At 43.0% G+C, this 72,089-nt stretch overlaps 2 protein-coding genes across 5 annotated transcripts in view; one reads left to right on the forward strand and one right to left on the reverse strand.

Annotated features, from left to right (window-relative positions):
• Positions 1–3,846: 3,846 nt before the first annotated feature.
• Positions 3,847–48,081, reverse strand: gatad2b (GATA zinc finger domain containing 2B). 4 transcript variants are annotated; one of them, XR_015126793.1, is made up of 12 exons: positions 47,660–48,078; positions 20,747–21,127; positions 19,592–19,721; positions 18,265–18,396; positions 17,233–17,361; positions 16,187–16,357; positions 14,252–14,603; positions 13,491–13,693; positions 12,793–12,897; positions 12,472–12,670; positions 10,661–11,704; positions 3,847–10,552 (listed from the first exon to the last, which is right to left on the reverse strand). XR_015126793.1 is itself a non-coding variant. In XM_086279352.1 (11 exons), exons 2-11 carry the CDS (start codon positions 21,124–21,126, stop codon positions 11,568–11,570), a joined length of 1,935 nt encoding a protein of 644 aa, XP_086135478.1. In that variant the 5' UTR covers position 21,127; positions 47,660–48,081; the 3' UTR covers positions 3,847–11,567. The 4 variants fall into 4 exon arrangements, 3 of the variants coding, with proteins under 3 accessions (XP_086135478.1, XP_086135476.1, XP_086135477.1); XM_086279352.1 differs by having other exon boundaries at positions 3,847–11,704; positions 20,750–21,127; positions 47,660–48,081; XM_086279350.1 differs by having other exon boundaries at positions 3,847–11,704.
• Positions 48,082–66,988: 18,907 nt separating this feature from the next.
• Positions 66,989–72,089, forward strand: part of eepd1 (endonuclease/exonuclease/phosphatase family domain containing 1) — a 19,834-nt gene continuing 14,733 nt past the window's right edge. The window contains exon 1 of the mRNA XM_086280712.1: positions 66,989–68,130. Within this exon, the coding sequence (XP_086136838.1) occupies positions 67,181–68,130 (950 nt within the window). The 5' untranslated portion in view covers positions 66,989–67,180. The remainder of the gene's footprint in view (positions 68,131–72,089) is intronic.

The following is a 72,089-nucleotide window of genomic DNA, read 5'->3' on the forward strand; positions in this document are numbered from 1 at the left end:
GGAAATGTGCTTGTGCAAAGGCAGAGAAACAAAGAGAGAACTGACCACTAAAGGAGAAAAGTGGCTGAAAGACATTTCTTCACATAACAATTATTGCAGCGTCTGCCTTCCAGTATAAAGCCGCCTGGAGGCGACCGTGGTTGTGCTTTGCTGCTTTGCTGCTTTGCTGCTTTGCTGCTGCTGAACTGACACAAAAGTTGCTCCTCAGGAACTGGACGAGTTTCCTTCATTCTTTCTTTTCACAGTGTCAACCACAGGAGAAAAAAGTCCTCTCTGTTTACCCCAAAACTTGAGGACTGATTGGCTGAAGCCTGTTGCTAAGTGTTCTGTGATTGGTTGGAGTCCTTGTTCATGCGTGGGGCATGCACACAGGGCATGTGGGCGTCTTCGGGAGGAATTTTGTTTTTCTCATGGCTCCTGGGCAGGACGGGGGGGGGGGGGGGGGGACTTTCTGCTTCCTGCTGCTTGATCTGCTTTCAGTTTTGATATTTTAGTGGGTTTTTGCCAAACTTACTTTTAAATGGAAGCGAATAAGTGTTGAAAATGTTACAGGTTGTTCCCTTTCAGGGAACTCTGACTGTCAAAAAGTCACATGGGTTTAGTCAGCGGAGTCTTTAATATGGTGCAAGCACAGGTATGTAACTGTAAGTCACATGGTTAACCATGTATTCCTACAGTACTGTATTCTGCTTCATATCCGTGACCAGTTTGGAGTCACCAGTTAAACTGGCATTCATGCTTTTGGGTGGTGGGAGGAAGTCAGGGTCCCCAAAGGAAGACAACACAGAGGGCCCACCCACTGTCTGTCCTGGGAGGAGATACTCAGAAAACAAAGTCAGCAGTGATAACAGTGAACAAGGTCATCGCCATTACAACAGTTACTTTATTCATGCATATTCTAAAGAAACAGTGAGAAAGAATAAAAGCCTGGAAGCTGAACCAATGACAGTTTTCCTTGTTGAGCGTTTTGATCAGTAGCTATAGCGTTTGCAGCATTTCACTCACTGTGTGGGGAACAGCAATGTGCACAGACAGACTCGTCACCTTGACGTCCACCTTAATCAGCCGTCTGCCACCTGCGTGCATGCTCGCACTGAAAAACAACAAGCAGGACAGAACATGAATCAGCAGATATTTTGAAAATACAGATAAAACCGCACAGACGTGAACACTTGTGTTTTTGGGGAGAGTGAGGAAGACATAAACTCTGAGGCCGGTGGAAACAAACCGACCGCAGGATCTTAACCTTCCCGGCAGACGCTCCGCTCTTTACCAGCACCGATCAGCACGTTTTATGTGTGCAAGAACAGATTTGATCATTTCTGTGCTGAGCAATGTTTTCCAGAATAAACAGACTTTGGTCTGGGAACCTTTGTTTGGACTTCAAGCACATTCAAACAACTGTGAGCAGTTTGAAAAGATTTACTGACGGGCAGGAGAGAGGACGTTAGCAGTGACCAAAGTAAGGTGAATGTGTTTCGCTCCAGAGTGACTGAGAGCGTGCACACAGCTGTAGAGCAGGTAAGCCCTTTCATTGGCTGGAACAGGAGAAACAGACAGCAACAGATGGATGCCCCCCGAGTTATTATCAATGTTAATGTTTGTCTACGGTCTCTGTGGTTCATTATCAGCCCTGCTGCTTGTTCAGTCTCGTCCACTCTGTGTATCTTACATGGAGATGTTTGCCTTGTGAGGAGTCCGTGACAGTTTACGTTAAAAAAGTGAGGCAAATATTAGGATTAATTCATGAATCCTAATGAATTATTGTAGTGAGCAGCTGCTTAACTCTTTATTCTAGAGTATATTACAGTGATGGAGGAAGGCCTAACTGCGTATTGACTTGTGCACATGCAGACATTAAATCAACGTCCAGGTGTGTGTGCCACTCAGGCTCGACGAGGCTGACAATAAGGAAATGACTCGCTGGGAGATTTTCTGACGTTTGAAGGTTGTTAAAGTGTGACAACAGAGTTCAGTCCATAACAGACAAACACGGAGCAAATGTAGATGAGCGATGTTACTGTTTCACTTAAGGGAGGCTGTGTGGTTTGAAGCACTTTGGAAGGTCGCACTGCACTATAGTTACACACTCGAGGTCGTCCACCTACCGTGTTCCCGTCCTTCAGGCAGATCTATATGTAAACACTCAGAGAACGTCATGTTCCACACGTTCCACACAGAGCCGGCCCCGCCCACCGTCACATCAATGCAGCTGTTCTCCTTTTTTACAGGTCACATGATTGTGGTTGTGTTGTGTAATGACTGTTTGCGCTCTAGACAAAAGGGGAGTGAGATGCAGCTCGTTGTTTTCCTGCATGTGCACAAAGCCTGAAAGACTTCATCAACACATTTAACTGGTAACAGTACGAGTTCAGTATGATGGCAGAAACAGATATGTGACACTTGTTTATTACCAACTGTCCAACGGTTCCGTGTAAGCACGGGCATTTCTGCAAACATCCTTAAGTAAATACATGTCTGACAGCCTTATTTTTAGAAAAGTCTATTCAAACTATGCATCGCCGTTACAGGAACCTTCTGATACGCTCAAAGGAGGCAGGAGCAGGAGTCAGATAAGACTGTTAGCGAGCGCTCAGTAAATCTGCTCTGGGCTGGGAGCTGATTCTGTTAGCAGTGGTCTTATGACTTAAAGAGCCATAAAACCCACAGAGCGCTTTTTAGGATCAATGCTACAATAATATTTAATATTCAGGCAAAAACCATTTCTATTCTATTCTGCTTTGTAACTTTGCATGTTCCAGTAGATGGCATCTCAAATGCAGTATGGCAGACAGTCAACATGTCACGTTATGACACAGCGCAGAAACAATACTGTAACAGCTGCTCCAAATAATGTGTGTGTGTGTGTGTGTGTGTGTGTGTGTGTGTGTGTGTGTGTGTGTGTGTGTCCACCAGCCCTGATCCCTGCATGTACCGGTTCATTCAAAGCAGCTCACAGAGGATGGCTGTTTAGTCAACACTGAAAAATCAAGAAGTGACATCATGAAACAAGTTACAGTAAAAACACATTCGTCGGTGCTGAAATGGAGAGAGCTGGGTTCAGATTGAGTCCTGATCAGTCTGCTTCATTCTACTTTTCCTGGAGGCTCTTTCAAGCTCTCCAGATGGAAACTGTTTCGACACAGGTCAAATTTCAGCTGACCCGGGAAATGGTTTGTTGCTCCAGGCTGCCACCTAGTGGAGAGTACTGCGTTGTGTACATGATATAAACGCTGGTTTAAGTATAGACCCCCTAATCCAGGGGTGGGGATCTCCAGGCCTCGAGGGCCGGTGTGCTTGATCCAACACAGCTGATTTAAACGGCTAAAGAATCAGAATCAGAGAGACTTTATTTATTTATCCCCAAGGGCCAATTAAGGTACAACGGAGCAGACGTTAAAGATAAGGGCATGGCATAAACAGGCCAAGAATGAGAACCTGGATGGTTCTGGAGGTGGTGACCACAGTATTCACAGAGGCCATGGTTTTGAGGCCCTGCCAGGCTGAGTGGAGGTCCCCTGTGGTGAATTTTTTTCCAACAGTGTTTTTATACTCCAGTTTAGCAGTTTTTAAGGGGCTCTTGACCTCCCTGTTGACCTCCTTTTTATCCAGAGCAGAGCCGGAAAAGAAAATCCTCTTTTTTTTAAATTAAGGATTTCCTTGAGCTCCTTGGTGATCCAGGGTATGTTGTTGGGGTAGATGGAGACTGTTTTTGAGGAGATAATGATAACTTGAAAATTAATGAAAAGACCAGAGGAAAAGTGGTCGGGACAGATCGGCTGAAAACGCTGCCCAGAGCGTCGCTGAAGAAGAAGAAGAAAGCTGAATGACGTTGACACTTTGAAGCAAATTGTTTCAACCTTTATTAAACATAGCTTGCAAGAGATAAATATTACAAAGTTATTTCCTCCAAAATTAGCTTATTTTTTTTCAATCAATGCATAATTGTCAATCAACTGGCAGTATTCAAACAGCATTATTTTCTTGACGTTTTTTTTGAAGACCGTTAAATATCAAGTATGTGCAAAAGGTCAGGATTGATGCAAGTAAAACAAAAATTAGTCTGATTAGTCTCTGGTCCGTTTTATCATTCGTTCCTACTTCCCAGATATTTAAAATTGTCAACACTATGCAAAAAGAAACAATGATTTTGCAGTTAAATCATTCCCTGCATTAGCAACAACAATTAATAGAAGATAAAGCCAAACAGTACAGTATCATACGTGTTGTATGCTGGTGTCGGCAGAAAAAGTGGTCACTGATTCAGGGCGAGCGCTTCTTTACGAAAAAGCTAAACAAACAAAAAGTTTCAACAGTTGTAAGAATCTGCGTCTTAGTGGTTCGTGTCGATCCGCTGTCTGCCTGCGTGTAACAAACCGGGGAGCAGTAATCGTTTCCATCAAAACACAGAAACGTAATTACGAGAGGTGGTTTCGCCAACGTGACGGCGTTCTGACAGTGAGGGCTAGGCCCACCGAGTCCGACCAATCAGAGTGTTTCCATCAACAAGTAATTTGAAGGTATCTAAAGTTTAATGCGTCGAAGTATTCAGACGGGAGTTTCAGACCATTCTGATCTGAACCAGTGAGCACTTCCCTGCAAACGCTAACTAGTTCAAAATAACAGCAAATGCAACCAGCAAGGCTGCTTCAAGAAGCAGAACGGGCGAAAGAAAAGGAATCCCAAACATTTTGCACATTTGTTACACAATAATACACAGTGATCACAAAACGAAATGACAAGCTTCACAATATTCATGGCTTTTTGTTTGCTTTTCTACACAATGTACAACCATTTAATTTCTTTTTTCAGTAACGGAGGAAAAAATGCATATGTACAATAAGTCATTATCACTTAAAACCTAGCAAATATTGTGTCATTTATTTCATAGTCAATATTTTTTTTAACTGCGACAGAAAGAAAACAAACAAATCCTTAGAATAAAGAATGACTTGAAAATCTAAAAAGTGATGTTGAAAAGAACAAAGTTCAAATACAAAGATGTATAAATGCATCTGCAAAAAGAGAGACGGGAGCTTATTTTGTCATTTAAACTTTAGCTTTGCAGCTAAAGCAGATCGGACTAGGAGTTGGAGCAAAAATAGATTTCAGGTATCGTTTCGCTACATCCAATTTCAAACGTTGTCTCCCATTCAGCTCAGTCTTTATACACATAGTGCCAGCTCACAGCAGGGATCTTGGATCGCTCTCTGTGGACTGTTTGTCACTGGATCATTCTGTAGTAGTGACAGGCAGGTCTGGATTACTTGGACACAACCAGAACGCACAACAAAACAAACAAACAAACAAAAAAACCGCACAAACACTATACGCGTGTAGACGATGCAGGGCTTATTGGAGCTGAGCTTTGAACCACAGATGGATTCACACGGAGCTTCATCAGAGTCGACTCAGTACCGATACTCGCTTAGGATTCGTTCAGTAACACTGTAATAAAAGTTGACATTACTGTATCGTACAGCCTTTATGAGGCAGCGCGTTCACTGCAGGGCGACAGGCCTTAGACTGTTACAGCACCCACCTTCATATTTAAGCAAATTTGAGAAACTTACGAGAGTATCAGCCACAATCTGTGGATTTGAACACTGAAACTTCTATCCCTGTGTCAATAACAATATAACACACTTTGATTGTTAGTAGGCTATAAGATGCACATGTGAGAAAACAGCTGAATTAGGGAGAGGGGAAACTAACAGCTCTCAAACTGGGCATAAGAGGAAACACTGACCTTTCCATGGGTCATCATGTGAACTCCAACACTGTCCTGAGCTGTGAAGAAGCTCAGGACAGTGTTGCCTTCTCTACTGTCGTCTGACCATTCAAAGTGCTTTCAGATGCAAAACTCATGTTTTTGGATAGTTTTGCTTCCCACTGTGTTCAACACTCCTCTGTCATGATTTGGTGCTGCTCTCTTTATGGACCAAAAATCGTCCCGCGTGCAGCTTACAGGTGATTTTCTTGGCTGGTGGGCTCATTAAACAGGAGAAGACTACTGTGACCGACCTGCAAAGATTAGCTGATGAAGTGCTGACGTACTTTAGAGAGAAGCTCTTTTATCCATTTTCTTAAAACTGTATTTTTGGTCTTAACTGCTACCATCACTTCTCTGGCTCGTACATTCACATGTGCCTTTTACTTGAACACAGCAGTGCTTTAAGCTAAATGCCAATGTCAAGTTGCAATATGTGAATCATTTTTAAAAAGGAGCAGTTCATGTGGATTAGCAAACACTTTTCAATGAACTGAGTGTAGTTGTGCAGCTGCTCAGTCATAAACCAAAGGATCAGAGAAACAACTGTAATCTGTGACATTCAAACACCGTACACAAACCGAGGTAAACGTTTCTGTGAGAAACATCAGCTGGTACCCGAGAGCTGAAGAAATCCAACATGGCGGCCAGAGGTCGTGTCAGGTCATGCGGAGTCCTTTGCAACAGGTCAGCCATGTTTCACTACACGTTAGTCCAAGGTCTCTATCAATAATCTGAATCTGCCGGGATGCTGTCGCAGATCATCATCAGTAATCTGCATGCGTCAGACTCCTGGAGGGCCAGTGTGCTGTGAATAATACTGCACGTTAACTGAACACTGCTCGAAATAGCCGAGTGTTGTCACCAACAACACCAAAGACTTGACCTGAACACGTTCTCCTTGCGTAGATTATGAGAGGGTTCGACTGCAGTCTGAATGATGTGTTGGTCATATAACCTGCTGTCTGCACAGCCTCATTACAGTTATGAAGATTGCTCATGTTCCCTCCCAAACCTTCAACACCACCATCATACAGTTATTTCCAGAGGTTTTTGGACCATGAAATTTTGCCTTTCACACAACGACAGTGGACTTGAAACCAAATCAACATGTGACAAAACCAGACTTTCTGGTTTAATTGACAGAAGTGTTGCATTGACTGTTGACTGACTGATTCTTCAAGGGTCAAAAGTAACTGGACAACTGACAGACAAGCAGATTCGTGGTCAGACTCCCTCATTGTTCCCTGACAAAGGAGAAAACAGATGTGGAATTAATGGTGAATGTTGAACTTGTACTTAGCTGATCATGGGAACTCTCAGCATGAAGGTGGTTACGCTCCATCAACCAGGACAGATGAGACATTTACAAAGAATATCTAAAAGAGCAGGTGGAGGCAGTGTTGTGGCATACGTATGTATGCCTGAAAACAACTTATTGGTGATGTGACAGAAGCATCAGGATGAATTCTGCAGTGTACAGGATCTCTCTGCTCAGATTTAGCCAAATGCTCCAAAACTGACTGGATGACACCTCAGTGCACATGGACAATGTCCCAAACATACTGCATGAGCAACCCTAGAGCTTTTCTGAGACAAAGAAATGGGACATTGATTGAGTATTGAGGCAAATCTGAAGGCAAACACACACAAAAAGCAGCTGAAGGCAGCTGGAGTAAATGGAATAACGGCCTGGCAGAGTATCACGATGGAGGAAACAGCTGGTGATGTCCGTGGGTTCGAGACTTCGGGCAGTCTTTGACAGCACAGGATTTCAGTGAAGTATTAAAAATAATCCGTACATTTAAAATTACAGCAGTCTGTCCAAATACTTTTGAGCCTCTGAAAGATGTAAAAAAGATTCAACAGGTGATGCAATATTTTTGTTTAAACCCTTTGAATTAAAACAAAGTCTGCATTTCAATAACACCTTGATTTCAAATCCACTGTGATGGTCCACTAAGGCAAGATAAGCAAAAAAGAAAGAAGAAGAAAAAGTTACGTTTATGGGAAAACGAGCTTTCTGCCTGCTGTCTGTAGGCAGCCAACCACAATCTAACACTGCTGGTTGTGACAGCTGTTGTTAGGTCTCAAACTAACTGTGATGAAGCAACTGTCCAACCTGTGTAAGACAGATTGGGTTTGGGCAGGTTTAGAGGTTTAGTCCGGAGCAAAACCATCGACGTCGTCATGAAAATACTTCAAATGGTTTGTGAAAACACACACTTGCATGATAAATAGATAAAAGTGGATTAACACCATCAGATGCTTAGTTCTGTTCATTTGACAGCACCGCAGTTTTCAACCCGTCTCAACTCCACAACTATGTTGGAAGAATAACATTTCCTGACACTTTGGAAACTGCACATTACTCTGCTGCAGCGTTGAGAGCTGCTCATGTAAAAGCCCAGTGACAGTTATGTCACCAACTTTCACCGTTTCTTATCCAGAGCACAGCGAAGATGGGCCTGGAACAGGCGAAGAGTCTGTTCGTAATAACATTGAACGATTGGTTCTTCTCACTAGTTTCACTCTCATGCCAAAAGTTCTCCATCTGAACGACGAGTGCTGTCACTTTAACCAATGGTAAACATTACCGATCCTGGGACTGAGATGGAATTTAGTTTGCAATAAGAACTCTGTAACTGATGTGTGACCAAAGAACAACAACAATGGATCATTTTACACAAACACAGCTGTAGCTCGGGAGCTCGAGCAGGAGGTCAACTACTAACCAGAGAGTCGGTGGTTCAATCCCTGGCTGCTCAGGTCAAACATCCTGGGGCAGGATACTGAGCCCGAGTTGTGCCCGATGCATCCATCACAGTACGAATGTTAGAGAGAAAACGCTTGAGCAAAAAGAGAAAAAGTGTTTGGGTGGATGAGGTTACGTTGTATAAAGCGCACAGAGTGCTCAGGTACAGTAGCAAAGGGCTGCGTAAGAACCGGTCCATTACCAACGGCACACTTGCTGCAGTGATCTGTCACATGAGTGAGAGCGGGGTGCAGGCCTGACACTGGGCTCTGTAAGGGTTATGTGTCAGAATATGAGTGGAGTAACTCCATCTTCTAGATACATGTACAAACTGGGCACCAGTGAAATGAAAGCTGGGACTGAGGTCCAACATTTGCAGAGAGTAAATTAGGATTTAGTCATTTATCAACAAGTTGAGTGTCTCTTTCAGCTTTTCTTCAAACTTTATTCAGTGTGTTCGATAACTTCTTTGTGCATGTTTCAAAGGAGTAACAACTGGAGCATGACTGGAGGTGACACACCAGCAGCAGAGCAGGTGGCCTACTGATCGGAAGGTTGGTGGTTCGATCCCCGTCTGCTCCAGTCTGCACGCCAAATATCCTTGGGCAAGATGCTAACCCCAGGTTGCTCTCCGATGCGTCCATCGGAGTGTGAATGTGTGTGAATGTTAGTCAGACAGCGCTTGTGTGATTGGGTGAATCACCGAGTTGTGTAAAGCGCTTTGAGCGCTCAGATAGAGCAGAAAAGCGCTACCAGTCCATTTAGCACTGGTCATGCTAACATGCTAACTGAGCTGTTTCAACAAAGAGACGTTCCACACAAACCTGTTTTCATCGACTTCCTCCTGTTCATGTTGTCAACAACAGAACAAGTAGTGACAAATAACGCCATCAAGACCAACGTCAGCTCTGCTGTGACTTCAGTGAGCGCCCTCAGGGATAGAAGCAACATGTAGTCATCCTGTGGTGGCTTCAGGTAAGGCCTTTGTTAAGAAGCCCACAAAGTGTTCAGCTATGTCACCAACTTTGCCTTGCTTGTGTCATCACAGCTGACCAATAAGAGTGGAGTTGGAATTTTGGAAGGAGGGCTTTAAAGCGACAGAAACTCAAACGGAGCATTTGTAGAAGTGCAGGATCATAAAGTGTTTTTGAACATTAAAAGCATGTAAACATCTTTTGGGGATTATGAACATGAGCCTGTAAATAAAGCAAAACGAGAAACACAAAACACACCTCGGTGAAATCGGAGCGTCTCACCGGACTCTGGTTAGCCGTCAGCCAGCATCCAGACCGCAGCCACTCTTAACTCTTCTCCATACAAAAACATCTAATTTGAAATATGCACAGTGCTCCTCTGGAGAGGAAACGTGTGTGCAGAGCAGACACACGATGATTGAGCCATGCCTCTCCTTAAAAGATAAAATCCACGTCCTTTTTCTCTGAAGCTAGGTATCTATACATAATCCATACAGACATTTTAATAGTTTCTGTTTTATGTTGATTATTATCGTCTCCGGCAGCTGTACCTCTCAGGTACGCAACCATTTTATTAGGAGACGCCGCATAAAGTTTAAACAAACAAACAAAAAGGGATGAGGTAGGGATGGGAATAGTAGTTAGGGTTTGGGAATGGGTGTTGCACAACATTTAGAAAATAATCTAAAAACCAAAATATAAAAAGAAGAAGAACCCAGATTTGTAGTTACAGAGTCTGTGGTTTGGACGCACAAAATATGCTTCCACCTTTAGCTTTGAGGTCTTTTCGCTCTCTCAAAGAACACGCGATGCCACGAGGAACAGCGGGGTGAAAGGGTTCAGTCTGTGCATACTGAACAGCCGAAGGTTTGGGGTGGGGAGTATGGGTGAGGTGGTTTAGTAGGTCACTGGGAAATAGTGAAATGGGATGGGACCAACAGGTTTCTGTCTGAATGAAGAGCATCAGCAGCCCCAATACTTGGCAGGTACACAGACGACACACTCGGCCTGTCAGCTTCCGTCTCGCTGGAGCTTCGACTGACTGCTGGTCTCCTGAAGAGGCAGATGGTAAACTGCTGTGACTGTCCATCGTGATTAGTACAACTTAAGTATCATCCAGCATAAAAAAGTGTGTTACTGTTTCAATCTGAAATGAAGAACCTGATAAGAAGCTTTTCGTGAACGACGGTGGAAGCAAAGGAAAGATTATCCGAACGCCGATCACATAGGATTTTCTTTTGCTTTCGTCTGTCGCTCGCTTCCAGTTCATTAACTCTGTTGGTGGCAGAATCTCCGGCGCTGTCCTGAAACTTAACTTTAGCATATCAGAATTTTGGCTGTGTGTCGCTGTGAAGCAGGCCCTTTTAGGGAGATTGTACAGGTGTGGGTGCTCTGCTGCTCCCTCCTTCCCTCCCTCCAGCTTTTCCATTTTTAAAATGGGTTCTTCATCCTCTTTTCAAGAGCATGCAGAGCCTCAAACTGTCTGTTTTTGTACCCATCGGGATTTTCCACTGTTTCATCCAAGTCGAGACTATTTTACAAAGCTTGTAAGTTGCATAGCAACCAGAACGCATCATCTTGATCTTCTGTTACTAGCAACAATCGCAGCTAAGCTGTAGGACAAATTATAAAGAAAAAAAAAATCCTATATGACCTTGGCCTAAAGAAACCGCCAACGACAGGCCGTCACTACCCAGAGTCAAAGATAAACAGCAGAAAAACAAACCATCAAAAGGAAAAAGCATAATGAGTAATAGTAACAGAAGCAAATATGGTAGTTGTGGGAATAATAATGCTACCACCAGTTATAATAAGGGGAATTATAATTCTTAAATAGACTGAAGAAGAAGGATTTTACTATATTAAGAGCATGTCAAATGCACTGGTTGTTTAGAGTCCTTGTCCAACTTGGTGGGGTTTTTATGGGTCAGTTTAAGGTAGGCACATGGACAGGCACTGCATGCGATGAGAGGTGAAGAGGAGAGGGTATCGACTGATTTAGGAGTGCTTCGGTATGGTTTAGGTATGAAGATGAAGGTGGCTTCAAGGGGCAAGAGCTGGACAGGGCTCATTTCTGTCCAGTGATCGACTGCGATATGGATCGAGGCGGGATCATGTCCAACAGGTACTCTCTCTGCCGGTCTGCTAAGCTGGAGCTCTTATGGGCTCCGACAGCCGCTGGGTTCAGATAGGCAATGTTTAACCCTGTGGAAGCAGAAGGACAACATTCAGAGAAGATGCACTTTGTAGAGTTTAAGGCTCAAACATTTGTAAGTGACCTTTTGTTTTGTTGCTATTGACATGAACTAGCCTTATTTTCTTATTTTATACGTTTACTAGAATTTTTTGAATGTAAAGAAACAGCAATAAAACGACATCGATACAGAGGTGGACACAGCGAAACATCTGCGTCCTCACCTTCTCCCGTTTGTTTGAATGATTGACCCCAGATAACCTTCTCTGGCATATTTACCGTCACACCTGCCTCACTCTCATTCACATCCATGTAAACAAGACTGCACTCAGAGTTGTTCCCAGGCTTATATAATCCAACTGTCACATATTCTGCACCACCCTCACATACTCCTCTGTCTTCGTGCAGTATCAGTCGACCCCACCCCTCCACCCCCCAACACCCAATCATATGCTTTCTATAAAGCCACAGTGTAACTGGTCCTGACCTTCTGACTTGCTGATAGCCACGTCTCTGCTTAAGCTAATGTTAAAGACCTTGGTGGATGCTGATTTGAATGGCTGGTTGTCGCCTTCGCTCTACACCCCTGCAAAGTTTTATCAGAATTCATTCCATAGTTTCTGAGCTGTCGTGTTTACAGACAGAAAGACAAAACACAACGTCCTGGGTGGAGCTAATAAACCTACGAATGGCTGATGTTGACTAAGATGCACGGCAGGAAACAAAACACACACACGGACCCTCACCCATCAAGCAGAAAGGGCAAAGGTGTAGGTACCTGGGATGTTGTAGATCTGCCGACGGTTGTCATGCTGCAGTCTGTTACTGCTGCTGTTGCTGCCGCCACAATGCTTGGCACTGGTCATGCCCATGAGGCTGCTGGCCACAGAGAGCTGGGAGGCCTGGGCAAAGTTGGACAGGACCCCTCGTGCCGAGTTCGACAGCCCTTGCTGCAGGGAGGCCTGAGGCTGGGGAGCCTAAGAACCAGAGATTTGCTAGTTATTGCTTGAAGCACATTTGGTTTGGAATACATACACACGAGCACCATACATCTCCTTATTCCTTCCAAGTTAATAGTGGACTCTCTGCTGGAACATACCTGGCGGAGGGCATGATGTCGGATCATGGAGTCAGACTTGGAGGCGTTGGTAGGGACTGAGCTGGGAGAGAGAGCAGCCTGCTGCTGCAGCCTCTGTTCAATCTCCTAACAAGAGAACCACATTCAGGAGTCTTGTGCATTGGTGCCACCATGTACTTACATTCAACGACTCCACAATCACTACCAAATACCCCAGCTATGTTTGGGAGTTTAGGTGTGGTAACAAAGAGACTGCAAAGCAGGATTACATCTTATCTGAGTAACTTCAGCACTAATTCAGGGTTTTCAGTACTGAAAAGCTCTGGAGCACTTTTAACTTCCTTTTTAAAATCAGCTGCTCTGCTCACAGCAGACTTATTTATCCAGATGCTGCCAATGCCATCCCTGTGATGTGACCATGCAGTGAAAACCCTGGGTTAACCTAGCTAGCTGACACCAGCTTTTTAGGGTGAAGCCAGGTGAGGCTCTGCTGAGTCAGAACGACAACGTGCTCATTAGTGACTCGGATGTTTAAAAACATGAAACGCAGTCCCAACTGTGTCCCTATTATTTATTTATCACTTTGCTACCAACACCAGACGACAACACTTTGTGTGGCTAGACAGTAAAATTGTGATAGCCACACAATCTCGTGACATAAACAAACTTAAGTGAGAGTAAGAATCAGCCAGCATGATGCAGGTACATAAGCTGCTAACCTGCTCCTGTTGTAAGGCCTTCACAAAGGCATTCTTCAGCCTGTTGGTATGCTCTGCCTTCAAAGCCTTTTTCTGATTGGATGTCATGCACTGCTCGCAGAGGATTCTCCCACTCTTCTCCTGCTTCCAGTGGGGGGTGAAGTCAGTTCTGCACTGGGCGCAGAAGAAAGGCTCCAGACGGGCCAGCGTCCCTCTGAGTTTACCTACAGACAGGACTCCGTTAACAACGACAGAGCTACAGCGACAGGCGGTGCTCGAGCAGACGCACACCCAGAATTTACTTTAAACCTTAAAGTCATCACAGCACTCCTGACACAAACTGAAGGCACTTTGTTCTGCTCTTAGTGATTCAAGCACAGCTGAGCAGACAGGTGCCAGGTGTAGCCTCCTGTATTCAGACCTTTAAAGGCTGACAGGGTAAAAAGGCAGTGCTACAAGGATGGAGCTGGATTCAGGGACAATGATTTCTCAACCATGACCGCACATACGAGAAGAACTTCCTGCTTCTGGCTCTGCTAAGCCTTGATTGGTTATTGCGATGCACAAACTATGGACAGAAGAAACAATAGCACCACCTGCTGGGGAGATTTAGTCAGCACACAAAGTCTTGGCAAATTTTTATAATTATTATCAAAATGGTCTCTGGGTCATGCTCACACAAGCAAAGGAGTTTGGTGCAAACACACAAACGCTTACGTATTAGGTATAAATCAAAGATTTGCTGCAGATGTTTCCTCCCCCAATATCTGATATTTACTTACCCTGACTGTCGAGCACACTCTGCACCACCTCCTCGAGGCCCACCATGTAGATGAACTCACTGTTGGCAGCAGAGGGCAGGAAGTGCAGGAGAGGGGCTGGGGGTTTGGGTGGAGGGATCTCCAATAAGGTTTTCTCCAGCTGCTTCCTTAGGGCCAGCTTGGCTGCTGCCTGACTGCTCGCCTGGTCTGCCATGGAGCTCACCGCTCCGCTGGCTGAACCAGACATGGTGGACGGGCTGACGGCCGAAGCTCCGCCCAGACCGCCGGCCCCAGCTGCTGCTGCTTGCATGTGGGCCAGGTTCATGTACATGGCACTGGAGCCTGAGCGCTGGGAAGCTGCCACCTGACTGGCCTGCAGAGAGATATACACCCTCTATTAGAGCAGGGCGATATGGCCAAAAATATTTATCACGATATATATTTGAAAATTTGCGATAACGATATAACTGACGATATAATTGATGCGAGACAAAATACAACTCCACAACATTACTAGCGCAAAAAGACAACCTTCTATTTATTTTCACTTAAACAAGAAGCTGGTTTTTATGTACATTAAAGCTTTATAAAAATGTAACAGTGCAAATGCAAATTCCTTGCTGAAAGTTTAACCAAAAGGCATTTCCAGTAGAAATGGGCTGACATATCCTGAGCATAACCATGTATAATATCCACTGAAGTTAAAAAGAGGTGCTTTGCAACATTAAACTGCAGTGTGCAGTACGCATTTTTCGGACCATAAGGTGCACGGGATTATAAGGCACATTAAGCGAAACAAAGCAGTCAGATAAATCAAACTTTATTCAAGCTTCCTCCACTTCTGTACCATTGATTCATTAATGTTGAATTCTCTGCAGCTGCTCTATTCCCATGTTGTTGCAGTATATTAAAGACTAACTTCGTACTGTGGATGGATTATCTCAGTTGTTCTCCTGACTGAAGTTTGGTCCGTTTACAGCATCCTGCCATGCGATTGCATTTGTCTCTAACTATCAGGAACCTTCACGTTAACTTTTATAAGTGGAAAAGTGTTAGTGTTCGTCCTCCAGCTTCACTGTTTATGTTATGCTAACATAGCTGTGTCGCTAGCGATCACGTAGCACATCATTATATACCAGCTAGCCCAACTTCAGTAACCCTACAAACGTCACTGCTGTTTAGTTTCCTGTCTTCATTTATGTTGGAAGTGATAGCAGAGCTGTACGTTTGATTTTTTTCAGAAATCTCTCAGTCAGAACATGCTATATCATGCTTAGGTAACTAGCGAAACTAGCGAGCTAACTTCCGCTAGCTTCCTGCTAACTTCTAACTCCGTTAAATGTAATAACTTTTGTTTTCATGGATGCCTGGATGTTAAACTTCATAGTTACACCTGGTAAAGCAGCAATGCTGATCGTTTTATTAAAGATGAAAGAATTTAGACAGTTTTTAACTCTTAGTGATGCCGCAGTGTTGTTTGACCTGAAGGATAGGGAGTTTAGGACCCAGATTACTCCCAGATTTAAGAGCATCTTAGTCCGACAAATACGGTAATAACGACGGCCGCTTGCATGTTCTGCAAAAAAATGTGCTTTGTCGTGTATCTGACGGACAAACACCAAACCAGTTCCACATCACGGAAGTTGCACCATTTTTACAAACCAATTCTGGTTCATCTGTTTCACTCAACAATCGGCCATGTGCGTATGAAAACAAAGGCACTGCGCATGCGCGTTTTACCCATATTCTATCGCGATATTTCATTTTCCTATCGTTGCCTAACAGTATTACCGTGAACGGTATAATATGGCCCAGCCCTACCCTCTATTACTGAGAAAAGCCACATATGTAAAGGATTTGATCAGTGATCTCTCTCTAGGCAGTCCTACCATTCACCATACAAGTTCACACCTTTCTCAAAAGAATGCTTTACCCCAGGTCGGTTTGACTCTATACCTGCTGGTAGCTGACAGCATTAGCCATGCTGTTGGAACTGGAACGAGACATCCCAGGTTTGGATGCGACCCTCTGGCCCTGCAGCTGGGCAGGGTTGGGTGCTATCACTCGCTGAGACATCAATATGGGGGGCAAGTTTGCATTAGCTGCTGACCGGATGACTGTGTGACCCTGCAGAAAGGAGAAGGGCAACAAAGGGTTTCATTGTTCAGCAGAGATCAGAGAAAATCCCTGATGTCTGCAAATGACACCTGCTCACCTGGTTTACTGTAAATGGATAATACACACCATGGCTCATTCACACAAGCACGTTCTTCTATGTTTAAGTGCTTTTTTATCCACCGTAGCTCAAAATTTTATCTGGAGCTAAAAATCCAGAAGATTTAGTTTTTTTCCCTTTTGAGTCTCAAAACTGAAAGCTTGCACAGTTTTTAAAAACTGGCACGTATCATTGGCTAAAAGATGAAAACAAGACCGTACTTGGTAAGAACATTCCTCTACAGTGAGTGGTGCAACCACCAACAAGGTGATGAATCATCTCAGTAAATCAGATAGGCTAACATGGAGTCACTGATAGCATATCCACGCTGTCCCACAGCAGAGACGTGGATTCAGTCTCAAAGAAAACTGACATTTTGCTAAAGACATCAACAAAAGGCGGGAGTTCAGCGTGCGGAGCCGTCTCTGTAAGTACTCTACATTTGGTGAAGTTTAAAATGTGACTACAGATAAAAAGGAGACATTTCAGATTCCATTACTGTCCTACATGGTCACATGACCCTTTCTTACAGCCAAAACGTCTAAGGTTCATTTACATCATAGACACTGGTGCAGCTTTGCTGTTGGTTACACTGAGTGACTTCTGTAGTTCTTGTTCTTTCTTTGTGAGTCAAAGACGTCATTTAAAGTCAGCACGGCTGGTTTAAGGTGCAAGGTCGAGACAACACTACAGAACCCCAACAATCACACAGTTCCTGGAAAACAGGAACTTCACTGGTGTGATCTCTAATGAAAATGTACCCTTCGCCTCACACTCACTCACACACCTGTGCAGTGCGGAGGTTCTGGGGCTCAGGGTTGTGTAGACCTGGCCTCACAGGTAGCTTCCCCAGGACAGGAGAGCTGTGGATGGGAGGAGGCTGCACAGATGACGCAGCATTCTGGACCACTGGGACCTGCAAGAGAGCAACGATAAACCAGGACTGGAATATCTCAGATTGATTTTCTGGTGCTTTCTTCATATATAAATGTTTACTGCATATGATTTAGAGCAGGGCTCTCAAACTAAACGAGACACTGCTGGCACTGTTGTCTCATGCGAGGGCAAACAAAAACAAACAAGAAAACACCCACAAATCTCCCCTAAAATGTAGTTTTGTTTAAAAAAAATTCAAATTCTCTACAACAAGACAAATCTTTTTTTCCTATTTTTGTTCGTATTTAACAGAAGTGCAGACATAGGTGTGCACATTAGTTTGTGAGTCTGTCAGTGGACTAACACACCCGTCATGTTTGTGTCTCTGCTCACTTCGCCTTCATATTCAATCATTTGACGAACTTATTTTAACATTTCACTCAACAACAAACAAAATCGTCACTTCAACAGTCAAACTGCATTTTATTTCTACAGGTCCATATATGGCAGCAAGCGGGGGCTGCGAGTGGTCCCCGAGCCACGGTTTTGGGAGCCCTGATTTAGAACAATATTACAGTACCGTCTGCAGCTAAGGGGTACACACATGTTTCAATACTGATTTCCAATATCCTGCACTATCCATTGTCTATATAGGTCATGCTCTCCAGATATAAACTATTAGACTATTATTATTATTATGTTAGGATCAGTCTATGCAATATATTTGTCTAGTTAAATTATTGAAATATTAACATGACAAACTGCTGCCGTGATGACATAAGACACTGAAGCCTCCTTGAGCAAACACTGATTTGGCACCAAATAAAAGTGACTTGAACTGAACCCACATAACCACGGCGAGGCACCACGGACAGATGCAAAGAGCTGCAGAGCTCCAACAGTGGCCGTGACTGTGAGAATGTGTGGCATCAGCAGCACTGACCTTCTGGACCACATTCTCCTTCTGCATTTGACTCTGCCTGAGCTTCTTCAGCAGCACGAGACGAGCCTCCTCCAGACGAAGCTCTTCTCTTAGAGCTTTGATCATCTGCTGCCTCTCCTCTCCTGTTTTCCCCTGGTACAAACGAGCACACAAAATTAGAAAGGCACACTATATCCGGACATAAGACCAGAGGCAACTTCGAGCTCGTTGAACTCAACAGCCAGTCTGTATAAACCAGACTAAACCTACACAGAAGCTGCAGTTTGAACAGCGCGTCGTGTTTCTGCATCGACACAGGATGTGACTGCAGAAAGTAAACAGGACACGTTTGGCTGAAATATTCTTTTGTGCAAAGTCAAAAGCAGCAATTTAAAACCTGTTTACGTCAAGAAAAAGTGATTTTGACCAATTCATTCACAGGATTCTTCATGCATCTGTAGTAATGTCATTGCTGGTATTTAGACACATCTGTATTCCTGTTTCCATGACAGCCTGTGGAAACATGCAGGTTTCACACATGTGACACTGACTATTACTTATATTTGTTGTTGTTTATTGTCCACCTGCGTTTACTCAGAGCTTCTCCCTAAAACAGCTGCTGACAATGACGTCCTCTGCTCTGCATCTATAATCAGACTCTGGAAACATTACAGTCCATCCACCACTTTGATCACACTCTGGATCTTCTGACATACAGGATGAAATTAGACTCATTTCATTACAGTAGATGTCTTTTGGAAAGTGCTGTGACTCAAAAGGTCACAACTCCTCCACTGTTCCTTTCTTGAAAACCTTGTGACAACACCGTACAGAGAAGCTACCCAAGCTCTACTCCCACACAAGTCACCTCCTTAAGAGAACAGAATTGCCTTTTATTGTCATTGTACATGTACAAATGATTGGTGCTCCACGCCAACTGTGCAGGAGTAAGAAAACAAAAACACAACAGTGTTAATAGCTCCTGTGAAAAGGAAAAGCTTCAATCAGGACTTCCTGGTATCACTCTTGGTTGGTGGTGCATCGGCAGCTTCAGTTCAGGACTACGCTTCCTCCTGACCGTCACCCACCCGGCCTGTTTTCCCTGCTGCTCAGGACAATCTGCTGGGTGAGCTAACAGTGGCTTTGCTACCATCGCTCGCCCCGACCGCAGGGCTTAAGCTAGCTGCAGGGTTTTTAGGGTGTGAAGCCAGGTCTCATTAAGTGTAGCATCCTGAAATATCTGAGCGACCGACCTCTACACTTGATTTATGCACCAGTGTTAAAGGACTTGTACAGCATATTCAGTCTATTTCTGCCCCCTTGCAGGAGTGCTGCGAATGCCTTTTACCTTGAACATGTCCAGGTTAGCCTTGTGCACACGCTCCTCGGGCCGAGGTGTCGTTCTGGGACTGGAAGCCTCGTTGTCTGACAGGATGATGACATCCGGTGACGGAGTTCGTCTGTCATGATCAGCATCACTAGTAAGAAAAAAAGATCAAACACAAAGTGCAGTCAGTTTCTGCAGCATTTAAAGTCGTACTTTATCATCACAGGATCTGACAGCTTTACTAAACTGCGTGGGGTCGCTTGACATCGGTTCTGCTGGTTTTCCCGGTAGGTTCAATGGAAGTCAGCTTACAGGTTGGGAATCTTTAGTCATGCTCGTTGGTTAAAAGCAGAATAACAAAGAAACTGCGCCCCATTTCTAACGTCCATGTGCTGATTCTTAAACTTAAAAGCAAATCTTTCACCAGCTCCAGACACAAAGGTTTGGGGGACAGAAACAGTAATGTACATTGTCACACATTTCATTTATCAAAGAAGATTGAACATGCTGTATAGCAACACTAGATTACATGTAGGCTAGTGGTGCCCTTGTGTCATTGTTCCATGTTATGCATTTCATCAGCCCCACAGTTTGAGGGCCGATTTACTGAAGAACTGACTGATTTTTACAGCTGCCCCTGCTGCATGTGCATTTTCATTACTGTAAAACAGCCATAAAACTAACCACACCTTTGGTACACCTGTGTTACTTTGTGCCGTTTAGTAATTTGGGCCCTTGAGGGTTTTCGTTACTTTTCGTGTGGTTTAAACCTTTGCTATGCACCTTGCACACAATGTACATACAAGCCCTGCTCTGTAGGGGCGAGCTGGCACCAAATACTGTATGTGGACTATTCCACAGATTTCTTACTGAACCTGTGGAATAAGTTGGTCCCTCTGTAGTCATGTAAAAGCCACAGAGACAGTGTGCCGTGGACACTTCTTGCAGTTCGGTGGCCAAAAATGTGCCGACGAGGACAAAAGTGAAGATTTTCATTGACAGCCAAGGTTTCACCCACTAGTTACTTTTGCAGAGTAAAACTAGCTGCTAAGGTGAACTGGTATTGTCCTTCAAATAATCAGATAAACGATGGCTGGATTCAGGTAAACGGACATGCTATAAAGCACATGCCTGCTCTTTACACAGAATCCTTCTGTTTAAAATGTTTATTCTCACCACCTCCTCCCAGCGCTCATGTCGACTGGCTCATCCAGGATGTTCTCCTTTCCATTCTTACTTGGTCCAACGGGGCTACTGTGGCTTCCCAGCCTCAGACTCCCATTTAACTTCTCCTCATAAGCAGCACCCATTAGGCTCTGATGATGGAGGCTGCTGGCTCCAGGGCCTTTTCCATCTCCCAAGCTCCCTGCAACATCTAGGGCTGCTAGGTCAGCTAAGTCCTTGCGTTTAAGAAGTGCCAGCATCTTCAGGCGCTCCATGGCCTCGTGACCTTCCATTTTGAGGCGCTTGGCCAACGCCTCTTCTCGCTCACTGGTTGACTCAAGGCCTCGCTTAAGTAGGTTCAGCCTCAGCGCCTCCTCAGACATCTGCTCCATCCTAAAAACAAGAGAGGTCAGACAGGTCAGCAGAGCCACCTTAAACCCAAATAGGTTCAGGTCAGATAACAAACACACTCCTCTATGTAACTTAAAGCATGAGTACAGTTATCCACCACATTGGGTGCAATAGCTGAACGACTCTGGAACCTCCAATCCTTCCCAACCCTTATTCCAGATGTTCTCTCCTCCCTTTGTCAGCAAAGTTAATCCCACGTTCCTCTGAAACCACGGGGAACAACTCCAAGTTATCCCAGCGATCCGAGCTCGAATCAGTTTTTAATCTGGTATTAACATGATTACGTTTGTATATTTCTACACTTTTCCTAATCCAGATAATGTAATGCAGATGTAAATACAGAGAACACAGCTTTGCATGGCGCTCGATGATGAATACTATTTTTGTGTAGACTGGAAAAAATAAAGAAATTAATAAATCGATCGATAAGAAAAAGCAAAGAGCAACAAAGATACAACCCCACCAGATCATAGACCAGTTGGAAAGGCAAACCCTGTCCCTGCTAAGTTCCACTGTTAGCGTGACAAAACACACAAAGCAGTGTGTAATGAGGAAGAGCAGGGGGCGAACCTGACAGCAAACTCACTCAGATGGACGAGTCAGATTAAATAATATATTTCATTGATCGTCTCCTCTGGGTTACTATAAAATAGTTTAGCATGAATGACTTCTGCATGTCGGCAAAGCTGAGAGGAAAGTGGAGGCCAGACAGCGCTGAGGCACAACTTTGACTTTGAAGGTAATCGGGCTCCGTGTCTGGTTTGTGCTGCACTTTTTACAGTAGCTCTATAGTGACTGTAGAGAAACGTACGTAGAAAATCAGACGGAGACCTTAGACTAGACAACCTCCAAGAACCACATTTTCCCCAGCAGCCAGTGGGTGTGCAACGTCCAGTGTGGTGGAGAACTCTGGAGCAAGTGTCATGTATGAAGTGAGTCATCTGGTCTACATGAATACAAAACGAATGAAAACTACAATCCTTCCAGCTCTGGGCCTGGGAGCTGGCCTTTGCTCTCCTGGACGCCATTCGCCCAGTCTGGAGGTTACTGCTCCGATTACCACACACACACTCGAGCACTGCTTGACAAACACATTTTACTCCTCACTTTGTCACTTCCTATTGGTAGATTCGACCTGCTGGCGTCACTCTGGCGTGCCCCTCATGGTGTCGGGCTTTTCACCGCTCTAATCTGTTCATCCTGTCCTCCACTCGTGTCAGTTATTAACCTCACATCTACAGCTGCCTCTTTAGCACAGGGAGGAGTCTTAATGGTCCCACAGCATGGCTCTCCCTGCCACTTCTTCCTCTAATTAATTTGTGACGCAGCAGTGGAGTCGTCGCCTCCATTTGCTGGGAGTACAAACACGAGCAGCTCGTGTAACCCCTCCGCCGATCCAGCCACCTCACCACGTTTAATGAGCCAGAGATCTGCGCTGAGAAGCCAATCACAGCTAGCCTTGCTCTGCACGTCAGTAACTGGCACCCAACGCTCTCTCACTTAGACTTCCCCTCCCCCTGGTTACTGTCGCTGCTGCCAGGCTTTACATAATATAATGACTGTTACAGTCAGCAGTGCCCCCCAGATAAATAAATAAATAAACAAACGCACACTTTCTCCCTTCGCTTTTCATCCACCACACCCTTCCAACACACTGCCAGGCCGATAATGGAGAAGAAAAGAATAGATGAGAAACACAGACTCAGCCCTACGATCACACCTCTCCTAACCCCAGCAGGATAAAACATTAAACATCTGTCACACTGAAAAACTGTGGCGCTCCAAGGAATGCTTCCAGTTTGCACCAGCAGATAGACGGCGTCCACACAGACAACACACATGCAGCTCAGCATTCCGATAGAGGGCAGAGTTTTGTAATCCTCCCTCCTACTCCAGCAGTACAGTACCACAAAGAAACACTCCTCCCTTCTCCTCTACCCTCCCCCAACTCCTCAAACGCTCATCTTTTCCTCCCTCTTCTTTCACTGCAAAAATAAACACAAGCTTAATTTCAGGGGCCCCTTCGATGCCGCCAAAGCCGAGTGCTTCATTTGTTCACGTTATACCAGCCAACAGTGTGTGTGCACGTGAGTGTTTCTGAGGCTGCAGGGACAGGAACGGAGTAGCAGCACCGAGACACAGAGAGGGTTTTTCTTTATTGCTGTGTGTGTGTGTGTGTGTGTGAGCGTGTGTGTGTGTGAGCGTGTGTGTGTGTGTGTGTGTGTGTGTGTGTGTGTGTGTGTGTGTGTGTGTGAGCGTGTGTGTGTGTGTGTGTGAGCGTGTGTGTGTGTGAGCGTGTGTGTGTGTGAGCGTGTGTGTGTGCGCGCGTGTGTGTGCGCGCGTGTGTGCGTGTGTGCGTGTGAGCGTGTGTGTGTGTGAGCGTGTGTGTGTGTGAGCGTGTGTGTGTGCAGGGAAAGAAAAGAGGCAGAGACAGCAGCTCTCTCCTGAAATAACGCCAACTTGTAATTCCACCTCCCATCCCCCAAAACACACACACACACACACACACGTTTGTTCAAAGAGCTGTCAATCAGGAGGGTGCTACTAAAACATTCTCCTCACAATTAAATCCGTAGTCTTCCTCTCACTGACGGCGCTGTTGGAAATCCATGGCAGAGATAACCTTGATGTCTTGTCCTGTCGATGTGGCACCAGATTAACAGTGTTTGCCAAACTGGGTGTAATGGTAATAAAGCGAGTGCACAGTCGTGAAAACCCATTTGCCTGACCGCCTCCTGTCTTTTGTCCACTCTGTCCTTTTTCTGTGGGAAAGTGTTTAATGTTCAAACTGATGGTTCTACTCGGCGGTGGATGCGAGTCTGATACGTCAGGCCCGACATCCAATCGCTTCACTTACTGATTTGATTTTTGCCCATTTTGTACTTTTCATCCAACTGTAAATATGGACGTTGTTATACTAAACTATTAGCACCTCAAGTCCAAATCCAACCTCTGATGTGGCTGAAGACGAGCAGCCATGCCTGTTAAAGTCTGCCTGTATTCATACGTAGTAGGTGCACTGCAGTTTATGCCGTCTGCAGGCAGGTTCACGTGGTCACACTCAGGCATGTAAACGTCTGCTCGGAGCCTCGCACTCCCAAAATCTATGCTGCTTAGAGCCAAGCGGACCACAGCGTATCTGCAGACACTGAAGCTTACAGGACACCATTAAGTATGCACAGCACATGTGCTGATGACACAAACATAATAATGTCAGTACAACAAAAATCACAGAATGTACTCGGAGTTTTCTGGACTTTACAAGTCAGGTAAACATTTGTGATGATGTACTTTGGCTGTGTGTATTGTGCTTCTGCTGCTATGGCTTATTCCACTTTCTGTTACTCAATGCTAACGATGGAGCTACCATCCTGTTCTTATTTTGACCTTTGTTATTCTGATCTGTTTCTCAGATGGGATGATATATGCACTGAATTCAGCTGCAGAAAAAGTGGAACCACTCCCCTCACGATATTCTGCTGCTGGTTTGTTAGTCATGCATTTTATCAACAAATCAGCAGAAGAATAAACAGGTGTTTCAGACAGCTGCCATCCAAACGCACACAATGAAAGCCAGACTGCTTACAGCTCCACCTATTGACTAAAAGACAAGACTATCAATAACCTGACTACTGTGACTACGTGTGATTTCACAGTCTGCTACTTTGTGGCTGAATTGTTTCCAATTGCCTCCATGTTGTTATCATAGCACTAATAGTTGACCATGTAATATTAATAAGCAGCAAATAACCTGTCATGGTTGGACTAGAGAAGCATCGAAGGTGAAGGCAACACCCATCTCCTCTCTTAGCTTCTCGTGTTCCTCCCTCGTGGTGCTGTAACTCGGTATAGCAAACACAGCTTGGTATCACTGCAGCCTTCTTCCTATACTTTCCCACCACTAGTCTGTCAGCTTGGTTAGCCATCACCAGTTGGTCTGTTTATTTTTGGTCCCACAGGAGCTTAGCTTAATCATTCTCAACCAGAATAAGGACAATTTTGACAAAACACACTGTCAAGAATATTAAAACTTGTTGAAGTTTCTCTCCTAAAACATTAAAAAATGAGATATTATTCCTTCTTGTCACTGCGTCTCATTGACAAACTGGTGCATAAATAGAATGCTGACTGACAACATGACAATGCTAACTACCTGGAGCACAAGCACCTCTCTTCCACTGATGTTGTTGGACCTTAATAAAACAAAATGTCCCGAGTGGCTTGTGTCCTATCCACAGTAACGTCATTCCTGCTGTATGGTGGAAACGCCTTGTTGCTAATCATATCAACCATCCTTCAGGAAAGTACCAGAGTCAGCTACCATCTGGCTTCTTTAGCTCGTGTGCTAGAAAAGACAGAGATGTGCAGAAAACAATAAAACCTTCCTTGTGATTTCAGGAAGAAGGAGCCTAGCTTATTGGTCCAGCAGACACACTAAAGCAGCAATGCGCACACACACACGCGCACACACACACGCGCGCGCGCACACACGCGCGCGCGCGCACACACACACACACACACACACACACACACACACGCACACGCACACGCACTAACACACACGCACACGCACACACAGTGGTTGGTTGGCTGTAGAAGATGCTGATGACAGGGTTGCTGGGAATATGACCAAAATTTGCATGTGGCTAGTTTTTGATACTAATGAGGCCGATCAGAACACCGCCCATAGCAACAGAGTTGCAATTGGTAGTGGGGAGCAGCTTAGGACTTGATGGTTGTGGGATAAAGATTCAGACCCAACAGGACTTGCGAGGAGAATGCTGATGCTTTGTTCCTGAATAATCGATCACAAGTAAAATACAACAACAATCACACACACCTTCACCTGCTGTCTGTGGATGCACAGCACATAAGGCGACTCACACACCTTATGCACAGACTGCTCTTTATTAAATGAGACAACAGCTCATTGTGGGGGTTGCTATGACAACCAGTCATCTATTTTTAAGACATACCACTAATCAATTCCTGTTCTACTGTTGCCTGAGGGGTGGGGGTATGCAACAACATGCAAACCCCAACCCCCATGTCCTGTTTGTGTGCGGGTGGTATTACGGGGGTGTTTCTTTTTTTTTTTGGTGGGGGGGGGGGGCAACAGCGACCAAGACACTAAGCAGGGGGGAGTGTGCAGTAGGAAACAAAGAGCAGAGCAGAATGAATGAGTACTGAGGATCCATCTGATACCAGCGCGTGACGCCGTCCAGGGGAAGTCAAACTACTGCAATCACTCATCCAGTAACCAGGTACCCACACAAGATCACCTGCAGATCCTGCCCACGCCCCGATCACGTCAACAAGTATGAAATGTCAAATACTTACAAGTTAAAGCATCTTAAATATAGGTAATACATTTCATACATTTTCCTAACAGGGACACACGTTCAAAAATTACAACTGCATCTATGACCTTTTTTTGTGTTATTTTCACAAATATACACGTTACTCACAAAACAGTAAATGACTACACTGTAATTAACTCAGTAATTACCTGCAGTGATCCTTTCATAACTGAAATAAAAGGTCCTAAGACCCGAACCCTTCATTCATTCATTTTTCATATTTGTGCATATTGGGACCCGATGAATGTAAAAACAAAGAATTACCAGATTTATTTTTTTTACCGGGTCTTTGTTTCTGAGAGCCACATATGAGGATGTTCGTCTAAAATTTCAGTAGAACAGTGGCAGCATAACGTCCTCGTAAGTGCATATCAGGCCCTTGTAGAGCAAAATTTAGTATTTTGGTCTAAATAACCCAAAATGTGATGCCCACATTTGTGGACCCAGGTCCTAGGAGGTTAAATAGGACATTTAGACCATGGAGCCCTGTACAAAAAACCTTAACAGATTTAACACTGGCCATGAGGCTACATTTAAAAAAGGTTCTTAGAGCATGTAGCACCACTCATACGCTCTTAGTACAGAATATCATGTCACTTGAGGACAAACCCTCTGCCAGCTCCGGACAAACCTGACAGAGGGGACAGGGCAGACTTCAGCTTCTGGCACTTGACTCAAACACCATCTCCTCCACATGCTACAGCTTACGGGTGGATTCCCCTGTTTCAGTGCAGCTCGCTAACAATGAAGAAGCATCTACTGTGTAAGTGCCCCCGTACACCCCCGGTGCTTTTTCACCAGTTTTCGGAGAAATGTTTTGTTTGTCCAACCACTGAACACTAACCTATGAATCATTCAGGGATAAACTTTGCAAAGATTCAGTCTTAAATGACATCTTCAGACACTGTTACTCACAGCCTGTCGCAAAAACAGAATTTGTTCCCGTTTCATTTCACTCTATAATGAAACGTTAAAGCTGGGGCTGTGTGATATGACCAAAATCTCATATCCTGATATAAGACATTTATCGTCCTGACAACCATATACAATCACAAAAATGTTACTTTTCTGTAAATTCTGTGAATCTCGGGCAGCTCGACTTGTATGAAGTGTTTTCAGCTGGGCGCTGTGTACCTGGAGGCGAGTGTTTTGACCGATACGTGAAACTATATATTTTTAGACAGAGGTTGTAATGGCCGCCATTTTCTTTGTGAGTATTTATTACGCGGCGTGCTGCGGGGAAAAGCCTGTTCTAACGTCTGAGTCTAAGGTTTATTTGGAGCTTCTTTTCTTCTCATGCGTAAACTCTCTTCACACTCTTTGGCGTGATTCTTGCGTCGGTGGTTGTAGAGGTTTGTTGTGTTTGAGTCTGAGGCGCGGACCGTTTGCACCATAATTTGCATAGTACAGTTTTATCTGGTCCGTGTCAGACTTTTCATAACCAAACCATGTCCATGCTACAGAGGCAGCCCCGCGTTTAGGAACATGGTCCTCGATTTGTTTGGACGGGTCCTTCTGTTTGTCATCATTTTAGCTTATTTTGAAAAATTTCAACAGGAACTTCAGCTTTATTGTGAAAGGTTTATGTGGAAAACAAACAAGCAGACGGCGGAGCCACACGCTGGGTTTACCGTCGTTGTTACTAACATCAACTCGTAAAAACAGGCCCTTGTCCGTCCGTGGTGTGGTTATTTTAAATATAAGAGAGAGAACTTTAAGAAATGAATATAGCTGCTACAGTGACCATCAGAACCACGAAAAACAGCCGTAAACTGTTTATTTTGCGACACCATGAAACAAACGATAGCGTAAAAATGAAACGACAGATGTTCTTATATCGTTATATCAAACAGCCCTAGTTACAGCAGTTTGTTGGTGGTATTGTGAACAAAGTGACCACTACATACAAGTCCATTTATCATGTCAACACATCATCCCAGCCGCACAATCAATATTATAGAACCCTATGAAGGAAGATCCATGTACTGGGAGATTTACCAGAGCAACACTGAATTTAATGACAAATTTGTTAGATATCATATTCTAAACATATTGTGAAAACATTTAAAATGACAGACAAACATATTATTAAAGATTAATTATACAAGATTTAATAACCAGAGGGTTGCTGTCTTGCTAACCCAAATGTTGTCATCTAATCTGCTGTGCTATTGTGTACTTTTTCTCATTTTTATATTGGATTATATTGATTTTTACTTTAACTAATGTGCCATTAATTAATCCATCCATCCATTTGCTTCCGCTTCTCCTTTTCAGGGTCGCGGGGGGCGCTGGAGCCTATCCCAGCTGTCATAGGGCGAGAGGCAGGGTCCACCCTGGACAGGTCGCCAGTCTGTCGCAGGGCCAACACACAGACAGACAACCATTCGCACTCACATTCACTCGCACATTCACTCCTAGTGGCAATTTGGATTATCCAGTTAACCTATCCCCACAAGCTGCATGTCTTTGGACGGTGGGAGGAAGCCGGAGTACCCGAGGGAACTCACGCAGACACGGGGAGAACATGCAAACTCCACACTTGCTGTGCGGCAACAGTGCTAACCACCGTGCCCATTACTTAATTAAAACTGAAATGATTGATTTAATACATCTTGAAAAGCAGGTCATCACTGCACTGTTTCTGTCATTCTTTGATGGGTTCATGTATCGCTAACCTCTGAGGCCGAGTCTGTAATTACTTGTTAGTTCTGACTTAGTAAACTCAGCAGCCTAGACCTCTGAGCACATGAGCACAGCTCAGTGAGACAGCACCATACTTGATGGCATCAGCTCGACTTTACTGTGTACTTAACCCTCATGATTCATGTTTACAATGGAAGTAGCCTACAACACAATACCCCTCATTATCTGTGCTTTTTGAAAATATGCATACAATTTTACACACTAGCATCTAAAAAAAAAAAAAAAAAAAAAGAAAGAAAAAAGGCCCATTAATCCAAATTTATTTTGAAAAGTCAAAATCTCTGAAAGAGAAATGAGTTCGACCACAGCTGAGCTGGGCTGTAAGCTCAGGGTTCAAAATGATCTTTTATTATGTAGCAGTTAGTGGCAACGATATCACAGCAAGGTGGCAAAAAACCCCAAACAACAAACAACCCAAAGTTCTCTCTCTGGGCCGTTTTTACTTTTAAGGGAACAGCTTTGCATTTTGTCTGTGAACAGTAAGGAGCAGGTCTGGATAATAAGTGCTGTTCTGTAAATACCTGGACATGAACAACTTGATCTTAAAAACAAAGACCAGCTTAGATGTCGCTGTACTTGGGCCTCGTACAGTGAGCAGACCAGCTGGACATTCATCCTTACATGTGTTCACTCGTGATTCATTTCACAGAAAAATGAGCAAATACAACAAAAATAGCTAATAGAAAAGTATAAATAGACAAAAAACACTGCTCTACTAAAAAGGATGATGCACTTGTTGGTAGGTAGCAGCAGCCACAGAGTGTGAGTCATACTGAACATTGTACCATGTTATTGTAGTGTTCTGTACCATCATGTAACATTACATTTGGCAGCGTTGTGACTGCAGCTGGGGAGCTCAGTAGGTCGATTCACTGGGCTTAGCGGTCAGCCATTTCTCTGCCTGGCTGTCCTACTTATTAAACACCTGTACTTCCTGTCAGGGGGCATGAGGCTGAACAGGTGCTGTCCAAGGTGAGACAAGTGGGCAGCAGTTTTCTGAGACACTGTTTGCCAGTTTAGTCCTTCAGAGATGGTCGGGCACAGCCGATGATCTGCAGCATTTTCCCGTCTGCCACCAAGCCATGATGCAGTAGCTGAGGACACCCTCGATGGTGCTGTGGTAAAAAGCCACCAACAGTTTCTTCCTAAGGATGTCTTTGTTGGACTTGTGTTCAGGTTGTGTTCACACCACCATGCTGCCAGTTTTTTAACCTCCTTGCTGTACAGTCTCGTCTCCTCCGCTGATGAGGCAACATACTCCTGTACAGACTTAACACCAGCCTGGATGACGTCCCCAGCGACAATACAAATTCCCTCAGGACAGACCTGCACTGTTTGTTTATTGCGGTGTACAGCTGGGAGACCGTCATGCTAACATTAGCATCAGGTGGTACGTACACTGCAGCGATGATCACTACTGTCAGCTCTCTGCACAGCACAGTCAGTGCTTCCAGTGTGCGAGTGTGATCCTACCGTTCATGCACCAGTCTAATCACACAGAGACACTAAAGTTTAGCTAAGTTTACCCTCAATCATTCACACAGAAACATGCTCTGTGAAACTGTGAGCTCCTAGCTGCTGGGTGCCTACGTGCCGCCATCTTGCATGGGATATCACAACTTTTGCAGTCAAAGAAAGACAGATATGATGATTATATATATGTAATAGTGAGCTCAGAGGTCAAAGGTGACATGTTATTTGGATCCAGACAATCATTTGAATTCCCCTTCAACCATTATTATTTCTTAAATGTTGCCAAAACAAACAAAGGCAGTCTAATTTTAATCATAGTTTTAAAGATAAAAACATTTTTCTGAAAGTTTGACCTTATTTGACCTTGGAGGAGAGGTCAGAAGTGCGAACTTCTTATTTAAAATCCCTACATACTATTCTGTATAGACTGATGTGTTGTCAGGACAAGTAATGGCAATTTAAAAACAAACAAACAAACAGTTTTAAATAGCTCTATATAACATTATCCCTTTGACCTTAATCTACTGACAGTGAAGGTAGTTAAATATAGCTTATTTAAAACCTTTATAAGGTACTCTGTATGTTGATAGTACACACCACACTTGTAAGGATCAGGGTTCCTAAATATACGGCTTTTTGTACATTTCAACCAATAACTCTTTACGTTGGCTTTGAAGACCTCGATATAGCAAATGCTCTTGCATGGTTACCATGACCCGCTCTGCACCCATACGACATTTTATCTGAATTCAAGCACAAGTTTTTGACTTATTGTATTTACAGACAGAATGACACGCGAGCATGCATCCAAAAAGAAAAAGAAAAACAACGCGGTGGGAGGCGAGCAGGAGGAGCAGGCGGGTGGGTGTGGGCGTTGTTGGAGTGTTAGGGCAGCCACTGCATTTTGAGAGCTGAATGAAGAAAAGCTCCTCTTTGAGAGGCCCTTTGATAAGAAAAGACTGACTGCTTTAGACCAAAGGGTGGGGCATACACTCTTCCACAGAGGACAAAAAACAAAGAAACAGAAAGAAAACTGTAGGAACAGGAGACGTTTAGTCAAAGTACAGACATCTTAAAATGAGGCTGAATGTGGCAGCCAGCAGAGCATCAACACAAACACACCCACACTGAACAGTCAGCAGATCTGCACAACATGCTAACCTCCACACATTTCACTTTCATGTAACACTTGTGTGCTTCAGACATAACCATTGCTAGATGCTGGTGACTGATTACATCTGCAGCAGATGTATCATTCCAGATTTAAATGAAAAGCATAAACACCACCAGCAACATGTGCGTGCACATCTCCAAACTCATATACGCTTTAGAAACTTTCTGCACATCTACAGATTTCCATTATAGTCTCAGTAGAAACACTAGAATCAGAATCAGCAGGTCAGACTTGCATTTGCATTTGGTGCATCTTTAATTCTGAAGACCGATTATATCCAAGAAGACTGTAAAGGTGACAGTTAGTAACCACTGATGTCAACGTTTTCAAATTCATCCACGTCACAAAGATGTTATATGAAATTACTTCTCAGCCCAGGAAACTTATGTTTGACACGCTAAAACACATTTGAATGCAACAAGGATTTTTGAATTGCAATTACTGCAGTCTTGCTTTCCATGACGCAATCTGCATCCTTTCACTGCTTTCCCCTCTAAAAGGTTTCTGCATCTCAAATGTAACGATATCTTATCAGCCTATAGTTGCCTTTAGTTGTTTTCACAAAGAAAAAGAAAGACGAAAATTCCTGTTTGCTCAAAATCTGCTCATTGTCAGCATATTTACATGAAGTCATGGACTTTAACTATGTGCACTATATTGCCGAGTGTATTCAGCTCACCCATGAAAATCATTGAATTCAGGTGTTCCAATCCCATCCGTGGACACAGGTGTATAAAATCCAGCACGTGGGCACAAAGTCTGCTTCTCCAAACACATTTCTGAAAGAGCGGGTCACTCTCTGCAGCTCAGGGTGCAGCACACACTTGTGCAACACGTCTAGTTGCTACTAAATACCCCACTGTCAACTGTTAGCTGTATCACAAAGTGGAAGTGATTGGGAACGACAGCAACTTGCACACACAGTGGTAGGCTACAAAAAAGAAATCACAGAGTGGGATCAGCAGATGTTGAGGTGCATAGTGTGCAGAGGTCGCCAACTTTCTGCAGGCTTCATGTGGTCTTCAAATTAGCTTAAGAACAGTGAGAGCTTCATGACTGGGCAGCTACATCCAAGTCTTACAACTCCAAGTGCAATGCAAGCATCAGATGCAGTGGTGTAAAGCACGCCAGCACTGGACTCTGGTTCTGGTTGTCAGGAGGACGGTACTCGTCTGCCTCCATTGAGCCAGGTGTAAAGTTTGCTGGAGTAGGGATCATGTTGTGGGGTTGTTTTTCAGGAGTTTTGCTCCCCTTAGCGCCACTTAAAGAAACTCTTAATGTTTGGACAATTTTATGCAACTTCCTGTTCCAGCATGGCTGTGCACCAGTGTACAAAGCAAGGTCCATAAAGACATGATGAGCAAGTCTGGTGTGGAAGAACTTTTTTGCACAATGACCTGAGCTCAACCCAACAGCACAGCTTTGCGATGAATTAGAGCAGGCCTTCTAATCCAACATCACCGTTTGACCTCAGTTCTGGAAGAATGACTAGCACACTCCTAAACCTCGTGGAAAACGTTCACAGAAGAGTCGAAGCTGTTATAGCTGCAAAGGGTGGGCCGACACAATATCAGACCCTATGGATTAAGAATAGGACGTCACTCAAGTTGATGTGCATGTGAAGGTAGATGAGTGAATACTTTTGGCAATACAGTATATGTGGTGCCTGGCAAAACATTTGAGCCAACCCAAAGACAGCGGAATTTTAAGAGGCATAAAATAACATGTCATATTAGTGGATAATTTCAGTGACCCACTATTAGCAAGCACTTTGGTGACAGCGGGAAGGAAAAACTCCCTCTAAACAGGAAGAAACCTCCAGCAGAACCTCCAGGGAGGGGCGGCCATCTGTCATGGAGGTCAGAAGAAGTGGCAGGCCTATCTACAGATGAACAGTATCTGAAAGTCACGTCCTCAAGAAACAGGGAAGAAAAGACTTGACACAGGTCCAAAGACACGTATCTGACCCTTCAGTTTATCCATCTGTTCGCCAAACTTAATCCAAAATAGTTTCATTTCAGTGAAGGGTGGCTTTCAAGAAGTCATTCTTAAGCAAAGCAAATAGGACAGAGGTATGCCAGATTACACAGAAACTCAGCCAGAAATCAGTGGTAGCAGGTTTTCTAAAGCGACAAATCCACATTTTTAATTTTTGGTTCAAATATTACAGAAGAGGTCAACAGAAAAGGCATTTGTAAAAATCAGTGGAGGCGGTCATGGTTTGAGTCATTTCAGCCAGTTGTGGTGGGATCTTGTCAAAATTAATGATATATTAATGCAGAAAAGTAATATCAGATTTTGATCAACCGTGCAAACCATGTGGAAAGAACCTGACTGGTAGCCGTGTCATTTTTCAGCAAAACTATGACACCAAATATATTGTCAATGCAGTAAAAGAAGACATAGTGTTACATTGTCTCCCTATCAGTCATGGAGTGACCTTCAAAAGGCAGCTAGGAGGAACAAAAGAGCAAACTTCCAAAGAAGAGCTTTGGGATGTCCTCCAAGACTAGAAAATTCAGGCTTTGCTGAAAAAGTGTTTAAAGCCAACACAACGGTTACGGGAAGATCAGGTCCATGGCTGCACTGGCACACAGACACGTCTGCCCCGTTTAATGTTGAAAAATGAATTTGTGGCATTCAGTATCTGAGTTTAGAATAGTCTACCTTCAAATTATGTTGAGCACTTTCATCAAACTATTTCGGCAGAGGAAGCGTGCGCCTGGGACCAGCAAAAACAACAGGAGTCTCTGAGTAAGAGATATCAAGAGATAGCAGGTAACCTTATCACCTTATTTTGGTTTAGAAATTCTGTTTGCAGCTGCTGTGGAAATTTTTATGTTTACCCACATTATCTCACTGAGTGGATTAGTTCATACTAAAAGTGAGGAAAAGCAAAGTCCAAATGAAAGTGAAGGAGAGCGTAACACAAAGGGTTTGTTGCCTTACTAACATCCATCAGCATGTCCGCAAGTTAAGTCTATTAGTAGCAGCCAGCCAGCCAACCTGGTGATGTCTGCACTCGCACAAGAAGGCTCTGCACATGCTCTGAAAACTTTAAACTCTTTTAAAAAGTCCTACAATGAGGCTGCAAAAGGTTCACCTGCAACTAGACAGAAACAGTATTTAAGCAACTGTACCTCATCAACAATGACACCAAGTCACAAGACAGCCCACCTCAGACAACCGAACAGTGTGTCGTCGTTTTTTGGCACCACCTGAGAGATTCTTATGTACTGGGTTTTTTTGCATCCCATGGTACTGAAAGTTTTGAGCATTTTCTAAGCATATCAGGTATCAGACATCAGGTTTGAAAACCTAGTACTCTAACCACCCCACAGGACTGTGCAGGTTAGCTAAACTCTGCAAAATAATTTCCAAATTAATTATTTGGAAACACGACTGCTCCTAAAACACACAAAAATACTTTTTTGGCCAAAGTTCAAACTTCATTCATTTGAATCTGCCCTAGTAACCTCGTGCTTTACTTTGACAGAATTTTCATTTTCTCAAATTTTTATATTTCGATAATTTCGATATTTCCTATAAAATATTTTGCTATTTTATCCACAAAACAAATGTTATATAGAAGGCAAAAGAAGAGGCTTCTGTACTACATGCTATGGTAAGTATTAATAAAGCATCACAATCTAAGTTTCTGAAGAAGTCACTTGGATGATGACGAAACATTTCTCTGAAAACGCCACGTCCAGACGAACAGAATCAACTTTTTGGGATTTCATTATGTCGCACAGAAACACCAACTCACATCTGCACTTGTATCCCATTATCCACTGTTCGGTATGTTCCTTTATTTTTCATGAAATAAGATAAATGACAGATAATAAAAAGAAAAAAAGAAAGAAATTGTGCTGTCGGCGTTAATCTCGTTAAAATGACGTTAACGCCATAACCGCATTAACGTGGCACATCTCAGCCAATCTTAGCGAGTTACTGCGGATCACCCCGTGCGCGGGGCTGCCCGGCGTCAACATGTTAGCGCGGTTAGCTCGTTAACGCATTGACACGTGCAGCCCTGCGATCTGCGCTAACTCACTTTTTTTTTGTAAAAAACTTCCTACATATAAAAAAAAAAAAAAGACATCTTGTAACAGGTTCTAATTAAAGTTGTTACAAAGTAGTGATGTGCGACACCACTGATTTCCATTCCGACCTGACACAAAGAAAAATTCAGGCTACTATTGACGACATTGATCTGATACTTTGTATAAAAAGTTAATGCGCTTGGAAAATCTAAAGCAGCGTGCACTACCTGTTAAAAGTTTGGACCCATCTTCTCATTTTTCTTTATTTCCATGACTATTTATATCGTACATTTTCACTAAAGGCATCAAATCTATGAACGAACACATACGGAGTTACGTGGTAAACAAAAAATTGTGTGAAAAACTCAAAACATGTTTGATATTTTTATTTCTTCAAAACATCCTCCCTTTGCTTTGCTGACAGTGAAACCTTGACCTTCTCTCAACGAGCTTCGTGATGTATGCGTAGATATTACACAGTGTACTGCAAGGACGCTGTGTCATTAAAGCCTAATCATTCAAATAATCCACTTTAACTGATCTACTCAACAGCCTTACCAACTGAACCGACACACATATTACTCCAAGTTAGACTCATTTTCAGTTTTAAGCATGCAGGGAATTCCAGTTGTTTAAACATTGACACAAAAATGTAAACCTAGTCGCTTTCCGAAGCAGCAGTGCTACACGTCGCAAACAGCTCCACATCTTCTCTCAGTTCCTGGACAGTGCCTGCAGCACCAAAGGACTGTGTCGCCGTAGCAGCAACTGTTCCTCTCCTCCTCCTCATCATATTGAGTGTTATGATTTACTTTTGTTTGTGTTTGACAAGGTTTGTGTTCTTGCCACATGCATCGCAAACCGCGTCCTGGCTCCGTCTATGATCAGCTGTTATTGTCAACAAAACGAGCGAGGACACGAGCCGTGATGCATTTCTGCAGCCGTATTTCACATATCACTGTGACAGGCGGAAGAACAAGTAGATCCTACCAATCATTTACACGCTCCCAGTAACACAGTGTTCTTGTTAATGATAACCTACAGAAATTACTAATATATTAATATGACAATCGATTCCAGAACATAAATAAGTGAAACAGGAAGAATCAATATTTTATAATTAGAAAGATTTCTAGAATGATTTGGCATTTTGTAGTAACCTTCACTTTCCCATAATTATTTTTTGAAAAATTCTGATTGTTGATATGAGAGTATATTCTAATAGTAGTGAAATTGTCGATTTCACAATAGATTTCAAGCATCTTTAGAATTCTCTTCAATTTGCTTCACTCTCTTCTGAATATACGATTCTTTATGCCTCAAACAGATTTGTTAATTTCACCAAACCAGTTAATCGCTCATATAGTTGGTCTCATATCTTTCTGTTGCACAGGCTAAAATAAATGCACTACACTGCTTCAAAGCACAGTGCGTCCTAACAGCAGGACACTGTTCCACTTGTCATGCTACAGCCTTATTCCAAAATGGATCAAATTCATTTTTCACTTTAAAATGCCTCACAGTGGCAAAGTGAAAATAGTGTTTGAAATCCACATATTACAAAATAATAAACTAAAATATAACATACGGCTTTGCCATGACACTCAAAATTGAAGTACAGGTGCATCCTACTGACTTTCTGTCACATGTTTCAACAACTTGATTGAAGTCATCCTGTGACAGATTCAGTTGATTGGACATGATTTGGAAAGGCACACACATACCTGTTTATGTAAGGCCCCATAGCCGCCACCATATCATCACATTATTCTCCTGAAGGACAATAAAGCCGCATACACGCTGATACAGAGACAACTCAAAACTGGAAGCAAAGACTTGGCTGAGTGGTTTTTGTTTTTTCTTCCACAAAGTCTCACGTTTTCATGTGTCTGTATATCTCTGATCGCCTGCACTAGAATATCATCAAAATGGTGGTAAAAACCAACACAATCATACATTTGTGTCCTCAACCTAGCTGTGGGACAACGCACCTGGTTTTAAAACTTAAGATGTGCACAACCAACCAAAGCACAACAAATACGGCGGCATTAGGAAGGTGACGGAGAACCCAAGGTTCACTCTGACAGAGCTCCAGCATTGCTCTGTAGAGGAAAGACAACCATTTCTGCACCACTTCACCAATCAGGCCTGTGTGGTAGAGAGGCCAGGCGGAAGCTACTCCTCAGTAAACACCTGCCGGGAGTTTGCCAAAAGGCACCTAAAAGGCTCTCAGACCATGAGAAACAAAACTGTCTAGTCGGCCAAAACAAAGGTTTAACTCTTTGGTCTGAATGTAGCGCTGACACCAGGCTCCTGGCCAGTACCATCCCTACAGCGAAGCATGGTTGTGGCAGCATCCTGCTGCAGGCATATTTCAGAGTTGAAAGAAAGACGAATGCAGCAATGTAGAGACATCCTTGATGATAACCTGCTTCAAAGCACTCTGGACCTCAGACTGGGATGAACAGGCCCACGACCATAAGGTGCTAGACACACAGAGAGAAAGCACTGATGTTACTCATCCAGCTCAAAGTTACTCACCTAGTGGCGAGGGCTACTGAGTAAGCTATGCTGATTATGAAATGATCAGGGGTGGAGCCACACAGATACACCACCTCAACCTGCTGAAAGCACAGCGAGGCAGGACCCATTTCTCTGGTGAGAAGACTGAAGAAGACATTAGCTATGGCTTGAAATTCCAAATTCATTGCCACCTCACTCTGCTGTGATATGGTAGAGTGATAAGATGTACCACAATGTAAGGAGTGCTCTGACACATTGATAAATATGTTTTTCTCCTTTCTCGCAGTCGATTAGATGAGATGATAAGGCAGTATGAAAAAATGTTCCTATTAAGTTTTGAACTGGACTGTCAGTAGCTTTTGGTATACAATCCAAACATCTGACACAAGCCCAGAAATCTGATTTTGCTGCATTCCAAAATCACTTTGAGGATGTGTTCCCCTCCGCCCAGTCCCACCACACTTACACTGCACCACTTTGAAACTCGCCCATGTCTGATGGTGCGTTCACGGCTCTGTAGGTTACCTGAACACAAAAAGCAAATGGTTCAGAGGTAACTGGCTGCTCACATTGACAGCTCACTTTTTCACTGGACTTAAGGGAATCTGCCGGTAGTATGGTTGTCTCCAGAAGGAAAAGATGGTGCTTTCCACTCTGTATGGTTTTACCAATTCGTCACTGTTACGTTCCCCTGGGGGGTCTAGGCGGGGAGGGGGAAGTAACAAAAGTGACCGGGTCAGAAAAAGGAGTCAAGGAGGCGAAACAGTTAAATAAAACAGTTTTATTGAAGTAATTCAACTAAAAGAGACGGACAAGCCGCTATCACCATAAAAGTAACACAAACAAAACTCAGGCGTTGGTCAGTAATGCAAAATGTCAAAAGGAAAACGCAGCTCACTAGCTGACAACCACAAAACACAGCTCACCAGCTGGAAACACCGCAAAAACACTCAGCTCACTAGCTGTACCCACACAAATGGCACTCTGGCCCAGAGCTCACCCTGCTCTGGGCTTAAATACCCTTAATTGCTGATGGGAGTCAGCTGTGCCGGAGGGAAAGGTGGCATCTCAGGTAGGAGGTAGTGGGACACGCCCACACAGGCACCCTCAGGAGAGAGAGAGGCCCTGCTAGGGCCGTAACAGTCACCCTTCCTGTCAGCTTGAAAGCTCCATCACTTTCCAATGCCTTTACACGATTTCAGCATTTGCACTGACATCTGGCTGAAATCTCTGATGGCGGCAGAGCTCGTGGCCAACACGGAGAAGTGGGTGTTTGGACGGAGGGAGGTATCTGCTATCTCGTTATCAGTATCTAGGGTACTAAGACCATTCCAAGACCAAACAAAAGGTAAGCTGGCTTTTACATGTGGTTGGTTACTAGCTCAGGTTTACTAGCTCAGAGCTGTGTTCGCAGTGTCTGACTGAAACAGGCTCTCTGTGGGGAACACCTGCATCACACTCCGAACTGTTTTTGTTCTGCAGACTGATGCCTCAAGCATGAGGCCTGTTTTGTCCCTGCAGGTAAAGGGGGTCGACCCCACCAGTGGGTTACTCGAGACAAAAGCTATCAAAGTGTGCGACCAGACTGCTCATCCTTTCCCACTTTCCATCACAAAAAAAAGAGGCCATGCCTGGATCAATCACTGGTATCGCTCCTTAAGACCATTTAAATAAAAGAATCTGTAGGCCAGGGGTGCAGACGGCTTTGGCCAATTTCCTGTCTTGTTCATGGGGGGAGGAGTAGGCTAGGCCACAGAATGGAGGTATGTGGTCGCAGGGTGTGGTTTGTGGTTTATGGCTCAATTACAGGGAACGGGGTGGGCAGTGCCAGGGGAAACTGGCTGGCACATATGCCAGCAAACATATAATTATGTCTCTCTGATTTCACACAGTAGCACGCTGGGATCAAGGTGTGTGCAGCAGGAGTCTAGTGCTGCCAGCTGTGAAGGTGTAGCCTGTGAAGGTGTAGCAGTGAGCTCGAGCTGACTGGACAACATAGTGCAAATCATTGGAAAGTGCAAATTTGGTGGTGAATAAAGAAATCTGCAGCGACCAAGAAACGCTGTGTTAATGGTACATGTGTTGGGGTTCCCACAGATGTGCTACAGCTTTTTTTAAACATTTACATTTTTACATAAGTTGTGTTCCCAAATTGCCCGACCCCCAGTACTGTTTAGGAAATCTAACAAGTCCTCTCACTTCTCCTCTAGTCACATAAATTACAGTAAGTTATACTTTTTCAGGAGTGAAATCATTGACCAGGTTCAGTAAATATCACACACTGATCAACCTCTTTCTTCATGGTTCATTAATGTGGAAAAACATAACATGTCCACTCTGCTACGTTTATTTATTTATATTTAATCTTGAATAAAATACTAAAAAAGATTTTTGTCGTCTGCATGTGTTAGCCGGTTGTGCTTCACATGAGTAGAAATGGCTGAGAAAACATCATCCCTGTTACCGTCAGGGTTTTGTGGACACTTGTCCCAAAAATGCCATGCAGGGACTCTTTCCATGACGAAGGTGGCAAAGAAAAGCTTTTTTTTTTTTTTTTTTTTTTTAAATCACATTTAAATGATATTATTTTGAAATAGAATAAACTGCCATGGTTTTATTTAAAAAAAGAAAAGAAAAAAAAATCATGGTATGCTTTATATACCAAGAGTTCTCAAGCTGTTGACTTTATTAAAATGAGCAAGCACTTTGTACAGAAATTGATGTTGACATGAGACTTTTATTAAGTAAAACAAAAAGAAAAAAGGATACATTAAATTAAATCAGTGAAATGGTAAAACCAATGTGAAACCAGGAAAACGTTAACTTCTCATAAAAATGTCTATTTTATTTAAAAGTTCGCTCTTGGCACAAAACCCAAAAGTTAATACGGGTGTAGCCGTGAAATAATATTAAATCTGCATCCTGATGGGTTTCATATATTTACAGGGTGGGGCGAGCTTTCAGCCGTGGTACATCCTGTCCTATTGCTCCTCTGTCCACCCTGGTACGTGTTTTTGTGACTATAGAGAAAATGGACAAATTCTTAATGCATATTATAATTTTATACGTATTTTAAGAGTTATAAGAGACTGTTAGTTATTATCCTTGTTAATCAAATCGAGTTTTAAATATTGCTTAAAGGTGCAGCACTTCGCACCATGTATTACACTGAAACATAATAAGGCTGATTCATCGAGTAATCTGATTATAAATAATCCTCGACACAAACTTTGCTTCGACATTTCTTTTAATCCACGGCTCTGTGGCGCACGGTTGTCACGCGAGTGCTTCACCTGCATTTATAACTAAAAACAGACCTGGAATAGAAACGTATTGAGGAGCAGCATGTGTGTGTAACTTGACAAAGTTACGCCTACGCCGCCAGCATTTTAAAACATAAACTATGATAACAAAGCGAATACGATGCTGTCGTAGTTGGAACATGGAGCCAGGAAAAGGCTAGTGGGAGTCCTTCATCAAACCACCTGACCAACAAACTGTAGGTGCTCGTCCACCACCGTTTGCTTTACACAACAAAACATCTGCAGCAAGCATCCAGAGGTTGTTTTAAACTTAGCCTGATACGATGTTTAAATGACAGCTCAAGGCTGACAGCACTTAAACTGAAACAGGATGTTTCAGTTATTTCTTTTTTCTTTATTACGTTGAGCTGCTGTGTTGTACATAGTGCTGATGCGGGACAGTTTCCAATGTTGCTGTATTATTGTACTAGGTATGACTGTGCAATGACAATAAAGAGTTATCTTATCTTACAGCTGATCTAAACATTAGGAGCACATGCCTTTGAAATGGTAAAATAAATGGCCTGTATTTGTGTAGCGCTTTTCTAGTCCCTAAGGACCCCAAAGCGCTTTACACAACCTGTCATCCACCCATTTAAACTGGTGATGGCAGCTACATTGTAGCCACATTGAAAGGCCAAATCTGTGCAAAAATGTGGATTCATTCTCATTTTCTGTCAGGTAGTCACACTGTCATGACGTTCTGATGGCAAAAGCAAACAAACTTTCCTTTTTGAATGTGGTCGGGTTGTTGAACTGCATAAGCAGCACGCCATCGCTGCTGAGGCGGGACGGCTGAGGTTCAGAGGCGTCCAGATGTTGCAGAGAGCATCCCTCATGACTGAAGGCCCATGACTCACTGGTAACGACTGGGATTTTCAACAGGACCATGTTACAGTACACAATGCCTGCAGGACGAGGGATCTCTTCCATCACTCATATTAACATTATTATTAATGTTAATTACCATCTCCACCATCATGTCTTGGTTTAGGGTTAAGCATTAACCAACCAAACATGAACACACACCGAATCTACCTCAGGAAATAAAACAGAACTCTTTTTTATCCCCATTAACATCAGAAAGCCTCCAAGAAGACAAAGCAAAGATACTTTTTTATGCCTTAGTTTAGATCACATACATAGCTTTATTTATTAGATTTTTCATTTGAATTTTTTTATCTTTAATTTTTAATTTAATTAAAATTACTCGATTAATCAGTGGAATATTCAACAGAATACTCGATTGTTAGAATAACCGATGCAGCCCTAAAACACACGATACCCGAGGTAGTGCTGGTTTCTTCCATGCTGACATACACAGTGGAAATGGTTGCACCTTTCATGCTTGGTTATATACAAGTACCCCTCTGGCACCAAGTAGATGCACCTATAGCATAAATCTGAAAATCCCAGGTGATTTTCAGAAAATTGACCTCTGACCTTGACGCCAAAGTCATCGGGATTCAAACTTGTCTGAGATTTTTAGTAGTGTAACGTATGGTATGATTTTTTTTAAAAAAATCTTATGTTGCCATGTTTTTGTTTTTTTAGATTTTTAGAAAAACTTGACCTCTAAGCTTGATTGTGCCCATTGATCTAAGATTTTTAGTACATGCGCTTTGGTCTGACTTTGAATATCCAAAGTGATTTCCTTCATAAGAGTCACACACAAGATTCTCAGAACACTTGACTTGTGACACTGAAACTCATCTGAAATTTCTAGTAGACGCACATCTCGTACCAAATTAAAAATCATACGATGACAGATTCCCGAGTGACTGCATCCACAAACTTTGTACAGTGATGTACATGACGAATGAAAAACATCACTGAACCAAACGTTTATGCTGTTGTCTTCCTTGTGCACAGCCATACGTTCCCAATGTGTCTTTACAACCGCTCAGGTTTTGTTTCATCTGGTCACATCCCGCTCTCACTTTTTGCAGTGTAGCCCGGGGCAGTCGCTGCAGATGAGCTGGAGGCACAGATCTGCGAGCAGGTCTTTCTCTATGGGCGTGTCAATGATAGATTAGTGTGGGAGCATAGGGATTCCCAGACTGCACAGAGGGCCACCACTGCAACAGTTCTGTTGTAACTTTATTGCAGTTTATTGTTTGATAACAGCATTTTGGTTATTTTGTAAGTGATTTAAGTGTTAGTCACATGTTTAGTGAGAGCTGTTAATTATAGATTTAATTTTCTGCTAAAGGGGAGCATTTAACAGGTATTTTCATTAGAAAACTGCGTTTCCCAGAATCCTTTGTGGTAGACGAAAGTTACTCTGGGTTTTTTTTTTAGCTAGCAAGAAGAAAGTTTTCGGGAAGCCATTATATGTTGCTCTGATGTCGAGCAGTTTATTTGTTGTACATTCCCCCTTTTGAAGCCTTATATAAAGACTATCGTTTCTACAACTGATTTCGATCCATTTTTTTGGCTAAGTGGATTTGCCACAACAAGTTCTTTGGAAACCTTCTTGTTTTTAAGTTTGAGCCTGACTGATTCCCCCCCATCAGCCATTCCCTCTGAAGAACACATGAGCATATTCCACATCTATCGAGTATACTGACTATATGGACAGCCGTGTGCATAGTCAGGCCATAAAAAGGTAAATCCTTTCTCTGTGTGGGAACAGGTGTTTATACAACATCCATAATTGATTAGAGAGAGAGATGGAAAAATATGAAAAAAAAAATCTTTTAAATATCAGACTGTTGTCACAGACGGGTGGAAATTATAGATTTTCTTCACTTTTTGTATCGGCCACTCAAACTTTTCACCAGCCATTATTTTTCTATTTTGTGTGTAACATTTGAATGATGCATTTCACCTCCTTATGGCCTTTAGACAATCCGAGGTCCTTCGTGGCCTCTAATTCCGAGTATTTTGTGCTAACAATAAAGCTATCAGTCTTGCTGCTGGAAGGCGTGTGCTGCCGACAGTTGGAACAAAACATTGACTGGCTGCTCTCATCAAAAGTGAGCCAGTCGCGTAACTCGCCGTTGTCACTTCTTTTCCATTTTTCGTTAAAAAACTGCCGTTTAACGTCCCATCGTAACACCTCTTGAGGAGTGTTTTTGTTTCTGCCACCTGCTTAGCTCCACAAATGTAACACCACATTGCTAAACTGCTCGAATTTTCCCCTCCTCTTTCAAAAGCCCCTTTTCCATTAGTACCTCCTCGGATCGACTCGCCACGGATCACCAAGACTCGGATCGACTGGTGTTCCATTGTAAACCAGTACTACCAAACCCGCGTGGTTGTCACCATTGCAATGTGTTTGGGCATCCTGCGACGTCGAGGCGACGATATACTTGCTGCTCCGTCTGTGGCTTCTCATCACTCGTGAACCACAGCGTTGTTTGCCTGGTTTCAAAGATGGCAGTTTTAACTTTCGTGAACAAGACGTGCTCGTGACTCGTCAAGTGACGCTACTGACCAGCCAATCTGTCGACGACACATTTTAGTACCTGCTCAGATCGCATAACGGCATTTAGAGCAGACTGGCAGCAACACATCCGCCCACGACAGGTCAGGACTGCAAATTAAACATAGTTTTTTCTGTTCAAACTTAAATCCGCCATGGTGGCTTCTGCATTGTTCAAATTTACCACGACTTCATAAACTTACCCGCATTTGGCCAGTGGCGGGTGCTAATTTCCACCCCTGGTCACAGATCATAATAAGAAATTTCCAAGAATATACTTGGACATTCTTTAATATTACAGTCTTAGGTTTTCAAGAACAGATCAAAAAATTTATTAACCTCATCACACCACAGACGCCACTGGGAAGCATGGAAAACCGCATGTATATGAAAGTTCAGAAACATACCTGTATCTAATACACAAAAGCGTCCAAAGTCAGGATATTATTCTGAACAGCCATGTCTCTCTACGGACTGTTACTGAGACATGTACCACAGCCTTTTATTAAACTAGTACCACTTCCAGACTCATCAGTACCAAAGTATAGTTAAGTGTCTGGACAAACTGTTATTTAAGCAATGTTAATGTATTCTTACAGAGCTCATGTTTCCTTCTTTTCAGCTGAAACAAAGGAGCTTTAAACCTGCTGGTCTTCAGCGCAGCCTTCTGACTCCAACGCTGATGGTATTTGTAAAATAGTTACTTACCTGGGAAAAAACAAGTCTATCTTATTGGATTGTTTCAAGTTTTTTTTTTTATCATAACTTCTTAAAGAGGTATGAAATGGAAATTGAATGATTTCTGTCTCATATAGAATCCTTTATAGGCTGGATAAATGCTCACTTTATAACTAACCATTACTGACACAATAACCATGTTTTTTTAAGCACCACTCACTTTTCCATCTACTATTTTTTAAACCACCGTCCTCGACTTTTACTGCAAGGTTGGCATCAAATTTAAAATGTGCAACATTTCTTAGTTTCGACATTTCAAATGCTTTCTTTGTTCCATTTTTAGTCGAGACAATACATTACTTACAAACCATGACATTGTTTTTGTTTACTTTTTCCACACTGTCACACCTTTCTAAAAATCAAGGAGGTACACTACTACAAAAATGTAAAACGCTTTCACTGTGGCAGCGAGGATGTGTATCCTGCTATGGCTGCCAGGAGATTCAAGAAAAAGGACGAGTAAAAAACTCCACAGCTGAGATTACACTACTACTCAACAGCAGGGACCTTTCATTCATACAACCCCACAATCACCAAGTGTGTGGAAGGCTGAATGTTTTAGGTCTGGAAACGTTTACCCTAACATTCAAAGGCTCGGGCGTTGCTTTAATGCCACACTGTCACAAATTTGCCATAAAGAAGAGAAAAGTGACAAAACAATGAGAGCTTTTATTCCCACAGTCTTCCTGTGGCAAAGATCTGAGTTGTACAGTCAATCCTGTATGAAGATGAAGTTAAAATGGCTAGCTCCTGTTGACAAACCTCTTATAGGAGAGGAAGGCACAGATATCCGTCTCCATTTCACCTCAAAGATAACTGTACTGTATTATCCTATGTAGCGCGACTGAAAGAAGTCAATGTAAATATCAGCATGTGACTGCCTGAAATCCCGAGCAAGCAGCAGCAGCAGCAGCAGAGAGGCTGAAGAGGCACCAATTTGTCTGAAATGAGCTTGTGTGCACCAAAGAATAATAGCAGCACACATTAAATATTGATTCCAGTTTGGTGTCTAACGTCATCTCGACATCCACCTCCGTTAATCCGCCGATCAGGAAACAATCAGCCGTCTGGCCCGAGTAAAGCCTTGCCCTTACAGTAAAATGTTGGTTATGCTGACAGGCGCCAGGCAGCCATTTAGGTGCATATGGAGTCAGTTGAGTCTCTACGTAAATGGCTGATGCATTTCGAATTTTTCTTCCTAATTGCTGAGAGCCATCAGCACCCCCGGCCTCCTCCTAGCGCCTTTTAATCCGCCACTTTATATAGCCTTGCTTCAATAAAACCGTCTCACGACCTCGTCTCATTCCACTGTTCTCTCAAGAAGCTTGTACTAGTACCTGAAAGACCGTGTTTCTTTATCGAGTCTGAGTTAACCCCTAGAGACTCTGGATGAAACAATGAAACGGATTGGAGGCACTCCGACCAACGTTTCCATCAGAATGTAATTACAACACGTCCGTTAGCAGCTCGGCGCTTATCAAAACAAAAAAGCCACACACGATAAAAAAAGATCCATAGTGTTTGTGTTGCGACTGGAGGCCTTTAAATGTAAAGTAACAGTTGCAGGCGGCATTGCTGGTCGCCAACATGTCAGCATGCATCAATAAATAGCGAAGCAAAGGCGCTCCATTGTCTGACAGCGTATCAGCGTATCCGCTAACAGGAAAACGACACAATAACCGTCCGGCTGCGACGTCAAATCCACAGTTGCCGTTTCAAAACATCCCTGACCAGAACCAGGCCCCGTACACATCCTCGGACTCACCTGTATCTCCTTTCGCCTCAGTGTGTAGCGTCTCCGGGTTCACGGTCCGGTCCTGACGCGTTGCAGCAGCCCCTCACCACCAGTCCCCGGCACCGGCAGGCAGCACTGAGAAGCTGATTGGGCCTCGATAGACACTCACCCTTTCGGTGCATCCAGACAGCCAGCTAATTGGTCAGACGCTCTCTCCGTGAAGTCCAGACAGCGCAATGAATGGCTGTTCGTTTCCACAGAGGACCCAGACAGACAGCTGATTGGTCGTTTATTTCCGCGGCGGAGACAGAGTGCGGCTTGATTGGATGGTAGTAGTGTTGTTGTCTGTGTCTATATGGAGAGCCATGTTACCTCAAACGAGACGAAAAAAACAGTGTTTGGTTGTATTCACTGAACTAAACCGGATCATTTATGCTGCTCCAAATAATTTTTACCCAACGACGTCTGAGCGACCAAAAACAACAGCTACATTTTCCGAGGAGAATTTTAGTGACTTCTTGTTACACCCGTTTCCTAACGGGTATTCTGTCATTACATGCATGACAAAGACCCAAGGGAGGACAAATGTAGCTCGGACAGCATTGGATGGTTCAATGATAGGAAACGTCATTACTTCTATCCCAACTACTGCGCTGCAGAGCGGGTCTTTGTAGGCAGTAGTAGCAGGTTTATAGTGGTAGGCTGGTCAGGGGACGCTGCCCGCATGCCTTTAGGACTTGCAGAACATGGAATAATATACATGCTAAATAAAATGATTTTGTATAGCACTTATCTAGTATTATCAACTACTCAAAGCACTTTACACATACCTATATTCTGAAAATTCTGAAGCATCCAGCACTAGCCTATGTCACACTGACAAGATCAGGAAAATCATTTCACCATCCTTTACTGATGATTTTGTCAATATCAATGGCTTAAAAATGTCATTTTTTGAGTGGAAATAACTTTGGTCACATCTTCATGTACAGTACATTTGTGCATAACTACCTACAACGGTAAATACACACATCAGCCACAACATTAAACAGTTAAAGTGAAAAACACTGATAATCTCATTCCTCATTTTTCCTGGGAAACCTTCAGGTCTCAGCATCATGTAGATATCGCCTTAACATGAACACTCAACTAAACACTGTTGTAATCCTCCATGGCAACGGAAGAGGATTAGGGCCACCGAAAGAAAAAAAAGTGGGCAAAAGTCAGAATTCTGACTTTAATCTCAGAATTCTGAGAGAAATTAATCCTGAGGAAAAAGTCAGAATTCTGACTTTTTCCTCAGGATTCTGTAAAAGAAGAAAAAAACGACCTGCCCACTTTTTTACCTGTGGCCCTAATCCTCTTCTATACAACCTTCCTCAAGTAGGACAACGCACCCATTTATTCAGTAATAACTAGGAGCGTCTCGAGGAACACATTGTCAGGGTCCATGCAGGTCGTGAAAAAGTATTACAACTATAGTTAAGTAAATATCTACTGTATTAACACAAATGATTTATTATTAGTTGAAAACTATTCCTTGCATATAATATGCACACAATAAGGAATAAAACACATCTCAACCCACATGAAGCTGATACTAATACTAGTATTAATTACTAATGTGAAAGGGCTGCTGAGCCTGTCTGTTTTATTAGACGTCAGAGCTGCCGTCCACTCCCGTCATGGTTACAGCTTTCATTGCTAAATTAATAAAAAGAGTTGCCTCCCACTACTCTCTCATCAGTTTATTGTCAAAGGCTAGTTTATACGCAAAGCCTCTTCACAGATCACCAGGAGAAAGCAGTAGGCATCTCAGGTTGCCCAGCTCCAGCCAAACAAGAGACGGACATGTCCTCAAAACGCAGAGAGCTGCAGTTTTCTATGAGATTAAAAGAAGTGCAGCTTTCAGCAACAATATCTGACTGCGGCCACAAGATGGCAGTAATGTAAAGGATTGATGCACATGTTGACTGACAGGCCAGAAGCTTTTTGACAGTGTTGTCTGAGGTGAAAGGAGAGTGATCACTTTACTTTGGTAGTTTTAATTTCCTTGCTTTTCCCAGTGGAATGGCACTGGAGCATTGGTCTGACCTGCAAACTACCCAGATCAGAATAACTAACAATACTGTCAGTGCAGTAAGGCGGGTTGTTTCAGTGTTGTTTTTAATCTTAGCTACTTTTTTAAACTATTACTTGGAATGGCAAGATTGTTTTTGACATTACCTGTTCATCTATAGTGCATTCCTTCTCTTGCTATATCAATCACCTTTGTAATGTTGCTTTCAAAATAAAGGTTTTACTTCTTTGACTTTTGACAGTGTTGTGATTCAGCAAAAGCAGAAAAGACAGAAGACATGAATCAGTGGCTTTGGTGTAGTTTAGCCTGTAGCTACTTTTGGCTGCACTCTTGTCACCACAGCAGGTAACTCTGCATGTTTGATTGGCAGTTTTATTCCAATGCTCTTCCAGACATAACCCCAAAGGTGATGTGTATCTCCAGCTAGAACTGACTAAGTGACCTTTGCTGGACTTTGTGGACTTTCCACTAATTAATGTGCTACCCACATTAACCACATTAGTGTAGTGGGTAGCACTACAATAATTAATGATTCTGATTAAATTATAATTTGCATAAGAGGTAACCCAGATAATTGTTTTATGATCAATGATGGCAATAGAAGGGTTTTGATATTAAATGAATGCACTGGTCATAATTTTCAAATCTGTTTGTGGATTTATTATAAGATTGCATTATTCTTCTTTTTTAAAATCATGTGTGAAAGCAACAGTTACACTCTTTCGTCCATCCGGTATAGTGAAAATAACAAATAACAAAGTTTGAAGTTTTTACAGTTTACATTAAAATTTGAATCATATATATTTAATCTCTGTAATATTCTGAATATTTATAATTGAGTTATTTGCATATATTAGAGCTATTGCTTATATTTTGTAGCTTCGTAATCAGTGTTGGGGAGTAACGGAATACATGTTACGTATTTAAAATACAAAATATGAGTAACTGTATTACCGTTTAAAAAGGTGGTATTCAGAATACAGTTACTTTGTTGAAATAAATGGATTACACTGCGGTACTTCCCTGTTTCATATTGTCGCGGGTCAGGACTGTTTGGTTTTGTTTGACAGCTACGTTCTTTTGTTCCAGGCGGCAGCGTTACGGTTGCCATGGTTACAGGGCGACGCTCTCTCTCTCTGCGACTGTGTGTTTCCTGGGTGAGGGAGCGCCTTTTCGTTGTTGTTGTTGTTGTTGTGCTAAGCTAACAGGCAGAATGCTACAAGCATAGCTCTAAAGAATGTAGCATCATGTTCAGTGTAGTCCGTGTTGCAGGGAGAATGGACTGCCATACACGTTATGTGTCTGTGAGCGAGGAGGGAGAAAAAGGGGAGTGGAAAGGTACGAGCTGTCATCGAGGAAAAACGGGAGCTGGAAGCATGTAAATATAATAATAACCACTGCAGCCAAGAAGAGTGCCTGACGAGCCCAGCTGTAAGTAAGCTATTAAGACTCGACTGTACACTGTGTTCGTGTTTTCCTCCGAAAACAATAAGTTCCGTTGGAGCAGCCTTTCAACGCCTCTCTCTGTCTCTCGCAAGAAAAGTTGACCCAGACAACAAAGTAAAGCTATTTTTCGGCTACGAGCTGACAGGGACCCCGCCGTATTAGTCAGAGGTCCCTTTACTACAGTTCGGAGTCGCGGACCTTCAGTAATAGTAATAAATCACACAGCAATAGTACATTCACGTAGTTGTAAAAAGCATGATAATATATTAAGTAATCCAAAGTATTCAGAATACGTTACTGTCATTGAGTAACGTAACGGAATACGTTACAGAATACATTTTGGGGCATGTAATCTGTAATGGAATACATTTTAAAAGTAACCTTCCCAACACTGTTCGTAATATACTATATTATTTAATTGAGTTCAGTCTGTTGCTGTTCACTGTAACCACATAATTTCCTTTCAAGATTAATAATGTATTGTTTTTCTGATTCACACACAGAGATGGATAGATAGATGGATAGGTAGGTATTGTATCCTTCAAGCTCAGCTTCTCTACCAGTGGCCTGAGATCTTGAGGTATGTATTATACTTGATATCATGTTAGGATTTTTTCCCCATCTTTACAAGTGTCAGATTTCTTCAGTATAATAATGCAACTGTTCACATGAAACAGAAGGAATCTGTTGGTTTTCAATGTGAATTTTTTTTCGAATTGGCCAAACACTGCATCTTTAAAATCTGCAGGAACCTTTGGTGGTACAAATTGTACAGTCTTCAAGGCACTTTTGATGGAGTGCTGATGATGTGGGGTGGATGACTCTGTATTTACAAGGAGAGGCACATGTGTCACAGCCAGCAGGGCAAGCCGTGTGGAGTTTAATAAGGACCCAAAACGCAGGCACTGAGGGGAAGGAAAAGCGGAGGTAACATGGAAAATGAGCAGCAGGGAGAACAGCATGGAGGAACAAGTCCACAGAAAACAAAATCAAAGTCTACAGAAAACACTGGAGCTCACAAATACAGTCCAAACACAGTTCAGGGGGTCAGCCTGGGGGCTGACAGCAAAGAAGTCTATACGGTTCTGCAGGTCGACCAGGAGGTCGGTAGCACAGGAGTCAAGGGGAAAACAGTTCAGGGGGCCGACCACGCCGAAGGCAGTGGCGGCAACACAGGCGAAGTAAATCTGGAGACCGGCCGGGTGGAAGGCAGCGGCAGTGACTCAGGCGAAGTAGATCCTTGGAGAGAGTTACTGTCTTTAAAGCAGCCAGTTCTTGGCAACACAGGAGAATGAGCTGAACTTAAAAAGAAAACACTGGGAAACACCCAGGACCATGAGAACATGCCCCATATTTCACTTTACAAACAGCAACATGATAAAACCAGTGGACTGCTGCTTTTCCTTGCCACATACAATGTATCACTTCAACAATGCACCAGAAGAAACAATGTAGAAGGGCAGGGTAGATGCATAGGTTGATGAGCCAGGCGGGCGGTTGGGAGTAGGCAACCCGTTCTCACTCCCAAAGCGTAACATTTTACGCTAGGTGACAAATCGTCACCATATTACGTTTTCGGCTACCCACCACGTTCCTAAATGACGACCGCGGAAAAAAAGAGGACATATGAGAACCGTCTGGACTGAATCTACACATGTTCGCTCTTTTTCTTCAAATCGCTTAGAAACACGCTATTTAACATCATTAAAGACCTGGTTAAGGTCAGGAATAAGGTTATGGTCAGGGCTAGGGATAAGGTTAGGTTTAGGGCTGGAATACAGGGCTGGAACGTCTATTACCGCGGGAGTGTCATTCACTGGATTCCAGCCATAACCCGCCGCGTACCATAAGAACGCCGAAGGTCTCCTTTCGCGTTCCCCAGGAACGCCGCGGGACGTGACAAAACGTCGACATGTTACGCCTCGGGAGTGAGAACGCTCTGGAGTAGGAGGGCACGGAGAGGTTAGTCTTGATGGGAAGCGTGAAGGCAGGTACCCTATAGATGCCTCAAAGGAAGACAAGACTGTAGCGGAGAAGGTGAGAGAGTTTTGTGTGCGTTTGATCCAGGAGAGCTGTGTAGACCAGGAAGATGGGTTCTGGGAGGTGACACAACGGAGAGCCATCTCCAGTTCGTGATTGTAATAGATCCACAGCAGACCGGTCCACATTTGAATGCTTCTCAGCATACTTTATTGACACTCTTCTTCCGCACACGGTTGCTGTATACTTTCTGTTTGACCATTGGTTTGTGAATGAAAACTCGAGCTGAGACATGCTTTGGCTCTAAGTGCAGAAAGTTTTCCATACTTGAGAGATGAATTGGGGACTCCAATCAGACACTCTTTCTGTAGCAATGGCAGCTTGAAAACATGATTGATTAAGAGTTTAGCGTTTTCCACGGCATTGGACAATTTCTCTCGGGGAATAAAGTGAGTGGACTTGGAAAACCTGTCAACTACTGAAAGAATGTTACCCATTACCAACAGCAAAACAAAGTCTGGGGATATATGTGAGCATAGTCTATGTAGTGTTGACAAGGTTTGTAGCAGACCAGATGGGCACTCTGGCTTACTTTTATTCTGGACACAGATTGAACATGTTGCCACATAGTCTCTCACACCCCTTTCTACTGACCCCCATCAGAAACAGCAGTAGAGGAACATGGTGGTCCTACTCACCCCAGGGTGATATTTGAACCTGGCTGAGTGAGCCCAGTGAATGACTTTGGAGCAGGTTGCAGTTGCAACATAGTTCCAGTTGAGGGGCTGGTACCAGGGTCAGGCTCATCATGTAGGGCTCGCTAAATGGACTCCTTTGTTGGGGACCCCCACTGTGAATTTGGAGAAAAGGATGTTCTCAGGCTCCAATGGATCGTTGTTAGCAGAGAATTGGCAAGAGAGGGCTTCTGGCTTGACATTCTTGAAGCCTGGACAATGGGAAACGGTGAAACTGAAACAACCAAAAGACAAGGACCAGCAAGCTTGGCAGGTATTGAGTATTGCAGTTCTGAGATATGTTAAGTGTTTATGACAACGTGTTGTGAGGCCTCCTCGAACCCGTACCGCCACTCCTCCCAAGTAGCTTGCAGTCCTGGACATTGTTATTTCACTCAGCAGGGGTTAGCCAATGGGAGCAAAAGACGCATGGCTACAGTTTACCTTGTGGACTAGAGACAGTACTGCCTCAATCCCAGAGTGAAATCTGTCCACCTCTGCACCTGAGAACAGGTGGGACCAGAAAAATAGTTGCTGGGCGGAGTAAAGTGGAGTAAAGTGGTGGGCCAGGACGGATGGACTTAGTCCAGAACAAAAAGAAAAGTCCACCAGGAGCACTGGAGCTCATGAAGTGGTCCAAACCAGAGTAGTAAACACTGGAACTCAGGGGACAGTCTGTCACAGAGCAGAGCGAGGCAAATTCGGAGGCTGACCGCACGGAAAGCAGCGGTGGCAAGACAGTTCTGAAGGCGCCCATGACAGCTAAGGTGCCCAATAGAGACAGATGGCTGGAGCCTGTTCTAGACCAAAGATGGGTCTAGCTGCTCTCCGGACCCTCCAGCAGAGACAGACTGCTGGACAGGGCCCTCGGACCCTCCAGCAGGAACAGAAGACGGCTGGTGTGGCTCCTCGGACCCCACTGGGGTGTGAACACAGCGGAGCTGGGAACAGCTGCGTCTACATTAATCCGGATAAATTTGAAAACGGCGTTTTCAAATTAGTGTGGACATGACCAAAGAAGGCTTGGCAGAAACTTTATTTCCTGAGAGTCCTCAGGAAAAATTATTAGGAGTTACTTATCTCATCCCGTGTAAATAAGTTTGACACAGTAAATAAAGAGCACTCCCTGCATTTTCTGTGCTTCTGTGTATTCTGCCATAGAGTCCGTTCACTCAGCATGACAAAAATAACATCCCTCAAAAGCTGCTGGTGTCCTTCTATCGATGTTCTATTGAGAGCATCCTGTGCTTCTGCCTCTGTATGTGGTTTTCCATCAGTGCAGAGGACACCTGCTGGTCTTTAGCCTCTCTGGACGAACTGCTTAGTCTCAATGTCTCAGGAAAGCAGGAAACATCATAAAAGGCTCCTCACACTCTGCTCATCATCTGTTCCACCTGCATCAGAACAAAGACAAATAGACTGAATATCAGTTTCTACCCCGGAGCTTTGAGGGCATTGAATTACACGTAATCACCTCCAATTCAACCTGACAGGTACAGTGCAATGGATGGCATCCTGTGCAATAGTGTTTTATGTGCAATAAGGTTTTATTTATTATACTGAATGACTGTGTTCTACTTCTTTTTTATTTTATTCTTTTGTAATTACATTTAAACTTTTTCTCTTGACACCACAGGACCTGCACTTAACTTCATTGTCCTTGTTACAATGAGAATAAAGATATTCTGATATTGCAAATGAAGAGGGAAGAATCAAAGTGAAAACTGGAAATAGCGAAGAAGGTGACTGATGGGATTTATAGTTAAAACTAATCATTAAAATGACTTGGGTTAATCACATGACGCTAAGTGGTTCTTCATTTGGTCATTTGGTGCTTGAAGAAAAAACTCCCTATAAGGTGTTATCCAGCCAGCCAGACTCGGTGGCTACCTTGCGAAAATCAACAGTGAACTCTGTGCCATAACTTTAATAATCCAGGGTGGGTGGCTGCCTGTGCACAGCAACAGAGATTTGTACTGTAACTGGTGGTGTCTGAGTGGAACTGCTGAGAGAATTTCTTACTGTCCGTCACAGGCTGATTGACATTGTTTATCTAAAATTTCAGCACCTCCTCATGCTCACCAATTACAGCACCATATATGAAAATTGCTGTACAGATTGGTTCTGCTGGGTCCAGATTGATTTTGGCCTCATCGTTCTGTCACAAGGCCAGAAGGCCGGTAACTGTGGTAGACAACAGGGTCGGCCAGAAAGGGGGCAACTGTCATGGTCCCCGTGCCTCGCTGGTCGACTCTCTGTTAGGCAACATGTCTGTTTTTGTTTTCGCTCTCTCCCTCCCCCCTCTCCCCCTCTGGCTCTCTCTCTTTCGCCGCGGCGATGCTCGTTGCAGGCTCCCGCTGCTGGCCCACACACCTGCTCTCATCACCACACCGGTCGCTGAGCTGATTGCAACACTATTTAAGATGGCAGATCTACGCTAGTCTTCGCTGGATCGTTGAGCTATCAGCGTCACTCAACCTGCAAATCTGAATCTGCATCCGTGAGTTTTGTGACTATTCCTCTACAAGAGGAGCAGCAGTGGAGAGAAGTTGGATTTTGTACAGTAAGTGTGGAGCACTCCTTTTCCGACCCCTGTTTCCCCACGGAGCCTGGAGACCTGGACCCCTCTTTTCCCCTGCACATTGTATATTCACTTGGTGTTTCGTTCACTGTAAATAAACGCACTGTCTTTTGCCTAAGGAAAACCTGGCCTGCGTCCCTTTAAGAAACCTTATCAGCAACGGCAGCAATCTTCGTTTCAAGGCTATTCATTTATTTGAAAGCCTGATGCTTAACCTTGTCCACTCGAACAGATTTATTTCTTATACATCATCCAATTGGCCCTTATTCAAAGTCCCTGTGATTTTTCAGATGTTTATCTGATTTAGTGCTCAGATCAACTAATTATTGTGGGTGATTTTAACATCCCAGTAGATAATGAAATGACAGCCTCAACATGACCTTTAATCTCTTATTAGACTCAATTAGCTTTTCTCAAAAGTGTAAAAGAACCCACCCACCACTTTAAACACATTCTACTTCTTGTTCTGACGTATGACATCCAACCTGAAATGACATCTCACTAATTTAGAAGATCTTAATTTAGCCTGGAAAATAGTTTGTTGCTCTATTTAAAAAGCCCTCTGTAAAGCTAGCACAGAATACTATTCCTGACTGATTGAAAAGAATAAGAACAACCAGGTTTCTCTGCAGCTCTGCCAGGCTGACAGTCAGAGCTCTGTTTAGCCAAGCATTCCTTGAACATTAACTAGTAATGACCTTATTAATTTCTTAATTACCATCATAACCATCTCACAGACGTAACATTATGTACAGCTAGTTTCAGTACTATTTATATTGTTAGACTTTTTTTTTTTCCTCCAGTTGATCTTTCTGTAATTCCTACAAATCATCAGTGCATCTATTAGCAGGGGCGGATCTAGAGAAATTTTCTTAGGGTGGCAAAGAAATCAAATGGGGTGGCGAAATCAAAGCCTTTTTTTCACACACATATGCAGGTGGTTACATATGGTTAAAATGATTCAAATGCAGTAAGTATACACGTTTTTCATAGAAATATAGTCTAGAACTTAATTATTGTCTGTAGCCCACATAATTACACACTTTAGTTACATAAAACATGTGAGTTTTGATGTTATGTTCTGTATAGCCTGTATAATAAATAAATATGCAGCCCAATAAGTATAAAATCCAGAAAGCTACACAACATGGGGCGCTTCATTTACAAACACAAGTCTAACTTAAGTTTCACTGTTTTTTGTTAGAAAACAGTCACATTGTTACAGCTTCAATTACACGAAATGTCAGAAATCATGAACAAAAATTTAAACCTAGTTTTTCATGATTTGTTGGATTAACCCACTGAGGTCTGAAATATAACCGGCCATTTTTGACTCCTTTTAGTTGTATTTGTATGTGTTTATTTGTATTTCACCCTCAAATTGTTTCATTTTATTTTTTTCCTGCCTTGCTTGCTATCTTTTCAGCTCAACCTCACGTGTCTGAATTTAGATGTTTTTTTCATTGACTTACTGTATTAATATTACTGCCAATACACCTGCCGTTTTCTTTTATTTTGTACAACCATTTAAAAATATGACTAAAACTAAAATGAGAGAACCATCAGGTGTCACAAATGTGTGCCAGTAAAACATGTTTTTCCACCAAAAGACAGAGAACAGCACAGGGACAAACCTGCAGGCCTGACAACAGGTGTATCACTGCGCTGGTTTTCTACTTGGTGACAGTGTTTACACTGCACTGTGCCTTTGTGTCATTCATTAGTGCCCTCAGTGACACACAAAACAAAGCAACGACTACACAACACACTGACTATACAATCCACACTGAACGTCACAAATCTCCCACATCTAAAAGCTTTCTCTCTCACTCGCTCGCTCTGTCTCTCTCCCAAAACAACCGAATCCCACGTGTTGATTTTTTTTAAAAATTGGTTGACATGGTGCATTTTTCCACCAATAGGAAAGAGGAGCGTTTTTGCACTGTCCTTAGAAAACGCTTAAAAAAAACAACAACAGCAAAACACACACACGGCGACAGTATTTAGAAAAAAGGATGGCTTATATATATTTTTATCATAACTCTGGATTTAGTGGCCTGTCATTAAATTTAAAGCTGGTGTAAACTTTGAAGTCCGAACTTTCAGCACTGGCTGAAGACTCAGCGTGGCTGCAGCTTGTTGCTGTGTCAGCTTAAATCAGTCATGTGATTTGGAGGTGCGGCGTGTCCGTGGACCCCAGAGGGTTAATAACACTCACCTTCATAATTTTTGTGATAAAGTTAAAATAATTCACAACTTATGATTTATAATTATAGTAATATTACTCTAAATGATGAATAATAAGTCACTGGAGATTATTATGAATTCTGACTAACACTTATGCCACGTATGTGTATAAATCATATTAAAAAAAGTTATTCCAAATGGAAACGGTGCTTTGTGACGACAGAGTATTGATGATGAAAGCTGCAGGATGTGTTGCTCGTCTAAATCTAGAATTAATCGTATCTGTATTTGTTCAATACAAAAAGGAAAAACAAAGTGAAGTTTGTTAAGTTTGCCAAGTCATTATAGTCGACTGTTCTAATGACATTGTGCACATGGATTTGCCGTAGTTGGGATGGAGTGTGGTCTGTGGCTCAGCTATGGGAGAACAGAGGGGGGGCAGTGCTACAGGAAGTGTGTGGAACATCTATTTAATGTCTCCCCTATTTATGTAGCAACATCCTGGCATCGGGTGTGGCGTGTTAGCTGCTGGTGAGAGTTGGTGGAATACGCTGGGCAGATGACGGTTGACTGTAACTGTGTCTTTGTGTGGTTTTGGGACCACATAAGAGCCTCAGTGTCCTGAGTGGACAGTTGCATGTGCATAAACCAGTAAGCACAGCGGACAGTGCCCTCAATTCCATGGGACAGGTAGCCATGAACCTAAGGAATAGGATGTGACATCATGTAGTTATTTAGTGTGGTAACATGCCAGTACATCACAGAGAAGGACACCTTGAATGCCATCTTGTTAACTGTGGAACATTTTCCACAGACTCACACGGACGACTATTTTTCTCAGACAGAGGATCAAACAGTGGGAGATCAAGGATAAGGTGAAGCGCTTGGCTACTGATGCTCAACCTAACATGATACCCTGTGCAAGGACACCACAGGCCAGGCACAGCATCTGTGTTGAACATTCCCTCAGTTTAATAGTGCACAAGTCAATTCAATGCGTGCCGATCTATTGGCAAAATAAAGGAAGATGATAGCAGATCAGATCGTTTATGCCAGACGCAAGAGTCAGTGTGCTGACCAACACATAAATTACTCATAGAAGTAGAGACCAGATGAAAGATCACCCAATTAATATTACACTGCCTCTTCGAACAGTGTGAAGCTAACAGCTGGTTGTCTGGTGTTTGAATGCTGTTTCTTATGGCAGGACTAGTTATAAATGAATATATAATTCATTCCTACTAAAAATCTTCCCAGGGGGTTCTGGAGTTCTTGAGCAGCTTCCATGGGAACTTAACATAAAGGAATAATTTGGATGGTCGTCAGCCTGCCTTCAGTATAAACACACTTTCTGCCCTCTGTCGATGTATCTCAATTCAAATCATATTCTGACTGTCAGCTGAAGCTTATTTTACAGTAACTGTATTGCTGGAAAAAAGCTTGTACTGGTTAATTTCCTGTGTACTGCTAACCAGTAACATCCCAGCAATGAATCTAGGCAAGGCAAGGCAAGTTTATTTGTACAGCACAATTCAACAACAAGGTGATTCAAAGTGCTTTACAGAGACATTAGAAACAAAAACAAATAAAAAGCATGATTTAAAATTGATTAAAACAAGCAAACAAACAAACTAGTTAACAAACAAACAAAACAGTATATAAAATCAAAACAGATAAAATCAGAACAGTAGATAAAATCAGTAGTTAAATGTAAGTTTTGAAATTTAAGCTTAAAGTGTGGATTTGGTGCTTTATTCAAATGCAGCTGAGAACAGGTGAGTCTTCAACCTGGATTTAAATAAACTGAGTGTTTCAGCTGATCTGAGGCTTTCTGGGAGTTTGTTCCAGATATAAGGAGCATAAAAGCTGAATGCAGCTTCTCCGTGTCTGGTTCTGACTCTGGGAACTGATAAAAGACCGGATCCAGATGACCTGAGGGATCTGGAAGGTTCATACTGGGTCAGGAGGTCATTGATGTATTTTGGTCCTAAACCATTCAGAGCTTTATAGACCAGCATCAGAACTTTAAAGTCTATCCTCTGACGGACAGGCAGCCAGTGTAAAGACCTCAGAGCTGGACTGATGTGGTCCACTTTTTTGGTCTTAGTGAGGACTCGAGCAGCAGAGTTCTGAATGAGCTGTAGTTGTCTGACTGATTTTTTAGGTAGACCTGTAAAGATGCTGTTACAGTAATCAAGCCTACTAAAGATGAATGCATGGACTAGTTTTTCCAGGTCCTGTTGAGACATCAGATCTTTTATCCTTGATATATTCTTGAGGTGATAGTAAGCTGACTTTGTTATTGTCTTAATGTGTTTTTCTAAGTTTAGGTCTGCATCCATCACTACACCCAAATTTCTCGCCTGGTTTGTGGTTTTTAGATGTATAGATTGAAGTTCTCTGGTGACCTGTAATCGTTTTTCTTTGGCGCCAAAGACTATTACCTCAGTTTTGTTTTTGTTTAGCTGGAGAAAATTGTGGCACAACCAGTCATTAATTTCCTCGATGCATTTACCAAGAGCCTGTACAGGGCCTCGGTCTCCTGGTGACATTGTGATATATATTTGTGTGTCATCTGCATAGCTGTGATAGTTTATTTTGTTGTTGTTTATAATCTGTGCCAGTGGGAGCATGTAGATGTTAAACAGAAGGGGTCCCAAGATGGAACCTTGGGGAACTCCACATGTGATACTTGTCTGCTCAGATGTGAAGTTACCTATTGATACAAAGTATTTCCTGTTTTCTACGTATGTTTTGAACCAGTTTAGTACAGTTCCTGAAAGACCTGTCCAGTTCTCCAGTCGTTTGAGTAATATGTTGTGGTCAACTGTATCAAATGCTGCACTGAGATCCAGTAAAACTAGGACTGACATTTTTCCACTGTCTGTATTCAGACATATGTCATTAAACACTTTGGTCAGAGCGGTTTCAGTGCTGTGGTTCTGTCTAAAACCTGACTGGAAGGCATCGTAGCAGTTATTCTGTTTTAAGAAGTAACTGAGCTGTTGAGAAACTGCTTTTTCAATGATCTTACTTAAAAACGGGAGATTTGAGATCGGCCTGTAGTTGTTCATTTGTGTCTTGTCAAGATTGTCCTTTTTCAGTATAGGTTTGATTACAGCAGTTTTTAGTGATTCTGGAAACACACCTGATAATAAAGAAAAGTTGACGATCTGTAACAGGTCTGACTCTAAAGTCTTTGAGACCTTTTTGAAAAAACTTGTTGGCAGGACATCTAAACAGCAGGAGGAGGAGTTCAGTTGACCTAAGATGTCCTCCAGGTCTTTGCTGTTAATAGGTTGAAACTGTTTCATGGTGTTTAAACAGTTTTTTGGTGGACACAGTACATATCCTGGATCTGCTGTTGATGTACCAATTGCTTGTCTAATTTTTTGGATTTTTTCAGTGAAGAATTTGGCAAAGTCATTGCAGGCCATGGTCGAATGAAGTTCAGCTGCCACTGACACAGGAGGGTTTGTTAGCCTGTCAACTGTAGAAAATAAGACCCGAGCATTATGGCTGTTTTTAGTGATGATGTCAGAGAAGTAGGACCTCCTTGCATTCCTCAGTTGTAAATTATAATTGTGAAGTTTCTCTTTATAAATGTCATAATGAACCTGGAGGTTTGTTTTTCTCCATCTGCGCTCAGCTTTCCTACACTCTCTTTTTTCATTTTTCACCAGTGTGGAGTTTCTCCATGGAGACTTTTTCCTTCCAGAGATAACCTTCACCTTAATGGGAGCAATAGTGTCCATTACATTTAACATGTTAGCATTGAAGCTATTGACGAGCTCATTGACTGACCCTCTGGACAGGTCAGGTGTTAATGGGAAGACCTGGTTAAAGATCTCACTACTGTGTTCAGTTATACACTGTTTTGTTATCACTGTTGTTGATATATTTATGTGGGCTGAGATTTTACTTTCAAAGAAAACACAGTAATGATCAGACAGGCCCACATCAGACACAGTAACCTTTGAAATGCTCAGGCTCTTGGAGATCAGTAGGTCAAGAGTGTGTCCTCTATTATGTGTGGCCTCTGTTACATGCTGAGTCAGCCCAAAGTTGCCCAGAGTGTTACTCAGGTCTTTAGTCCCTTTGTCCTGAGGGTTGTCCACATGAATGTTAAAATCCCCAGCAATAATTACACAGTCAAAATCAACACAGATCACAGACAGCAGTTCACTGAGGTCATTAAAAAAGTCTGTGCAGTATTTGGGAGGCCTGTAAACATTAAGAAACACAACTTTGGATGGGGCCTTCAGCTGTAAAGCCACATATTCAAAAGACTGAAAACTTCCAGGAGATAGCTGCTTACATTGAAATGATTCATTAAATAGGACAGCAACCCCTCCTCCTCTCCTGCTCGCCCTGACCTCACTGATAAAACTGTAGTTAGGAGGGGTCGTCTCGATGAGAACAGCTCCACTGTTACTTTGGTCCAACCAAGTTTCAGTTAAAAACATAAAATCAAGGCTGTGCTCAGTGATTAAATCATTAATTAAAAATGTTTTCCCAGCTAGAGATCTAATGTTTAATAAAGCCAACTTAAGTGTTTTAGAGGTATTACTTGTCCCCTCGTGTTTGGGAGCAGTCTGTGGCACACAAGGTATGTTTACTATGTTTAAAGATCTTTTAGAGTGCAGCTCTCTGTGTTTTGACCAGGCCACATGTCTCCTGTCACCTAAAAGTACAGAAATTTTAAAACCTTCTAATAAACAGGGTCCCAGCTTCTCCTGGGAAAAGTCACCACTGCCATAATCCTCGCAGCCCGGACTCTTCACACATCACACATCAGACTGCGGAGACAAAGCATGAAGGTGGTAAGGAGGAACTAAGGGGGGCGAGGCTGGGCAATGTGACTTCGATTGCTCTGTTGAGGGTGGGGCTCGATGGCGAACCTTTGGCCGCTCTGGTGGGGGGTTTATGGGGGACAAAAAGGGATTGGGCCGGGGGGTAGATCTGAGCCCAGCATTACGTTCAATGAAGAAACAAACTTCTTTTAAAAAGAGCCAATTTACTGATCAGACCTAAAATAGTGTTAATCAATCTCTGTCCAGATGGAGTCACACGACAGTTTTCCAAAGAGACATTTGAGTGATTTATCGACTGTATGTAGCCTTGAGTTTGTCTTTCTTACTGACAAACAAAAGCTGGACTCTGTGGACTTCATTATGCTAGCTTCAGTTAGGTTTTGTGTGTTTTACCCCTTTTTGTGTTAAATAAAAAATCTTCTTTTTTGTCCCCCACATGTGTGGATGTAAATGTTTAAAGGCAACAGTGAAGCACTGAGCTCGACGTCACCTTTAAAAGGACTTCGTTAAACTCTTAATTCTGATGATCATGTGTGAAAAGTCATTATGGCTGAATTATTTTAGCAGTCGTCTTTGGGCTGATGTACGTTTACTTAGGACGATGGATAATAACAGACTCGTGTGCTTTGCTGTTTTCATTGTGTTATGATGTGTGACTTTGGTCTTGCTTTGTTTTTAGACTGCAGCCAAACAGCAAAATTAACTGTTTATCTTGCAGGGTAAAGCAGAAGGAATCTTTCCTTAAATCAGCTTTCACAGGTTTAACAGTCGGTCTGTGTCTGTGGGAAAAGGCGACCATGACATTTGTGAGATGCACGTTTATGAAAATGTCATTTCTCAGCTACCTGTGTGAGCGTGGCAGCGCTGTTAGGTCAGTGAGCGGCTCCTGCTTTTGGTTTGTTTATTTCCTTGTTAATAAAACTGAATATTTTATGGATGTTTGGATGTTTAGAGACAACAGACTTGATTCATTTGCTACTGTTGGAGGTGCTGCGAGTTTTCAGTAAGCTAAATCAGATTAAAACCTATCTGAGTTCCAGCTGGTCTCAGGATAGAGATGCTTTAGTCGGCTATACTTTGTTTGAAAATTCATAACCAAAGGATCACTTAAGGTATGTTTCTCCCACTGAAAGCGCTACGAGCAGATGAACAGAATCAACTTTTTGGGATCTGTATCCATAATCTCTGGACATACTGATTTGTTTTCGATGTAGCACCTCTTTTATTTAACCTGCATTATAAACTGCAGATAATGAAATCCTCTTTATTTGAAAAAAATTCTTTAAACTATTTTTGTTCTGTTTATTTAGTGAATAAACAGTTTGAACAAGAGCGGTATCGTGGCATTGGCAAATCATATTTAAAACAACTGTGATGAAGTTTATTTGACCTTCATATATAATCCAAGGGAAAGATTCTCTGTAGTAATGATCTCTGTCTGTCTGTGTGTTCCTGTGGCTGGCAGACGGGAGGTCATCTCCCAGTAAACTGACCATACAGTCAGTTTGGACACAGGACGACCCCAGATGTTGGCAAACATACAGTCAGTCGTGACAGAAGCGCTCTGTGCTCGACCACAGATTCAAACACCAAACATGTTATAATTGTGTTTGAATGAATTCAAATCAGCTTATTTACAAGAGGTTTTTATACATTTGAATAAATATCTTGTTTTTAATACACTTTATATTAATGTACAGTAATGCTGCTGTGAGAAGTGCTGATAGTTTTTAATAGAAGGCCTACAGCACACAAATGTTTACTTCTCACTGTTATGTTGTAGAATCCACTTAATCATGAAGTGCTGTGTCCTGTCGACTGTAAGGTTTTTTAAATTTATGAAACAAACTATAATTTAGGGCTCATGAACTGTCAGGTAAATGTCTCATAACATCAGGAGCAAATGTCATATCAGAGGGATTAAGCGAATAAATGTGAGTCCTAGGCACAAGATGAAAAAGAGCTTCCAAAAGTCATTGATGAACAAACACTGGGCACTAAAGTGGCATCCTCTCTGCGATGGGGTGTGGTTTGCAGCTCAGCAGCAGGGGAGGGATGGAGAAGGAAGTTCAGAGTGTGGTGTCAGGGGAGGCTGACCAGCACAGCAGGTCTCCATCACCTAATAATGCCTCGTGTGTTTGAGCAGGATGACCTGACAAGAGCGCTGTGCTGGAGAAGAGGCAAATGGAAAGCTGCACAAGTAGAAAAGTGAAGAAACGCTGACAATAATTATGAAGACGACAAATGTTCATCTTCTTTTCCCACTCTGTTAGTTCAGAAGTCGGACCGAGTCCATTCAATCACTTGAATGGGGACAGCTTTGGGGGATATTTTGGTGAGAATATTTTTACTAACTAAAAAATGGTTTAACAAGTAGCCAGAAAATATAATAACTGTTGTTTCACCGCTGAGCTGATTGATCTGGTACAAGGATCTCTGTGCAGCGCTGGAGGCGATACATGCCACAACTCAACTAGAATAATAAAGATTTTAGCCAAGCATAACACACACTACAGAATCCTACCATTACTATTATTATGACGATTATTAAGTCCTACACACAGAGGGGTGTTGCATTGTAACTGCCTCAACAATAACTGCAAAAACTAGTGATTTGGTCACATTTTGGAGGTTACATCGTTTTTCTAAGGAGAACAAGAGAGAGAGAAAACCATGAGTGGAGCACTCTGGAGATGTGGTATGTGACAAACAGCTTGAATGTATCCAGCATAGGTTAGCTCAGGAGGTTATAATTGTAATATTGTGACACAAATGATCTTGAAAACTTCATATCACACCTCTCAGAATCTTTTTGTGTAAAACAGCATTTAATATTCATTTCACTTTGGAATAACTTAAAAATAATACAATTATGAAGTCAAGAAAAAATCCTGCACTGAGCTGCAACAGCAACATTTCTGTACTGTGTTCAGAAAAGCAGAGCTCGACGGTGAAAAATAAATGATTAATCCTAAATAAAACCAAATCTACGTTTGGCTGCAGCCCTTAAAACAATTTACATGTATGTATATTATCAGATCCTCTTCCTCAGTGACAGAAAACATTTAGATATCACATAGAAAGACACGCCCCCTACTGTTAACGGTTGAAACAACAAACCAGACATTTCAAAATAAACGCCAAACGCCAGGTAAAACCTCCCGGCTTCGAACTACAAAACAATATTTCTAAATGTAATGAGTGTTATGATAACATGGCTGAGCTATTCCTATGTTTTTGTTTTGTTTTTAGAAACGATTGACGTTACACAGTGTAAAAGTAAAACTACAAGTAAATAGTTTTATTTCATCGGGCCAAATCCTGATTAGACAAAATCTCACAAAATATAAATTGTTAAATGTGAAAGAAAATCATTATTAAACCGCGTTAATGTATCTGTTGGTTATTCCTACACTGTGTATTTATGTGTTCACTTGTCATTGGAGCTGATGATTGATTTGAACCAGTGACGCTGATGGCTTGCTTTTATTTTGAAGTCTGACAAGTACTCCGGTGTGCGGCGGTGTGGAGCTGGGCGCTTGACAGACTTCTCCAGCAACGATTTGTATTGATGTGATCAAAGGCGAGTGAGGTGGAGGCTGACCCGTGGGCGGTCACACTGCGCAATACCATAGGGCAAAGTTTGCCTGCTCTGATCTGTCGCTTGTGACTCGGAGGACTGCTGTGTGCGGCATGAACCAGGGCTGAGCGCAGGCTCGGGTGGTGCGTATGTCCAATATTATCTTTAATGAATGCTGCCGTGTAACCGCCGTGTTTCAGAACGTACTCTCTGGCGCGGGCCTCTGCCTGTCCACTGCACCGATCCTAGCCATGGGTGGGAGTCTGGGTTGCCACCGCTCCATCCCCAAAGACCCCACTGATTTCAGCTGCGGCAAGCGCAAATTCAGCGCCGCCTGCAATTTCAGCCACATTTTGGTGAATCAAGAGCGGCTGAACATTAACATCGCCACCGAGGAGGAGCTCATGACTCTGCCGGGAGTTAATCGCACAGTTGCGCGGAATATCGTGCAGTACCGGGACTGTATCGGTGGCTTTAAAAAGGTGGAGGACCTGGCGCTGGTAAGCGGGGTCGGGGCCACCAAGCTGGAGGTGATCAAACTGGAAATCTGCGTTTCTAGCAGGACCAGTTCTTCCCAACACTCTCCGTCGTCACTGCGCAAAGACTTGGACTCTCAGTTCTACACCGGGATGAACATCAACACCGCCACCCCGGCGCAGCTCATGAGTATTCGCGGTATCACGGAAACGATTGCAAAGAACGTGGTTTCGTATCGCGCGGAGCACGGCCCATTTAAAAGCATCGAGGACCTGGTAAAGGTGAAGCACATCAACAGCTCGCTGCTCGACAAAATCCGGTTCCAAGTTTTCGTGGAGCGCTCCCGGGCACCCTCCACCAACACGAACGCAGGGCTCCCCGGCACCACCAAGTGTCACCCAAGCCCCTCTTCCTTTAGTCTGGGCAGCGACGACTTGGACCTCCCACCTGGAGGCCCGACCCAGATCGTCTCTGTGCGGCCGAAGGTGGATCGCCCGCTGGGGCTCCGGGACGGGAAGTCCGTAGTGCGCGTGGCCACCTGGAGCCTGCAGGGCTGCTCGTGCGACAAGGCTAACAACCCGGGGGTCAGGGAGGTGGTGTGCATGACCCTGCTCGAGAATGAGTGAGTACCTGCACACACACTCATCACACCTGAAGGCCGCGTGGTTACTGAAGCGTGGGCAGATGAGGAAAGCTTATTGTTTAAGTGGTCTCGGACGTGTGTCTGATTTCTGTGCGTGCATCCGGCAAAATACTGAATAACTCACTTTATTAAATTCAATCACTTTTATTTATATTGCGCGAAATCACAATAACAGTCTTAATGAATGAAAGTTTGTAAGATAATAAACAAAACAACTCGAGTTTCATTTTTCCATCACACTAAATGCGCACAACGTCCAGTCAGCTGCATGTGTGCTGATAGTCATTATGTCAGGATATGCCAGCTGTGCCGTCCACACACCAAAGGACACCTACAGCCACTCACGGAGCCTTAACAGGACGAACCCCTCCCACAACATTACTGCGCGCAGGCCCAAGTGTTCTTGTGCAGAAACCTAAATAGTGATTTGATTTGAATGACAGTCGTGCAGGAATGATGGCTCTTTGTTTCAGGTTTATGTTGTGCATATTTCAGACTTCACAAAACCCAGACTGTGAAAAGACTACAGCACACCAAAGTAGCTCTTTGCTTTGTGTTATTTGTCTTTTATGGGTTCAAAAATGTGGAAACATCATTAAAACTACTGCAGAAAGAAAATAAGAGAACATTGTTTAAAAAGAAAAGTTCAGAGTCATCACCTGATTTTACAAAAGCATAAATCTGGGATTTAACAGACCAAACTTAATCGTGACCTGACGAGTTTTTTGTAGCGTTAAATCTGGTTTTATGTCCAGAATAAAACTCGCATCATGCATCTTTTTTTATAAAGCCATCAGATGCATATGAAAGGGAAAATGTATCATACAAAATACATGAAAGTTCTACCCCGAGACAGCAGGCGAAAAACATTATCAGGGCTTCGTGATTGAGGTCAAGCCAGTTTTGTGCTGCAGGGTGACACATTCTCAGATTCCCTGTCAGACTTGTGAAATGAATAAAGAGCACAGTGGACCGTGGTTCATATTCCACCAGTGAAAATGTTCTTTTAAGCAGAAAACAAACTAAAACAAAATAAAAATCCATCCATGCATTTTGTTTGGCTTATCTTGGGCTGGATCGTGGAGGCAGCAGCCTAAGCAAGCATGCCCAGACCTCCCTCTGCCCAGCCACCTCCTCCAGCTTATCCAGGGGAACACCGATGCGTTCCCAGGCCAGCTGAGAGATTTAATCTCTCCAGCGTGTCCTGTGTCTGCCCCGGGGCCTCCTCCCGGTGGGATGTTCAGCTCTTGAATGACTGAGCTCTTCATCCCATCTTGTCCCTGACCCAGAGTGGCCACTACAACCTTCTCCGTCTGAGGACCGTGGCCAAAGACTTGGCGGTGCTGATTTTCTTTCCAGGCATTGGTCTGCATACAGTGAAAACATAAGACTCTGTGGAAAAACTTTGGGTGTATATACCTGTGAAGACCATGAGTGGCTGTGAAAAATGAGAGTATAGGCAGAGCGCAGCAGCAACGCAAATCAGGCATTAGGGTTTAAATCTCAGTGGCTAGGCTCTTTCTTCTGTTCTCTCATGGATAAACGAGAAGCTAAAGTTTGGTAAGGTGTTTAATTGATACTCCCCCTTTTTTAATATTACAAAAAAAGTTCTTAAAGCCATCTATAGAGCTTCACCGTGGTTTCCAGAGCAAACTGTGTCAAGTACGGCCTAAAGTCAGTAATGGTGTTGTGATCATTGTTAGTGAGGAGCAGGAACAGCAGCAGCAGGAGGGCACTGTGAAGGAGACTCAGTATGTTTGCACAGTGACAAACTGCTGGGTTAGTAATCATAAGACCCAGTCTAAGTTTACACACTTCATGACTTTCCTCCAGGCAAAAGCAGACAGCTACTACAGTTCAATGAACTCTATTTTTTTTTCACCAAAGTTTGCACAAACTGCTCTCGGCCCAAACAGCCTATCAGGGATGTGGAGTTAGACTCAGCTGGCTGCAGTCATCCTGACTATAGGGAAGTGAAAAGAGCTGACTTAAGCTCCTAATAGCAAGGTTCATATGGATCAAAGCATGCAAGCTGATAATGTGGTGTTAATGTTTCTTACTGTTGAATTCTTCTTTCCCTGCTTTTGAAGCATTTATGAAATATGGACCGTGTCTCTCAGTGTCCCAAACAAGGTGGGCAGTTCTGTTCTATTGTGTCAGCTGGGACGCATCTACTTCCCCTCCTGCGTCGACACTTCACAGAGAGTACTGACGACGGTGCACCCAGCATGCTTTAGACAGATCACTGATGTTAGATCCTTTGTCTTCCCTTTAATTTCTCTTGAACTTCCTGATCCATAATGACTGGATGAGCAGAGGCACGCCATGATTTTTGTTATATGAAAAGTAATTGAATTAATTAATAATGCGTAAAGTAGTGTGCTATTATTATAAATGCTGCCCGATATCCTGGACCTAAAGCTCTCTCACACTCTCAGTTTGTTGTGGTTGCTGCACCTCAGTTGTGTATTTGACAGATTGTTGCCTATCTGATAATGTGCACAAACGTACAACTAACCAACAAAGAGGGATGAAGGGAATCATCTTTCACTCTCACTTTACGATACAAAGGAGTTCATGGTTGATTTAGAAGGTGTCCAGGTCTGGTGGCCTCAACATGAGCCCAGATCATCACACCTCCACCACCATGCCTGACAGTTGGTATGAGGTGCTTCTGCTGATATACTGTCATATACGAGGGGGCCAAACAGGCCCAGCTTTGTTAGCCAGCTAACCTAACTAACTAACCATCCAAAGCATATGGGACTGAATTAAAATGTCGAAATTTAATGTTGAAAGATTCTTTGTTATTTTTGTATTTTGGACATTTGAGTGAGATAAAAGCCCAGTACTTACGTTCATTAGTTTATACCTGGAAACTGGACCAGTTTCTTGGACCGGCTCCTATTTTTTCCCTCCAAATATCCTTCAATCACTGATGTGCGATGAATATTGGGACAGGGTGGACCTGGTGCAACCTGTAAATCTGGGGAAAAGAACGCATTTGTGGGTTGCTTTTGGACGAGCCCATGTGGACAGCCTTCGTCTCCTGGTTGTGACTTAATCAGTCTTCAAATGTGACGCTCAAAGGACGCAGCCACTGATGCTTCACCGTGTCTCACTTGTGTCTGCATTGAAGCAGCTAATATGAAGTCCTGTTTGGCATTATCAGTGGTTGCTACTGTCAGAGTGACACTGACGAGTCTTTATGCAACATTTACTCTTATGCTTATGTGTATTTTTCTTGCTGTAAACCCAACTAATTTTGTCTACCTCTATAGACTTGGCCATAGAGTCGTGGCTTACAGTTACCAGTGTTGCCCTGATGAGATGGCTAATAGGCAGCTCAGACTGTGGGTGTTTGAATCCTTGCCAGTGGAAATGGGAGGATCAGGATCTTAAGCAGCAGGAGCGTTGCATGCTCTCAGAGCGATCAGACCTGCAGGGGAGGAAGGAGGTATTGTCTGTGGGACTGCAGGCTGTTTATTCTGAAAACAGGATCTGTGGACAAAGTTTTTGCCTATAATCCCATCAACACCAAGCTGTTCAGCGTCTCAGGTGGGCCAGTGTGGTAGAGCAGTGAAAACATGCAGGTGCTAGAAAAGTGAAACGGAGTCCAGCAAAATGTGGTCTGAACAGGGTAAAAAACAGCTTTTTAAAACTTTTTAAAACAACAGCCACTGATCAAAGCTTTACAGCTAAAAGAATAATGAAAAGCATGATACAAATCAAAGAACACAAGTAAAACAGCACAAGTTTAAAAAAAAAAAGCCATAATTAGTTTGGAGCAGCTGTTGCTCAGGAGGTAGCCTCGGTCATTAACCAATCAGGTGGTTTGATCCCTCTACTCTCGTCCTTTGGCAAGATACTGAACCATGATTTGCCCTTGATGTATCCACGGAGCGTGTGTGTGTGTGTGTGTGTGTGTGTCCCTGATG

Source organism: Aulonocara sp. 'chitande type north' Nkhata Bay, linkage group LG22, assembly GCF_057382095.1.
Source record: "Aulonocara sp. 'chitande type north' Nkhata Bay isolate Kocher_YH1m ecotype deep benthic linkage group LG22, A_spYH_male_GT1.1, whole genome shotgun sequence".
Taxonomy (NCBI): Eukaryota; Metazoa; Chordata; class Actinopteri; order Cichliformes; family Cichlidae; genus Aulonocara; species Aulonocara sp. 'chitande type north' Nkhata Bay.

Bases quoted from the DNA above. Each gene is read 5' to 3' on its own strand.
- gatad2b (XM_086279350.1), bottom strand. From the start codon at position 21,126: ATGGAGCAGATGTCTGAGGAGGCGCTGAGGCTGAACCTACTTAAGCGA. The intron at 12,898-13,490 runs GTTAGCAGCTTA...TTCTCTTGTTAG, and splicing joins AGGCCTTACAACAGGAGCAG to GAGATTGAACAGAGGCTGCA. The intron at 12,671-12,792 runs GTATGTTCCAGC...TCTGGTTCTTAG, and splicing joins GACATCATGCCCTCCGCCAG to GCTCCCCAGCCTCAGGCCTC.